The sequence below is a fragment of the Ascaphus truei genome, chromosome 23 (genome assembly GCF_040206685.1).
Source record: "Ascaphus truei isolate aAscTru1 chromosome 23, aAscTru1.hap1, whole genome shotgun sequence".
NCBI classification, from domain to species: Eukaryota; Metazoa; Chordata; class Amphibia; order Anura; family Ascaphidae; genus Ascaphus; species Ascaphus truei.
In genome coordinates, this window is record NC_134505.1 from 3065946 (window position 1) to 3137365 (window position 71420).

The window sequence follows — 71420 nt, forward strand, 5'->3', positions numbered from 1 at the left end:
ATTCTAGCCACGGATATCTCCGAAAATCAACCACACAATTGAAAAAGGGTGGGCGTGATAAAAACAGCCACAACAGGGACTTCGCAATATTAAAAAGAAAGGAGTCATTTGTTATTTATGGTGAGTAGAGCGGATTGCTACTTTAACCCTTCGGTTGCTGGAGAGGCCGTGTCCCCTCCCGGCAAATCGCGATCCTGTGACCGCTCCTCGTAGCACCTGCGGAGGGGGAGCCGCCGGTATCTCTCTGCCTTTTAAATGTCCCGCGTCACGTGAGCCAATAGGAAGTGATGACGTCACGGCTACTGGCCGCCATTTTGTTAGCCCCAAATAGCCCGATCTGAGCTGCTCCCCCTACGGAGGTATCTCGGGAAGCAAGGGGTCTCCGGAGCTGAAATGGACGTGCTTGGGCTCCAGTGTTCCCTTGCTTCAAACCTCTTTTAAATGGCCCTTACCTTTAAGGTCCCTTCAGTCAGAGAAAGTAAAGTATGTATGTCTGCTAGTGTTAGGGTCTTTGTGAAAGCAGACAAGCCAGATGCGGATCTATTTTGTCCCACGGCTGAGCTGCAGAATGTTAGCTGACGATCTTCAAAAACTCACTGCTAATGACAGGCATGTTCTGCAGTGTGAAGTGAAAGGCAGTGAGCGAGAGGGGGCAGCATATTACTCCCTTTCAAGGTTCGTCCATCCCTGATCCTTCCCTTGTAACGGATTAGGCAGACACTGTGCTCGATGTGCTTACATTGTGTCTGTGCACATCGGGATTCTTCTGCTTTGAGAACGTAGAGCCCAAAATATTAGGCGAGCCCCTTCAAACACTAAGAGAAAAAACCCTTACTGTGTAGTATGGATTCACCACGCTTTGGTCATTACGGTGTGGTAGACAGCAACTCTACCCCAAGATGGGAAGAACTTTTATACCTTTCCTTCTGAGGGTTTTCTTTCATCCTTGGACCAATGCAAGACGTTGGTTATCATTTCATCTCCATCCTGTCCCCCCCCCCCACCCTCCGTCCCTATATGACAAATACCTTTTAACAATGTCTAGCTTTTCAGCAAGCTATAAATATACACTTGTCCTATGTCAGGCCTGCCGACAGGGGGGGAGCGTAGGGACATCTGCTCCAGCGCTCCGATCCCAGAAGTTAGACCCCACCATTTTCCATTTTTGGCCACTTCGGTGGACCCCCTTCCAGTGCCGGGTAGGGCGTGGATGGACTCCACACCACAAGTAGGGTGAGAGGACACAGAGTGAGAGGGAGGGGAAGTGACAAAGAGAGGGGGGGGGGGGATAGTGAAAGAGCTGGGGTGGAGATGGAGAGAGGTGGGGGGGGGGTTTAAGGAGAGAGAGGGAGAGAGGAGAGAGAGGCAGATAGTGAGAGAAAGGGAGTGAGTGAGAGAAAGGGAGTGAGTGAGAGAGGGGGAAGAGAGGAAGAGTGAGAGAGGTGTGAAAGAGGTGGGAGAGTGATAGAGAGAAGGGAGAGAAGTGGGAGAAAGGGGGGGGGGAGAAAGGCTGGGAAAGGGGGGGGGGGGGAAAGAGTGAGAGAAGAGGGAGATAGAGTGGGAAGAGGAAAGTGTGTGAGAGACAGGGGGGACTTGCAGTGACAATGGGAGAGAGCGGGCACCTCTGTTCTGTGTATATACTGTATAGGTCACGGCTTTTTTTAAAAGCTCATCAGGTTCAGAACAAAACAATGATACTGTAATGGGAATGTCCTGCCTACGAACAAGGAGACCACAGGTCGTACAAATGGCTGATTTCCAGTGAGTGAGACTCATTCCTTGTATTACTTTCAGATCTTTAGTGCCACAGTTGACAACGCCAGGGTGGTCCTGCAGATTGATAATGCCAGGCTGGCAGCTGATGACTTCAGAATGAAGTGAGTAGAGACCCAGGCATTTGCAGATGTGATGACTCCACTAGTTACCATCTAATCCAATCCAAAGATACCACCAAGACCACAGGGACCAGCATACACAAAACCACATTAAAAGCAGAACTACAAACACATCCAAATGAGAATCAGAACCAGAGGCACATCCACCCCAGAAACAGGACAACATGCAGAGCATAACCAAACCCTCATCCTCCAACAGAACCCAAACCACATTCACTACCAGAACCAAAAACACATCCACAGCAGAACCAGAGCAACACCCACCACCAAAACTACAACCACAGAATAACCCAGACCCCATCCTCCAGCAGAACCAAAATCACATTCACTACCAGAACCAAAAACACATCCACAGCAGAACCAGAGCCACATCCACCACCAAAACGACACCCACAGAATAACCAGAACCCCATCCTCCAGCAGAACCAAAACCACATTCACTACCAGTGCCAGATCAGCAACCACAGCATAATAAAAACCCCATTCACTACTAGAAACAAAACCACATCCACCAGGAGAACCAAATCCACACCTACCAGGAGAACCAAAACCGCATGCAGAGAAGAACCAGAACCACATCCACCATGAGTACCAAACCCCTAATATGGAATAGGGGTTTCCACTAACTGTATTCCCTCCGGTTGGTGTAGGTATGTGATGGACAATGAGTAAGTAACCGTGTGCTTCTCTGCTTGGTGTATAGGTATGAAAATGAGTTGATTCTGCGTCAGTCTGTAGAGTGTGACATTAATGGCCTGAGGAGGGTGCTGGACGAGCTGACTCTCAGCAGGAGTGACCTGGAGTCCCAGCTGGAGATGCTGAAGGAGGAACTGGTTGCTCTAAAGAAGAACCATGAGGAGGTAAAGCTCAAGTCAGGTGCTGAATTGGAAACACCAGCCAAAAGTTAGGTCATCTAGACTAACATGGAACCTGGCAGCAATCCAGTAATAATTTACAATGCAGCATGCTCAGTTTGCCAAAAATGTGTAGAGTATCAAATACAAAGTACTACTTTAGTTTCCCTCTACGAGGTGCTATGATCTTGTATAATGGAAGCAACATCACCACCTCATGGAGGGATAGGGAAGGAATGGTCTCAAGATAGAAAATGTGTTACCAGGAAGTAATACACTGAGAGTTGCCTCTCGTTTTCAAGTATGTCCTGGGCACAGGGTTATGATGACAAATACATGGTTACACACACATAGTTACATTAAGTGAACAAGGTTATACATTATATTACATTATATACACAAAATAGATATCAAATCAATGGGGGATACATACCTAACATACCTAACACATGTAAAGCCATAATTTGTGGCTTTTGCTTGAGAGAATAATGCTTTTGTGGTTGGGTTTTGGTCCATTACAAGTCTCTTTTCCTCATTCATATTTTGGGATACACTGTGAAATATCAATACTTATTACTGTATCCGTAATGTTTCATTATTGATTTTTGAAATTCACGCTAATCCTATATTTGTATTTAAATGTATGTAGCTCTAAGGGAACACCATGGCTTCAGTGGTACCATTTTGTTGTATGTGCAGGAAATGAAGGTTCTGAGAGCACAGATTGGTGGCACAGTCAATGTAGATATGAAATCAGCACCGGGGATAGACCTGCAGAAAGTCCTGGATGACCTCAGAAGTGACTACGAGTCTCTCATTGCCAAGAACCAGAAGGAGATTGAAAAGACGTATCAGGACAAGGTGAGTTTGTTTCTAGTAACAGACATACCTGGTCACTGCCCATCATAAGGCCATTGCGCACAAAACATGTTCCATCATATTTTCGTTGTAGCTCATTATGGGCACAGTAGCCGAAATATCATAACATTTAGAACAGGAGTGGCCAACTCCAGTCATCAAAGGCCACCAACAGGTCAGGTTTGAAGGATATCCCTGCTTCAATACAGGTGGCTCAGTCAATGACTGATTGAGCCACCTGTGCCGAAGCAGGGATATCCTTCAAACCTGACCTGTTGGTGGCCCTTGAGGACTGGATTTAGCCACCCCTGATTTAGAAGGTACATGTTTAGTCTGGCAATGTTACCCAAAATTAGATTGTGCCGATGTTATTGTATGTGGTAAAAATGTGACAAATAAACGTTTGTGGGATGACATGGTACCCTGATACATTATCAAATACAGTTAGCTCAAATATAACCACACCATGGCAGCTCGCTATTTTACTTTCGATGGGAAACGCAACTTGACCAGGAAACAGTCTTCCACCATAACATAAATGGTAAGCTTCGTTTGTACGCCTATCCTGTAATGTGCTCTCTGCCTGGGTGGGCTGTACATGAACAGATTACTATTGATAGTACAAATAATAGTGATATGGTCAATAGATTCGGATTAGCAATGGCTGACCTTGTTTCTGTGCTGACCACACTGTAGAAGAAGTACAATCTCATTAGTGTGTCCCTTTTTCAGACAGAGGCGGTGAATCAGCATCTGTCCAGCAACTCCCAGGAGATCCAGACCACTCACACCACGGTTATCGAGTTAAGACGCACTGTCCAGACCCTTGAAATTGACCTGCAGACGCAGTTCAGCATGGTACATTGCCTTTGTCCTTCCTATCTAACACTTGATGACCTGTGTTGCTATGAACGGTTCCTTATGACAGGGGACTGGGACTGGTGCTTCTGAATGGTCTCCGGTCCAATTCCATGTCCTTTCTTATCATAACAGAAAGCTTCCCTGGAGAGCACGCTGGCAGAGACAGAAGGGCGTTACTGCATGCAGCTATCTCAGCTCCAGGCCCTGATCGGAAAGGTGGAGGAGGAGCTGTCGGAGATTCGCTGCGAGATGGAGAATCAGTCGTACGAGTACAAGGTTCTCCTGGACATCAAGACCCGTCTGGAGCAAGAGATTAACACATATCGCAACCTGCTGGATGGGCAGAGCAGCCTGTATGTGGACCCTAAAAAGTGGCAAATATACTGGCCTGTGCTGAGGGCTATCTGAAACACAGCTGTCTATACCCATCCACCTGTAGACCTGTCATCTGCTGTTCTATCAACCAATCTACCTTTCTGTCTCTGTTCTCCCATAATTGTTTCCATTACCTATCTGTTTCTTCTCCCCTTCATTCGACCATTACACATTTTATTCTGTTATCTGCCTCTTCTTACAGTAGCTACAGTATTTCGTTATTTTGTCCATCCCCAGTTTCCCCAACATAGTGTAATTGCACAGTAAATATTGCATGTTATGTAATGACATATGATATGCATGTATGTCACTTGTCATATTTTTTCATGTGACTACATATTGTGTGTCTGTTTCCTGCAGGATCCCAAAAGCTCCCTTTGATCAGTTTCAATCCTCCAATTATTCCTCCGGATCTCAGTCGGATAAACAAGGTACGGGGCGTCACATAACCAGTTTACGTGAAGATTCAGTGTCAGTTTTCAACCCGCAGTGGGAGGGACAACCTGTATGAGAATAAATTCCTTCACTCTTTGTCATTGCTCAGGTCTAGTGTAGAATGACAGGTTCATCGCAACTAATACACAAAGTACCAGCCAGTGTAGGGAGGGACGGTATTAATGCCCTATAGTTCCCTTCTCTCTCTGGCACTGTCAATATATATGTGAATTTGTATGTATGCGTGTGTGTATATATATATATATCAGTTGTGGGTAACATGATATACTCCAAGACCGCAAGTCTCTCTAAATCAGGGGTTGCCAACTCCAGTCCTGAAGGGCCACCACCAGGTCAGATTTTAAGGATATCCCTGATTCGGCATAGGTGGCTCAATCAGTCCCTGCTTCAGCGCAGGTGGCTCAATCAGTCCTTGCTTCAGCAGAAGTGGCTCGATCCGTCCTTGCTTCCGCACAGGTGGCTCAATCAGTGGCTCAGTCTTCGACTGAGCCACTGATTGAGCCACCTGTGCTGAAGCAGGGGTATCATGAAAACATGACCTGTTGGTAGCCATTAATGACCCGGAGTTGGCCACTCCTGCTCTAAAGGGCGACACATTAGCACCATACCCCCGCATATATATGTGTACATATATGTGTGTGTGTGTCTGTAGTATCATCATGTTATAATAGGAACCGTCCCATAGTCCTCCTCTGTCCCTCTCCACACGTTACTATGTGCGTATCTGTGTGGATGCGGATTTTCCAGGCTTCTTGATCCCTGACTCCAGTTTGTCTGTAGCTGAATTATATTTCAATAGCACCCGTCACTTAATCCCCCTTTGACTTGTCTCACACCTAACTATCAAGAACATATGTACCTCAATTGCACATCCTCTCCCAACTCCCACCATCATATTACCAACTACTGTACATATAATCGCTCACTTGCCGTACCATTGCCAGACCTGAAGAAGAGCCTTGTGCCTTCTACACTCTAAACTATTGCTATTCCCAAAAAACGACCTATTATTTTCTTTCCCCCTTTTTTTCCCCCACATCAAGTAAGAAACTCATACGGCTAAAATGATTATTTTTTTTTGCCACCGTCATCACAACAAATTTGATGAGCCATTGTTCGTTCCAGCTTGTGGTAGTTTGTCATCCTATAATTGGAGGGGTAGGCTCGATGAGTCATACGGTGTTTCAGTGTGCATCACCGTCACCCTACTACAAGAGTTGGACTCATTGACCTATTGGTCCCATCTGCTAAGCAGTGTGTGTGTCGTAACAGGGCTATGTTCTCTGCCTTTTCTCAGGAGGCTCTACATCTTCGTACCATGTCAGATCACGCATTGAGGACCTCAGCGATGGGAAGCTGATCTCTTCTCGTGAGCAACAACACCAGTCTGGATACAGAAAATAATTGTCTCCTGTTACCCTCCAGCAAAAACAAAGTCTAACTGCTCCCCTCCTCTTCCACTCTTGAAGTTATACGGGTGATTCTGTCTTGAAGTGTTGTGCGTCTGAAGATTATCTGGTGGGATTGCCTAATATCCTTCCACCCTTCTCTTTAGCTATAACCAGTCCAATTACCTAACTTTTTACAAATCGGCCACAGCTTGGTGCACCCAAAATAAAGCAAGGTGGCACTGCAGAATAAAAAGGAGATTGCAATGCACTGTGGGATTAACGTTTCACGGGTTTCTGAGCCAAACGATACATTGTTACAGCGTTGATTTTCCTAGCTAATACAATTTACAACTTATCAATGATTAATGTCCCAAGACATCTCTTTTATTACCGATGCCCACCCATCTATTCAATGAGATTGTGAAATGTTATGCTAAAGATATAACAGGTCATCCGCCTATATGTCTGTCTCCTTTTCTTGCTGTCAAACTATATGGTATGCTCTATTGTTGTCAATGAAGACGGGTCTTTCTTTTGATAACTCTGCAATAAAGCTTTGCTACATGGCATTCATGCAACATTTTGTTTTCTACATTTTTGTACTATTTGGCGCCCACAGGGGTTCTAGTGTAGTAGCTCCGAACGTTGTCACTGCCACACCGCGCGGTTTGACATGTACAGAAGTAGCGGAATGAAATGTGAGAGAAAAACCCCTATTCTCTATCGCAAACCGCTTCTTCTAAACCGCTTCTAAAAAAAAGTGACAAACCGCCCGGTTTAACGGCCAAAGCCGCTTAGATTGTAGGTGCTTCAGAAGCGGAATGACCTAAGGTCCGGGATAACTCCATCCCCAGTCTGTTGGAGATAGTCCCGACCTCAGGTCATGCTCTCTCGACATTCCAGAGGTGTGGGGCAGTCAGTGAGAAAGGTTTAAGGCGGGATAGGGCTTTATATACAAAAGGGGCAGAGAGAAGACATCCTTGAGCAGAACGCAAGAGTCGGGCAAGTGTATAGTGAGATATTAGGGTGAGATGTAAGGAGGGGCAGAGGAGGGTATAGTGAGAAATTAGGGCTGAGATGTAAGGAGGGGCAGAGGAGGGTATAGTGAGATATTAGGGTGAGATATAAGGAGCGGCAGAGGAGGGTATAGTGAGAGATCAGGGTGAGATGAAAGGAGGGGCAGAGGAGGGTATTGTGAGATATTAGGGTGAGATGTAAAGAGGGGCAGAGGAGGGTATAGTGATATATTAGGGTGAGAAGTAAGGAGGGGCAGAGGAGGTTATAGTGAGATATTAGGGGGAGATGTAAGGAGGGGCAGAGGTGGGTATAGTGAGATATTAGGGTTAGATGGAAGGAGGGGCAGAGGAGGGTATAGTGAGATATTAGGGTGAGATGTAAGGAGGGGCAGAGGAGGGTATAGTGAGAGATCAGGGTGAGGTTTAAGGAGGGGCAGAGGAGGGTATAGTGAGATATTAGGGTGAGATGTAAGGAGGGGCAGAGGAGGGTATAGTGAGATATTAGGGTGAAATGTAAGGCGGGCAGAGGAGGGTATAGTGAGAAATTAAGGACGAGATGTAAGGAGGGGCAGAGGAGGGTATAGTGAGATATTAGGGTGAGATGTAAGGAGGGGCAGAGGAGGATATAGTGAGAGATTAGGGTGAGATGTAAGGAGGGGCAGACGAGGGTATAGTGAGATATTAGGGTGAGATGTAAGGAGGGGCAGAGGAGGGTATTGTGAGATATTAGGGTGAGATGTAAAGAGGGGCAGAGGAGGGTATAGTGAGATATTAGGGGGAGATGTAAGGAGGGACAGAGGGGGGTATAGTGATATATTAGGGTGAAATGTTAGGAGGGGCAGAGGAGGGTATAGTGAGATATTATGGTGAGATGTAAGGAGGGGCAGAGGAGGGTATTGTGAGATATTAGGGTGGGATGTAAGGAGGGGCAGAGGAGGGTATAGTGAGATATTAGGGTGAGATGTAAGGAGGGGCAGAGGAGGGTATAGTGAGATATTAGGGTGAGATGTAAGGAGGGACAGAGGAGAGTATAGTGAGATATTAGGGTGAGATGTAAGGAGGGGCAGAGGAGGGTATAGTGAGATATTAGGGTGAGATGTGAGGAGGGGCAGAGGAGAGTATAGTGAGATATTAGGGTGAGATGTGAGGAGGGGCAGAGGAGGGTATAGTGAGATATTAGGGTGAGATGTGAGGAGTGGCAGAGGAGGGTATTGTGAGATATTAGGGTGAGATGTGAGGAGTGGCAGAGGAGGGTATTGTGAGATATTAGGGTGGGTTGTAAGGAGGGGCAGAGGAGGGTATAGTGAGATATTAGGGGGAGATGTAAAGAGGGGCAGAGGAGGGTATTTTGAGATATTAGGGTGGGATGTAAGGAGGGGCAGAGGACGGTATAGTGAAATATTAGGGTGAGATGTGAGGAGTGGCAGAGGAGGGTATTGTGAGATATTAGGGTGAGATGTGAGGAGGGGCAGAGGAGAGTATAGTGAGATATTAGGGTGAGATGTAAGGAGGGGCAGAGGAGGGTATAGTGAGATATTAGGGTGAGATGTAAGGAGGGGCAGAAGAGGGTATAGTGAGATATTAGGGTGAGATGTAAGGAGGAGCAGAGGAGAGTATAGTGAGATATTAGGGGGAGATGTAAGGAGGAGCAGAGGAGGGTATAGTGAGATATTAGGGTGAGATGTAAGGAGGGGCAGAAGAGGGTATAGTGAGATATTAGGATGAGATGTAAGGAGGGGCAGAGGAGGGTATAGTGAGATATTAGGGGGAGATGTAAGGAGGGGCAGAGGAGGGTATAGTGAGACATTAGGGTGAGATGTAAGGAGTGGCAGAGGAGGGTATAGTGAGATATTAGGGTGAGATGTGAGGAGGGGCAGAGGAGAGTATAGTGAGATATTAGGGTGAGATGTGAGGAGGGGCAGAGGAGGGTATAGTGAGATATTAGGGTGAGATGTAAGGAGGGGCAGAGGAGGGTATAGTGAGATATTAGGGCTGAGATGTGAGGAGGGGCATAGGAGGGTATAGTGAGATATTAGGGTGAGATGTGAGTTGGGGCAGAGGAGGGTATAGTGAGATATTAGGGTGAGATATAAGGAGGGGCAGAGGAGAGTATAGTGAGATATTAGGGTGAGATGTGAGGAGGAGCAGAGGAGGGTATAGTGAGATGTAAGGAGGGACAGAGGAGAGTATAGTGAGATGTAAGGAGGGGCAGATGAGAGTATAGTGAGATGTAAGGAGGGCAGAGGAGAGTATAGTGAGATGTAAGGAGGGGCAGAGGAGAGTATAGTGAGATGTAAGGAGGGCAGAGGAGAGTATAGTGAGATGTAAGGAGGGGCAGAGGAGAGTATAGTGAGATGTAAGGAGGGCAGAGGAGAGTATAGTGAGATGTAAGGAGGGGCAGAGGAGAGTATAGTGAGATGAAAGGAGGGCAGAGGAGAGTATAGTGAGATGTAAGGAGGGGCAGAGGAGAGTATAGTGAGATGTAAGGAGGGGCAGAGGGGTGTATAGCCATAAAAGAGAGGATGGAGGATTCTGTGAGTGATACAGGATTTGATCGGAAGCCAGGAGAGGGATTTCAGCAGGAGAGACGCTGAGACAGATTTAGGAGAGAGTAGGGCCTCCGACAGGGGACGAGGGCCGGGAAAAGTGTCCCGGGGCCCGGTGGCTCTGGGGGGGAGAGAGGAGAGAGGGGGTGTAAGAGATGGAGCGGGGGGGGGGGGAAGAGTGATATATAGATGGGGGAGAGAAATATAGGTGTGACACAGGGCCGCCGACACAAGGGAGGAGGGGGAGGGGGGGCACTGCGCCGACACAGAGGGGGCATTGACACGGTTGTTGATATTATTACATTGCTCCCTTTGTCAGCCAGATCTGGCGTGGCCCAGACCTGCCGAACATGTGTGTGACAGGTTACCCAGTTTCAAGTGGACGCCAGAAGAATTTGCTAATGCGGGTAGCATGTCAGGGCTGGGAATCTAAGACCCCTGGAAGGAGCGCGCCCTAAATGCTTCAGGGAAAACAAACGAGGGGATTATGTGTTAAGGGTGCATGTAGTCAGAGGTAACCGGGTCACACCGTGCATGCGTGGGATTGTTTCATGAAAGGAACCCATTGTGCCTGTTCATGTCTAAGGCCGTTTCATCACGTCGCCTGAAGCCCTGAAGGTGCAGAGCTCGACAACTCATCCCGTCTCCCTTCTAACTAGCGACACTGCTCTCACCTTCTCGGATTTTACTACATCGTCTGCGGTGGGGGGGTGGGGGGGGGAAAAAGCAATTTATTCCGGGGGGGTTTTTTTTTTTTAATTTTTTTTTTGTGTGCTGTCCGCCATGAGAAATATACGCGGGGAAAGAGCCACCCGTTCCAAAGACGGCAGCAAACTGCTTCGCGGTGACGGGGAGGAGAGGTTTGTAAGCAGTGGGCCCGGGTCATAAAAATAGGACATCAAAAAATAAAGGTGCTGCGCTCCCAAAAATTATGTAGGATGTCAGACAATAAAAATCCCCACGGTGTGAGCACCGTCGCACGTCTCAGACAGGCCTGCAACCCTATCGTTCCCCAGTATCTCTCAGCATACGGTGCTTCGTCTGCAGCAGGGGATTCTGGGTAATGACATACCAATGAGCACTCACAGCGTGTCAGCTTTTGCTTGCTGTCCATTGTAACGTACAGTAGATCCAAATAAGCTTCTGCCTGCCGCATTACCCAGCCTCTCAGCACAGCCTGCGTTGAAGTGCAGAGCCGGTAACCTACTCACGGACATCTCTTGTTTTCCCCCCCCCTTGTGGGTCTCAGCAGCGTGAGGTTGGTTACTAGCTTTGCCATGTGAAGCTGGGAGTGGTGGCAAACAGACACAAAGAAGTTATGGTGAGTAGAAAAGTGACAAAAAGCCCCCGCCGGTCAGTGTACAGCAAATAAAAATATCACTTGTGAGCACATTCGCACGTCTGCAGCTCTGTCTTTCCGGAATTATCTCAGCATACAGTGCTTCCACTGCAGCCAGGGATTCTGGGAAATGACATGCAAATGAGCACACACTGTGTGTCACCTTTTGCTTCTTGTGCACTTTAACATGGGATCCCCCTATAAGCTTCTGCCTGCCGAATTACACCGCCTCTCAGCACAGCCTGGGTTTCAGAAGTGCAGAGCCGGTAACCCTACTCACAGACAGCTGTTTCCACCTTGGGTCTCATCAGTGTGAGGATAATTGCTGGCTATAGGATATTAGAAAGAGGTTACCGGGTGCGATCAGAGAGACAAGCCGCCCCTTCCCCATCAGGTTTCAATGGCCGAAACGTTGGTTTTGCTTCCTGTACAATAAATACCAGCATGGAGTGCAGGGGACATCTTTTCAACCATAATAGACGGACCCCATTTTTATTGGAGAATCAATGAAAGAGCAGATGAAAGGAAGACAGGCTCTAAAAGAGGGGGGGGGGATAACGTAAAGATAAGACAACCTGGCATACTGATGCACATAACCAACACAATTGCCCTTTTAATGCCATCCTTAGGCGTTAACACACACGCACACACACCTGATCCTGTTTACCAGGAACACGTTGAGACAGTCCTGGATCTGAACCTTCCCCCACCCCGATATATATATTGCCCAAGGGAAAATACATCGAGCTCTAGAGAGGATACAAGTTGCCAAACTGGGTCAGGCCAAGCCTATCACTGGTAATCAAGATCAAAAGGTTACCCTTGCTATTACAGTAACTCTTGTTGTGCCTTCAAGGCTTTTCATCAAGCTGGTGCAGAGGAGAGGATTTGCCCAGTGGAAGAAAGGAACCCTGGAACCATGCACTGCTTCACTCTATGGGTGCAAAACCCGCATTTCATTCATCACTCAGGCTGACGTTTGGAGCGTCGCAACACAATCCCCTCTCCGTCATGAGCACCTCCCCGTAAAGCTGATAATACCCGTGGTGTGGTTGGAGTAGTGTGTCACTGCTACACCTAGAAATTCTGCCGCTGTAAGCGGGGGCCAGTACAGGCTTTTCCAATCGCCCATACCAGTTTAAAACGCTGGAGCGACTTAACCCTATCCGCAAATTGTCAAGCGCCGACTTCCCCTTTTGCTCTCACGGTGGAGAATAAAGGTGCCAATGCAACCATGTATATATTTATCATCTACGTGCGACTGGCGAGAAAGCGCCTCTCGTTAGTGTGAGATGTCACTTGACGTCACTGCCCACCGAGTGCTGGAGAAGTAGGAGGCGAGGGAGGCAGTGAAGTGAGAGGAACCAATTATAATCCCCCAGACTCCTTTGCTACCAAACGGGCCAGCACCGCATTGAGAGAGGGTTAATAAATACTGCTTTGCCTGTATAAGCTAATGACCCACACAACACCACAACCTCCTGGCTCCTGTGCAGTTTTCATTAGTCACGTGGCTTTTTGCAATATGCTGAGTGTGGGAATTAGCTGAGGATCTGTGCGTCTCTGGATCATGCATGAAATGGGCTGTCTCTATCAGAAACTGTCAGGCATGTTGGATCAAGGGCTTCAACCCAAAGAGCAGAACAAACTGAAACACATGCAGATTTGTCCGAGGTTTCATTTATCCCACGGCATTGTACAAGGTGACTCATCCTGACAATTTAGCCACCTGCCAAAGAGAGTTCCTAGTTCTGTCAATCATTTCTAATTTTCGACAGTCAATTATCATTATAATAGACTAATTTTTGGTAGTCAGTGGCCCATTATTATTAGGATGTTAGTAGCATCAGGAGTGAGAAATCCTAGGGATATGTCTGAGGTGGAGACGACAGTGAGGGCTGTGAATGTGAAGAATGAGGAGGGAGGTGGCAGAGTCAAAGATGACCCGTAGACAGTGGACTTGAGGTGTTGAGGAGATTGTGGTATTATTGGTAGTCAGGGAGCGTTTGGGTGTGCCGGTGGCAGTGGAAGGGGGAAAGATTATTAATTCTGTGTCGGATATGTTAAACTTCAGGTAACAGTGGGACATCCAGAAGGAGACTGCGGAGAGATAGTTGACACGGGAGAAGAGCGAGGGGGAGAGGTCAGGGGAGGAGAGGTAAGTTTGGGTGTCATCAGCATAAACATGATACTGAAAGCCAAAAGATTGTATTACTTCACCAAAAGAAGAGGTGTAGAGTGAGAAGAGCAGAGAGCCAAGGACAGAGCCTTCTGTGACATCAACAGAAAGAGGGAATGATGAGAAGGAGACACCAGAGAAGGAAACACTGAAAGAGCGGTTGAATAGATAGGACATGAACCAGGAGAGGACTGCGTCACGGAGGCCATTGGAATGAAGGGTGCGCAGAAGACAGGGGTGATCAACAATGTTGAAGGCAGCAGAGAGATCCAAGAGAATTAGTAAGGAGAAGTGACCCTTAGACTTAGCTATGAGTCAGTCATTTGCCACTTTTGTTAGTGCTGTCTCGGTGGAGAGTATCATCAACCTCAATTGCACATAACTTATAAAGACAAGTTTACAGAAGTCATGGAGCCCAGACTCTATAATAACTGACCTGCAATGCCAACTACCATTGCACCAATATATTTCATATACTATTATTATGATTTTTTTCTGTATGGCGCCAACATATTCCGCAGTGCAGTACAATGTATGAGGTAGGACAACAACATTATAAGACAAACTGAGACAATAGGACAGAGGTCCCTGCCCGTAGGAACTTACAATTAAGTAAACCTTACATGTCCCCACCTGTGTCAACACTCCCTGTCTCCGTCCTTATTCCATCTGCTTCACCTCAGCATTTTTGCCCATTTTCCCTGTCAGTGCCCCCAGACCCTTGTTGAGTATTTATTTATAACCATATTTATATCGCGCCCTTAAACAGGGCGCTGTACATTAGTTAGTAAAACTTACCTGGTTAGTGGGCAGGGGTTGGGGTCAGGTCTCTGGATTTAATCTTGTTGGTGGCATGGTGATGGGTCTGACAGTGGGGACAGTGGAGGCAATTGGATCGGTGAGGTGGGTGACTTTAGAGGGTTTTGGAGAGACTTTAGGCAGGTTTAGGAAAGTGTGAGGATAGGGGAGATCGTGGGCATTGGGGAGAGTAGGGTGAGGGAGGAGATGGGATAGGAGGTTAATGGGGGATCATGGAACATGATGGAGAAGAGATGAGGTTTGAGTTGCCTTCTGAAGATAGTTAGAGAGGGGGAATATTGAATGTGGTGGGGGAACTTGTTCCAGTGGAGTGGGGCAAGTAAGGCAAATAATCAGAATCGAGAGGAATCACAGAGGCTAGGGGGTGGGGGGGGGGAGAGTAAGGGATGTGGCAGTCAGGGAGCGAAGAGGATGGGAAGGTGTGTAGCGAGAGAAGAGTGCAGAAAGGTATGGAGAGGTTTGTAGACCAGGGCGAAGAATCGGAAGAGGGAATGCCATTGGATGGGTAGCCAAGTGAAGTTGGGAGATGAGTGGGGTTGCGTGGGCAGAGCAGGGGACATTGAGAAGTGCACGGGCTGCAGCGTTTTGGATTTGTTGGAGGGGTATGGAGGAGTAGAGGAGGAGACCGAGGAGAAGGGAGTTACAGTAGTCGAGATGGGCGAATATGAGGGAGCGGGTGAGAAGTTTGGTCGAAGAGAGAGAGAGATGAGCGGACACATTTTTCTTATGTTGTATAGGTGGTAGCGACAGGTGGCAGTGATAGAGGTGATAGCCGAAGAGGAGGACAGGGTCAAAGGTGACTCCAATGAATCAAAATGCTCAAACTTTATTGTATATGGGTTAGCTTTAGCTGATAAGTGATCCCGGGGTTCCACAAAAGAAGCAGCCAGCCAGGCAAGTGTAAGACAACTGTAGATATAGAAGGCGGTGGTTGATCTTACCAATTAGGTGTTGGAGGAGGTAGAAGAGACACTTGACTATTAGTATTACACTGTTTGCGCTATATATTGTCGCCGTATATTGGTTGGCTTAGTGACGTATGTAATATAATGTAATGCTGGAGGGATAGTCCTCTTGATGGTCGTAGATTTTGACCAAGCTCACGTTAGGCCGCCTTCTCAGCGCATGAGCTGCCCGTTCCGGGGTACGAATAAACTTCTAGATATCATTATTTTCATAAAACGAGGTGCCTAGCTACCTTCCTCAACTCAGCTGACTCCTGGCCTTGAACTGCTCGCCGGTCCACACTCTCCACACGATTCCGGTCACTCCAACAAAAAACTGTGTCTTATACCCGACACACAGCTTCCACAGAGAAAGATCAGCTTGGCTGTTCCTCACAGCGGGAGACTGCAAATTGCTCACTGTCCTGTTTCATCCCCCTGAGACTGCCGCTTGTTCTTTGCTCCATAGCTGGATTCACCCACCCATTATTAGAGGTTATTAGGGTTCATGGAGAAATCTATGGGGACTAGAGCTGCCAGTTCTAGTCGAGCTCATCCCAGGCAAGCTGGTCAGATAATCGCTAGATGTTACAAGGTCTAATGTGCATGAAACATCAAGCATTCTTTTTATGGACCTATAAGCCCCTCATGTTCCATATGGGACGGTATAGTAGCTGTATACTGTATATTCTTGGGGAAACTATATATTTTTTACCAAGATCTTTGTATTGTATCAGCACAAATGGCCTGTGACAGGCGCCGCTGTGGATCTGGCTCTACATGTTAGGGTTGCTGGCATGGGGGCAGCCCCGGCTGTCCTGTCCCTCCCCATGTCGGCGGCCCTGTGAGGGCCCCTGATAGCAGTGGACCCTGTGCAACTGCCCCTTTGGCCCATTGAATAAAGGGAATCCTGGATGTCACTGGGTAATGTGATTTTTATATGCGGACCTGTCCGAGACGTGTGAATGTTCTCACACACTATAATTGTATTTGCGGTTTGCTGCACGGTGGAGGGGTTGTGTCACATTTGTACCCACCATAACTTATATAAGGTGGGGTTAAAACCTATCACCAGCTTCAAATGGCAAAGCCAGTATAACCAGCTTCACACTGAGGAGGGTGAAACAGCTTGTCTGCGAGTAGTGTTACTGGCTCTGCTGAAAACGCAGCAGGCATTTTACAGGGATCCAGGTTTAAATGGATTTGAAGCACAAGATCACACTGTGATTGCTGGTTTGCATGTCATTACCCAGAATCCCTGGCTGCAGAGGAAGCAGTGCATGCCAAGAGATAATGGGGAAAAGCAGGGGTTGCAGCCCTGTGCGAGACATGCGACATTGAGACGTGCTCATTAGTGATATTTTTATATGCAGGATGTTGTATGGTACAGGGTTTTTTGTCACTTTTTTTACACACCATAACATTTAATGTGTGGTTGAAACCTAATCCAGCTTCACATTGATAAAACGCAAATGGTGGGAACAGCTGTCTGTGGGTAGGTTTCTTTTTTTGCTGGCTCTGCACTGTGCTGAGAGGCTGTGTCATGTGGCGGGCATAAGCTTACCGGGATCCATGCTAAAATGGATTTGAAGCAAACTGTGTCAGCTCATTTGCATGTCATTTCCCAGAATCCCTAGCTGCAGTGGAAGTTCTGTATGCCAAGAGATAATGGGGAATGGCAGGGTTGCAGATCCATCCGTGACATTTTAATGTGATCACAATGTGCTTTTTTTTATTTGCTCTATACTGTACAATGGAGGGGATTTTTTTGTCACAGTTTTATCCACAATAATTGATATAAAGATTTCATATTAAGAAGAGTGTTTATTGTGTGGGAAACGCCTTTACCAACAGTAGTCTTAGAAACAGCTCACAAACATCTTTAAGTCCCAGAGATAGCAGTTACTGCAAACATCTATCACCTGAGAGAATCGCATCATGATCTGATGTGTACATTATGAACACGCTGGGTCATCCACTGGAGGGCTAGCAGATCACTGGAGGGCTAGCAGATCACTGGAGGGCTAGCAGATGACTGGAGGGCTAGCAGATGACTGGAGAGCTAGCAGATCACTGGAGGGATAGCAGATCACTGGAGGGCTAGCAGATCACTGGAGGGCAAACAGATGACTGGAGGGCTAGCAGATCACTGGAGGGCTAGCAGATGACTGGAGGGCGAGCAGATGACTGGAGGGCTAGCAGATCACTGGAGGGCTAGCAGATAACTGTGGCTAGCAAAGAAATTAAGGGAGCTGTTTCACGAAACGAATAGCATTTTGTGTTTGCTGTTTCGTATTGGTCCAGACGTGGAATTGGAAGATGGACAGACTGATATACACATCGTGTTAAGGAAAAAAGGGACTCCTTTCGTTTTTCATCATATCTTGTCTCTTTCTCGCTCAAACCCCATGAAAATGTGCACAGTTGGTAGGTCTGTTGCGTAGATTAACACTATATGAGAAGCACAATGTAGACCAACAACTGATGTTAACTAAATTGCTGTCGCTGTATTATGTCAGCAGGTAGCAGATACACTGCGGGAGGTACGTGTTCATTACACGGGAGATAGGAGTTTTTTTCCTCTGCAGCGCGGAAATGTGTTAAACTGCTGTAATCTAATCTAAAATGCTAAAATTATTACAAAGTGTGTGTTCAAAATCCCCTCCTCCTGCCGAAACGCGCGCCCGAAGATGAGAACGCCGCTGTCCGATTGAATCATCGATAACGCGCTGATCCAGCTGCTCCCACTCCTGAGCGATACGTTGTTGTTTTACAAATTTTTTTTTTTCCCCGTCCTCCTAGAGCCCGCACTTCATCAGGGGTACACATTTGATGCGAGTGTTTTGGACCATGACGCTGGCTCCGTCTCCAGCACTTTATAACGCGCTTATCTTCTTCGCTAAACCCCCGTTTTGTAACTACGCCCTTGATGAGGTCATCACACCGTTACCAACGGCAAAGAGTATTTATTAGGTTATCAAATAATTCTTCTATGCAGTAGTCTGCTGTGACGGAGCCACGATTGCTCCCAGGTTCATGACATTTTCATGATAGATTTGAGGGAAGATGAAAGGGGTCCCATGGTTTCTGATATATAAGATATACAGCTCAACCCCGCTATAACGCGATCCGTTACAGCGCGGATCCGCTTATAACGCGATGTACGCGTGGCTTCCAATTTATCGTATGTATGAATACTTTACAACACGGTTATTGGCGTCTTAAATACTTTATTGTACAACGCATACAACTGTACATTATTTCTAACGCGATCCGCTTATAACGCGGTGTGACTCTTTGGACCCCAAGCGCAGCGTTATAAGGGGGGCGAGCTGTACTTGTTCGCTTTGCATACTAACAAGTAGAGACGGGCACATTTTTTGGGGGCCGGATTTGAATTCGCAGCAGATCGGCTGTTTGGTCCTTGGTCCTCGGATTACCGCAGGTCAATCTGAAAAAGGGGCGATTTGTGTTTGGCAAATTTTTTTATTATTATTATTATTATTACCGATACACTCCTTGGATTCCGCAGCCCGAGGACGGATTTGTAGAATCCGACCGGCGGATTCAGCCATCTGGTGGCGGATCGTTAAGAATCCGCCAGCGGATCGCTGAATCCACGGATCCGTCCACGGGTTGGATCCAATGGGGGGATTTTGATGAATTCGCACGGATTGAAAGCCGCCCAAATCCGTTTCGCGGATTTGACCCCGTGAAACAGATTTGGGGGGGGGGGAACATCATCGAAAATCCAGGAAACAGATTTGGGGGGATTCGCCTGTCTCTACCAACAAGTGAACTACACCAGCTTGGGCCCGTCATTACTGTCCTTGCGTTTTTAAAGAGACATGTACGTATGTATGTCTTTATTTATATAGCGCCATTAATGTACACAGCGCTTCACCGCAGTAATACACATGACAATCATATAAATCACAAATAATGCAATTAACACATAAAGGGGAAAAGTGCCTCAGACATAAAAGTAACATTTAGGAAAACGAGTCCCTGCCCCGAAGAGCTTACACTCTAACTGGTAGGTAGGAAGAACGTACAGAGACAGTAGGAGGGCGTTCTGGTAAGTGCGTCTGCAGGGGGCCAAGCTTTATGTATGAGATGTTAATTATGAGCCACGGAGCTACTCGTATGCTTCCTTAAGCAGGTGTGTTTTAAGGTGGGTCTTAGAGGTGGATAGAGAGGGTGCTACTGGGGTATTGAGGGGAAGGGCAATCCAGAGGTTTGGGGCAGTCAGTGAGAAAGGTTTAAGGTGGGAGAGGGCTTTAGATACAAAAGGGGGTAGAGGGAAGACATCCTTGAGCAGAACGCAAGAGTCAGGATGGTGTATAGCGAGAAATTAGGGTGAGATCTAAGGAGGGGCAGAGGAGGGTATAGTGAGATATTAGGGTGAGATGTAAGGAGGGACAGAGGAGGGTATAGTGAGATATTAGGGTGAGATGTAAGGAATGGCAGAGGAGGGTATAGTGAGATATTAGTGTGAGATGTAAGGAATGGCAGAGGAGGGTATAGTGAGATATTAGTGTGAGATGTAAGGAGGGGCAGAGGAGGGTATAGTGAGATATTAGGGTGAGATGTAAGGAGGGGCAGAGGAGGGTATAGTGAGATATTAGGGTGAGATGTAAGGAGGGGCAGAGGAGGTATAGTGAGATATTAGGGTGAGATGTAAGGAGGGACAGAGGAGAGTATAGTGAGATATTAGGGTGAGATGTAAGGAGAAGCAGAGGAGGGTATAGTGAGATATTACGGTGAGATGTAAGGAGGGGCAGAGGAGGGTATAGTGAGATATTAGGGTGAGATGTAAAGAGGGGCAGAATAGTGTAAAGCTTTAAAAGTGAGGAGGAGAATTAAGTGCGAGATGCAGGATTTGATAGGAAGCCAGGAGAGGGATTTCAGCAGGGGAGACGCGGAGACAGATTTAGGAAAGAGTAGAGTGATTCTGGCAGAAGCGTTTAGGATAGATTGTAGGGGAGACAGGCGAGAGGCAGGAAGGCCGGACAACAGGAGGTTACAGTAGTCGAGACGGGAGAGAATGAGGGCCTGAGTTCTAGCAGTCGAGCAACAGATGAAAGGGCGAATCTTGGTAATATTGCGGACACAAAGCTGTCTGAGCAATAAGACAGTATAGAAGTCTGCAAACTATCCAACATGTTTAGCATCCTTTTTATTTTCGATTTTTGGGGGGACGGGGGGTTGGTAACATTTCGTCAAACATCTGAGAGCCAATAATAAATGAACAAACATCGCCAGATGAGCGATTCATGGTAAAAGCGCCCTATGTATAGTCTCAGCATCAAGCAAATATAGAGAATTTCGCAAAACGCCTCCGGTTTTACTGCTCCCGGCACACTGCGATCGCGAGGACCCGTGACTGCGCCGATTGTGGCCTAGAAAGGATTAGCCCTGCGGAAGGTCCCATTGAAAAGACCGGAAGCCCCCCCCCCCACCCCCTCGTCGGCGACAAAAATAGTGAGCCTGGTCACATCTGCAAGCATTGTTAGGTGAAATTGCAATGCACGTTGACTTGGCGAATCGCTTGTGAACTCTGTGAACTGCGGCCGCAAAACAAGGATCAAACTTCATCTGGTCGGCAACAAAACAATGCATTGGTCTGGGCTTCAAGGTATCGTAGCAGGACTATACATCCCAAGGCTATGGGTGTTATATCTGTATAAATTCTTTGGGGGTGATGCAAGATGATTAATACTCATCCTCTTGCCAAACACACACCTGTTAAGAAGCCTCTCCCTTATTGTCTTTGTCAGGGTTTTTTTTTTTCTCTCTCTCTCTCTCTCTTTCTTCTTCAAACTTGTCAAGTCTTCCAAACAAATGGGGAGGATTTGGGTGAGGGGGATGCTCCAGGGGGGGGGGGGAGGAATTATCTTCTATTGTACAAATCAATAAAAAAAACTGCATTTTCCACATTTGGGAACGTTGAGAGATGTTCATTGATAAATCTGCGGGCGGCTTTTGTCATTGTGCCAAGCGGGGAGGGAAACTAGCGCGGAACACGAATGAATATTCCGTGCTCACGCGAAGAAGAGAAATGGCAGCAGCGAAGGGGTTTTGCAGAGGGAGAGCACGGCTAGGTGCAGCACCATCCTAATATAGTTTTGTATAACTTCAGGGACATCTCAGCACTGTATATATATATACACACACACCACTGTGACTGTAAATATTTTAGATCTCACCTATTACAAGTTATATTTTAATTTAATTCATTTTTATTTGAGGCACTCCACATATACATATATAGGGGGGAGGGAGAGGGGGGTTCTTCAATATGAGGTTGCGGAGTGGAAGGGGGGGGGGCAGGGGGTTTGTTAATATGAGGGTGCGGAGGGGAAGGGGGTTCTTTAAAATGAGGTTGCGGAGGGTCTGAGAGGGGCAGAGGGTTATGTAGTTAGATTGTTACACAGTTACATAGTAGATGAGCTTGAAAACAGACATCAAGTTCAATCTATGCTAAATTTAGACAACAGATACTTTATCCTACATCCGTACTTACAGTATATTGATCCAGAGGAAGGCAAACACACAGCCCCAGTGACACATTATCCAATGATATCTCATAAGGGAGAAATAAATTCCTTCCCGACTCCGAATATTGGCAATCAGGTTACTGGCTGGATCAACATCCTTCCCATGTTACTTATTTGGTATGTCCCTGTATACATTTCCTTTCTACAAACATGTCCAACCTTTTTTGAACATATCTATTGTATCTGCCATCACAGTCTCCATGGGTAATGAATCCCACATTGTAACCGCCCTTACTGTAAAGAACCCTTTCCTTTGTTGCTGGTGAAATCTCCTTTTCCTCCATCCTTAAGGGATGACCCATGTCTATTGTACTGTCCTTGGGTTGAATAGTTCCTTTGAAAGCTCCTTGTACTGTCCCCGAATATATTTGTATATAGTTATCATATCCCCTCTACGACGCCTCTTTTCTTTTTTTGTACAAATAGTTTTTATTAGGGTTTTTAACAGATACAGATACATATATAGTTCTTACATATGGGCAGTGTTCGACAAACCTATACATTTGCTCGCCCCGGGCGAGTGGATTTAACCCCCGGGCGAGTAAATATTGGCCCAAGCAGCACACGTTTGGTACTAGGTGGCGAGTAGATTTTTTGGTGATTTGTCAACCACTGCATATGGGTAACATGATACCCGTTATGGACAAAATGTAAACCCAAATTTGAGTTTAGACAGAATTTTGTATATAGGTTAAAATAAAATAATATTAGGGGTGATAGCTCTGAGCCTTATATATTCCATTATATATGTTGCATTTGGGCCCTCACCAGGACATCGTTATCGTTGTACCTTCGTTCTGTGTATTCAGTCGTGGCTCCCATCTTTTATTGCATTTGTCCATTGAGTATTTCAAAATGTTCCATTCTCATAACCTCGTTAATTTTATATATTACCCTTGCTCTTGAGGGTGGGGGGGGGGGTAATAAGCTTTTCCAAGCAACTGCTATTTTGTATCTAGCGGCGTTTAGAATATGTGACACTAATCGTTGGACCGTGTGGCTCGCCTCCTCAACTGGTTTGGCCAGAACATAAGTAATAATAATAATAATAGCGTGTTCTTGTGTAGCGCTGCTAGTTGTACGTAGCGCTTTACAGAGACATTTTGCAGGCGCAGGGTCCCTGCCCCGTGGAGCTTACAATCTATGTTTTTGGTGCTTGAGGCACAGGGAGATAAAGTGACTTGCCCAAGGTCACAAGGAGCTGACACCGGGAATTGAACCAAGACTCCCCTGCTTCAAACTCTCAGTGCCAGTGGCAGTGTCTTTACTCACTGAACCACTCCTTCACCCATAAGTCAGAGGATCTAGTGGGATCGCAAGACCTGTTGTCTCAATGATGATCCCCTGAACTACTTTCCAATATTTTTGAACTGCTGGGCATTTCCACCAGATGTGGGCCATATCTCCGACCTGCCATCACGCTCACCAACAGAGATCTGTAGCCTCAGGGAAAATCTGCTTCAGTCTCGCAGGTGTGAGATACTAGCTGAAAATTAATTTTTGTAGTCGTGCATATAGAAGATTTGGCCGCATTGTCCCAAATGTCTTCCCAGTCCTCCCTGTCTATATCTATCTAGGTCTCTAGCCCATTTGGTCATGTATCCGTGGTCTGGGGTGTTCCCTGCTGACTCTAGTCCCACATATATCATAGTAATTAAACCTTTTTGGTATCTTTCTCTTTTGCATAGTGCCTCGGCGTTTGATAGCTCTGGGAATTCTAACTACGTAGAGACAGACATAAGATAATGTCTGAGCTGGAGAAACTGGAAGAGAGGTGGATCTGGCACATCAAATTTGTCTGTGAGTTCTGTAAAATTCAGCATTTTCCCTCGATGAAGGAGGTCCCTGACCTTTCTGATATTCTTTTCTTGAATTGTTCAAAGGATCCTGAGCTTGTTCCTGGTGGTAATTTGGGGTTGTTAAAAAGGGGAATTAGCTATGACATTTTCGACATTAATTTATATTTTGTTATAGTCTTTGTCCAATAGTCTAATGTTAATTTCAGTGGGCCTAATTCTGAATGTCTCAAGTCAGTGTCCCTTTTCTCCGGAATCCAGAGAGATAGTGGGACCGGGCAGCCCGACGAATATTTTGTTTCTATTGCGACCCAGAAAAACTCAGCAGGGTCGGCATTCCAGACAACTACTTGGCGCAGGTGGGCAGCATAATAATATTTGAGAATGTCCGGAACCCCCAATCCACCCCTTGATCTGGAGGCTAGAAGTACGGTCCTGGCTACTCTTGGTTTCTTGCCCTACCATATAAACCGAAAAAATCTGGTTCTGAATAGTTCTTATTTCCCCCCTTGGGATATGAATTGGGAGGTTCTGAAAATAATATAATAATCTGGGGAGGATGTTCATTTTAATTGATGTCATTCTACCAAACCATGAGATCTTGTGTCCGCTCCACTCCGGTAGATCTTTCCTTATTTTATCGAAAAGGGGAGGATAACTACAGTGATAAAGGGATTCATAATTTCTGAAATATTTACCCCAAAGTATTTAAGGTGAGTACCCCGCCACCGGAATTGAACATTTTGTTGTAGGCATTTGACGTCAGAGACCGGGAGGTACAGGTTCAGGGCCTATGACTCGTCTTTGTTAATCTTATATCCTGATATTTTAATTTAATGACTTTGACTTTAATAAGCTCGGCAAGGATATCAGAGGGTTGGCCAGAGTTAAGACGCCTCTTTTCTAATGTAAACAAATCTCATTTAGCTAGCCTCTCCTCATAAGTTAGATTGTCCACCCCCTTTATTAATTTGGTGGCTCTTCTCTGCATTCTCCAGTTCCATAATTTCTTTTCAAAGGAGTGTTGCCCAAAATTGTACTCCATATTCAAGGTGTGGTCTTACTAATGCTTTATAAAGGATCATAATTATGTTTACTTCCCTTCCATCCATTGCCCGTTTAATTCAAGATAAGATCTTGGTTGCCTTTGCAGCTACTGCATGACTTTGGGCACTATTGCTAAGCCTGCAGTCTACAACCACTCCTAAATCCTTCCCATCAAGGATTCCCCCAATTTATACCCATTTAATTTGCAAATTGCCTGTTTATTCTTGTTTCCCAAATGCATAGCCTTACATTTATCTGTATAAAACCTCATCTGCCATTTACCTGTCCAAGTCTCCAGTATATCCAAGTCCTTCTGGAGAGAAATTAGATCCTGCTCTGATTGTATTACCTTACACAATATAGTGTCATCAGCAAAGATGAAGACTTTGCTCTCGATGCCAATCTCAAGGTCATTATTAAACAAGTTAAAAAGCAGGGGTCTCAGTACCGATCTCTGAGGTACTCCACTCACAATTTTAGCCCAGCCTGAAAAAGTTCCATTTATGACAACCCTCTGTTGTCTGTCCTATAACCAGTTTTTAATCCAGGTGCATATATTATTACTGAGTCCAATTTTCTTTATTTTGTACACCAACCTCTTGTGTGAAACCGTATCAAAAGCCTTTGCAAAATCTAAGTAGACCACATCAACTGTATTATCCTGGTCTAAATTCCTACTTACCTCCTCAAAGAAACAAATAAGGTTAGTTGGGCATGATCTATCCTTCATAAATCCATGCTGACTATTACTAATATGTTCTTTAATATGAGGTAGCGGAGGGGAAAGGGGGCAGGGGATTCATTAATCTGAGGTTGCGGAGGGGAAGGGGGGGGGGGAGCAGGGGATTCTTTAATATGAGGTTGCAGAGAGGAAGGGGGGGAAGGGAGTTCTTTAATATGAGATTGTGGAGGGGAAGGGGGCAGGGGGTTCGTTAATATGACGTTGCGAAGGGGAAGGGGAGGCAGGGAGTTCTTTAATATGAGGTTACAGAGAGGAAGAGGGCGCAGAGAGTTCGGTAAATGAGGTTGCAGACGGGAGGGGTGGCAGTACTAAGAGGACAGTGGACAGTGGCAGTATGGGTGGGGCGGAGGGGGCTGCACAAACACAGGCACTACCGACTATGGTAAAATAAAACAAACACCATGAATAGGTGAAAGATGAAGATATAAATGAACCTGTACTAACGTGCTCTCCGAACTAGGAGTAACCCATAATGACATCAGATATCTCAGAAAGAAATGAAGGGAGTAATGTAGTGGAGGGTATACCAAGGCATATGCCGTAGACCCTCTATTATTTTTTAACCATTAGGGTATATGCTCTGCTTTACTCTTTCCTTCCCCCCCCCTCTTTCTCTCTCCCCCCTTCTCTCCCTTTCTTTCTCCCCCTCTTCCCTTGCTCCTCCCTCTCTCAATCCTCCCCTCCCTCTCTCTAACCTCTTACCCAGCCCCCCCCTCCCTCTCCTTCCCACCCTGTCTCTATTGAACCTGCAGTTAGTGTACGGGTTTTTTTAATGACTACTGCACTGGGTGCAGGTAAGAAATAGTCTGCAAATTGTTGAGTGTGTGGGAGAAGAGGAGAATTGAGCAGAGTGTAGTCACAGAATGGTACATGTTTTGCCTGAATGGAGACAAATGTCTCTAAATAGGTGACACAACAGGTTATGTCTGTGAAGGTAGCAGCCGACCAAATTCCATTAGGTTTCAATAATGGTAACAGAGCTGCGAACGGCGATAGATTGTGAATACCGAGATCGTAACTCTGTTACCATTATAATCTCACACAGGAAGAGGGGACCCTCTAAGGGGTAAGTGTGTACCCCGCACCACACCGAGGATAGTATACTAATAATAATAGGGAGATCTTTCTATTTCTGTCCACCATTAATAATCTCTCTGGTTGGCACATCTCTTAACTTTGACAGTGCCGGGATCTGGTAACCCCACCGGACTTCCTGCACGTCCGTGTCCTGCCATCGCCCCCGCCGTGATCACGTGATCCCGGCAAACGAAAGTGGAGGGGGCGCCACTTCTGCTTCCATTTGGCTGTCCACCGCTTCGGAGAGGTCAACCCGATCACTGCCCGGAAAATGAGCGAGTGTCCACGCTGTACCAGGAACAGATGTAGCAAGACTCACGGCCTCCGGCGCCGCGGTCGGAAAACAAAGTCTGCGGCCGTGCTGCGCGAGGGGGAGGAGGGACTACGCTTCTGTATCGGACCACCCGCAGCGTTAATACTCCAGCGCCGGGGCAGTTTCCAGTGTCAATAACAATTAGTCTTGCTACATCTGTAAACTAATGCTGTAGACGTGTAACAAGGCTAATTGTGTCCCATCACTCATCACCAGGATGGGAACACTAGGAAGATAATTATACGCTAATCTCTGAAAATATATAATTACATGTTTGGGACCCTGTCAGCTTTAAAATTATCTGAAAACCACAACTAAGTATGACCATGAAGACTGAATCAGTCTAAACAGTCTCCTCTGTAAAGAAACTAAAACGCCGACCAAAATACATCATTTAGCCCCCTGAGAAAAACAACGATTTATTTATATTAGAAAAGAGGTGTCTAAGAGGGGATATAATGATAACTATATACAAATTTATTCGGGGAGAGTACTAGGAGCTTTCAAAAGAACTATTCATCCCACGGGCAGTACTAAGGACTCGGGGCCATCCCTTAAGGTTGGAGGAAAGGAGATTTCACCAGCAACAAAGGAAAGGGTTCTTTACAGTAAGGGCAGTTACACTGTGGGATTCATTACCCATGGAGACTGTGATGGCAGATACAATAGATTTGTTCAAAAAAAGGTTGGACATCTTTTTAGAAAGGAAAGGTATACAGGGATATAACAAATAAGTAAACATGGGAAGGATGTTGATCCAGGGAGTAATCCGATTACCAATTATTGGAGTCAGGAAGGAATTTATTTTTCCCTTATGAGATGTCATTGGATGATATGTCACTGGGGTTATTTGTTGGCCTTCCTCTGGATCAATAAGTAAGTATGGGTATAGGATAAAGTATCTGTTGTCTAAATTTAGCATAAGTTGAACTTGATTGACGCATGTCTTTTTTCAACCTCATCTACTATGTAACTATGTAACAAATGCCCCTCCTGTTTACGGTTTTGGGACATAGGTTCTGATGCCCACACCCGCTTAGACCCATCTCCCCTAGAAGTCCCGAGCTTCAATTAACAGTCTTCAGTTGTATGTTAACATGGAATATAGGACTAACAATGAATATCATCAACATTGAATGAATGGGACGCTCTGCAGATTTTGTATTCTTTAAGTTGTATCTTCTCCCAGCAAAAGGCTTAGTTGGGGGACAGCCACCAATATCCCTATACCAATATCAGAATACTGACCCCCATTATCATTTTGGGTGAGGATTTTTTTTTTTGCATCAAATCTTCAGTACTGCTGTGATTATGCTAGAAGTTATTAAGTTGCTTAATATAAGCAGGGTTTAACCATCTCCTGTTTCAGTGCTCACTCACTCACTCACATGGAATCTCATGTGTTAACACTTGAACATTTGCTGCCTGTTCTGCATGCGGTTATTGTACTCTAAGCCCTGTTAGGAAAGTGGGTGGATTGCTACTTCTTTAAAGTTCAGTGTCTTGTTATCTGATACAGATGAGCCAATAGATGTACGATGCCTCCCAGTCTAAATTATAGGGTTGAACAGATAAACAAAAGAAAGAAAAAAAAAAGCCCACTGAAAAAAGGTGTGTTTCAATGGTATCCAAGCACACAAATAATGGGTAGAAAAAAAAAAACAACATGTTTCCAATCAATCCACTATTGGCATCAATTTCACTTCTGACAGCAACTTTGTGAATATTAATTAGCTTCAGAAGGGTGACACCCAGTGAAGAGGGTTTATAAAGAGACTAGGGGGGCAGGATATGTTAGTACAGGACCAGAACAGCCTGTGTTAGTCGCTAGTTCTCCCTTTGTGATCCTTCACTGCTTGTAGACATGTCTTCCTATCAATACTCTTCTTCCTGCAAAACAACAAGTGGGTCTCAAAGTGGTGGAAGAGGGCCAGCAGGCAGGAACTCGGTGTCCTTTTCCAAATATCCTTCTAGTGGAGCAGGGGGTGCTTATGGTGGCAATGCAGGTGGTTGCTATGAGGGGGATTTTGGTGGTGGCTACAATGGTAATGTAGGTGGTGGTTATGGTGGTGGAGATTACAATGCTGGCTTTGGCGGTGGAGCAGGATCAGGCTTTGGTGGTGGAGCTAGCTTTGGTGCAGCATGTGGAACTGGATTTGGTGGAGGGGCTGGTGGAGGGGCTGGTGGAGGAGCTGGATATGGCTTTAGCCAAGGAGGTGGTATGGGATCCGGAGAGGGTCTCTTGTCTGGCAATGAGAAAGCGACCATGCAGAACCTGAATGACCGTCTGGCCAACTACCTCGATAAGGTGCGCTCCTTGGAGGCGGCCAACGCTGAACTGGAGAAGAAGATCCGCGAGTGGTATGAAAAGCAGAGTCCAGTTAGTAAGGCAGCCGACTACAGCCATTACTACAAGACCATTGCGGAGCTCCAAGCCAAGGTAGGTTGGCCCATTCTGAGCAGTGTTTACTTGTCAGTGGCCTTTTCACCATCGAGGTCCGTACATGTAAAGAGTCTGCAATACTGATAATCATCTCTTAAATCATTGTCATGAATATATATGTGTGTGTGTGTGTGTGTGTGTGTGTTACTTATCTAGGGTGAGTCTCACTGATTGGAACACAGTCTCACTTTTAGCACAGCTAGTTATCAATGGAGCCCGGAAACCTGAACTAATACTTTTTCTATTCTAATATAATTTTAAAGTCCAAAAACGCAATAATCTGACCCATTGGGTTACTTGGACATCGACAGCTGCATCTTGTTTCTGGAGCTTTCTAAGCAAAGCACAGTGGCCTCTTCAGCAGGGAAGGGGTTAATAAGGCTTGGCTTTTGAGTGCCATAGCTAACAGGATTTCTTTTTCAGCTCTGCATTTTAACCCAGCGCTCGGGGCAGTTAACCCCCGCCCGGCGGCAGTTCTCAGCAGCCTAGTGCATTGTGCCCAATGCCAATACAGAAAACAAAGGGCATACAATGCCAAGGTTATAGCTAGCATGAATGCCAAACCTATTACTGTTATTATTACTGCCATTTATTTCTAGGGCATCAACGTACCCAGCCAAAGTATATGGATGCTTAAAGCTAAAATAATAATATAGTGTAATCGATTGGGTCAAGAAGAGTAAGGACTCCGCTAATATGACGCTACACGCAATGTATTATGTGCACAATTTTTTCATCATGCTACAGTCTTAGGGTCCGAACCTGTTTAATTAAATGTGCTGATTCAACATGCTTTAAGCTGAAATAAATGGGCTAAAACAGTTTAGCTTTTCCCATAAACACCTTGTCAAATTATTTATTTTACCTGTCAGTAACGCTTACGGAGAATCAGCGGGAGTTGACACGTCTTCCGCTTTAGTTATTGCATAACCATCTGGAAAGCGGTCCTCTTTAGCCGCGAAGCGTCTGAGCTCTTTTCAAAGAGGAGTAATGAGGCAGGTTATAAAGTTGTGCCTTCTGGCGTGTTTCCAACGAGGCGCAGATCAAATTTACCTGAAGGAGCTTCCGAGATGTCCCGTTTTTAGTTCGTTAGGGTGGGCCTTCAGACTTACTTCTAATGTCCATTGCATCTGAAGCCCTTGATAAGAGGTGAATTTGGGGCGTCAAAAGAAAAAGGGGGATCAAGATTTTCTTGAGATGAGGGATAATGTGGTTTAAAGGATAAAGGTTGGGAAGTGGCATAGCGAACGCAGAGAAGGATCCATGTAACGTGATGTAACTGGAGTTATATTCACTTCTCTTTGTGCCTTCTCCAATGTCTAGATTATTGCTGCCCAGTTGGACAATCACACCGTGATTCTGGCCATTGATAACACCAGGCTGACCACTGATGACTTCAGACTCAAGTAAGTCTTAATTTAGATCATTAGCCAAACATTAACCCCTTCTGTTACAGGACTAGAGTTGCATCCAGTGAGGACTATATGAGTCCTTTTTTCGGTTTGAATGGTTGGTTACCACTTAGGTTACAACTCAGCAGATAGTTTGTCAACCTTCCAAAGATAAGGCAATGCTTGATAACACACTGATTATGTGGGTACAGAGATCTGATTGGAATCCCCGAAACAAATGAAAGCAAAATGCTGGCCTGATAGTAATAAAAACAAACACTTTCACCCAGTGGTATTCAAGCAACTGAGCTCTTCAATTATAACAACACACATGTACAAATCTCAGCAATGAGCAAAGCATGTAGTGTAGGTGTGAATAAACTTAGGTTAATTAATATTTTCATTGGGCGTAAGGAAAATATCATATATATCTATTTTTCTATAGCACCAATATTGAGCAGTGCATTAGATTCCTGGAGGTACAATCAGTCCCTGCCCAGTTTCAACTTAAGTGTCATTATTTCCAGAGCCTTTACTCACTGAGCTGGTCTTTCAGCCTAATGGCACTAAGAAGTTTCTTTACTCAGGTCTCACTTGGGGATCGGCAGCATCATTGGGTTAACCTATTCACATATATATATATATATATATATATATATATATATATATATATATATATCTGCACTGAAGCTCTCACTTAGTAGCAAAGGATTCAGGGAGTTGAAGCGAGACTCTTGGTATGATACTGTACTACGAAGAGCGCAATGTCTAGTGTACGTTTAAATCTGATATATTGACCATACAGGTCCATCTCCTCCCTTAGAGTATATAGACTTTACAGTATACATAAATAGAGAAAGTTGGCAATCATTGCCTAGAAGGACAGACACCAGTGGTTAGAAGGCTATTTGGGGTTACTTGCTGCAAACCAATACATTCCTGGTGCCTCTTGAGTATTATTTACTTTTGCCTTGTGGTACAGGTATGAGAATGAGATGGTCCTTCGCCAGAGTGTGGAGGCCGACATCAATGGCCTGCGTAGAGTCCTGGATGAGCTGACCCTGTCCAAGGCTGACCTGGAAGGCCAGATTGAGAGTCTGACTGAGGAATTGGCTTATCTCAAGAAGAACCATGAGGAGGTGAGAATGCCAATCCTTGAATTCAGAACATACGTTTTCTGGTATTAGAGATGAATGCAGAATATAGCCTAATGAAAGGTATTACAAGTACCTTAAAAGTTGCCTGGTGTTGGACCTTATGGTATGACTATGCTGGCATTCATGCTCAGTAAGTGACTGTTCTGTTTTACTGTTGTCCCCTTAGGAAATGAAGGGAATGCAGAGCCAGGTCAGCGGTAGTGTCAACGTGGAGATGAATGCTGCTCCAGGGATAGACTTGACTAAGGTCCTGGCTGACATGAGGGCTGATTATGAGAAGTTGGCATCAAAGTACCAGAAGGAGGCTGAGGAACGGTTCCTATCTCAGGTGAGCAGGCTGGGAGACTACTACATAGCCTTCAATGTGAATTACTTCTTTGACTTGTATGCGCTACAAGCCAACAGTGGAGGAGAGAAAAATATCAGTGTCCTACCACAATGGCAGAATTCTCTATGGAATTCCTTCTCCACCTTCTGTAGCTGTAACACGGGCTGCCTATAGCATCAAATCTCCTAATTTCCCTTAAATCTCTCTCTTCTTTCAATCATCTTATACATACATTTCTATTCTTCTGCTCTGGAAGGAAATTGAGGCTCTCGGTTCTTAAATTGAATGACACACCATCAGGAACAAGATGAACAGACTAGATGTTGTGTGCTTTCCGCTAACACGTCTCTTTGAAGTTTCCCAAACAATCAGTGTGATCTCTCTTAATCCTTTAACGTCTGCAGGTGCTAATTTAATCCTCGTTAGGATAAATAATCTGACCTCTTCTCAATCCGCTCTCAATTTGTTTTTCCTCAGACCAAGGAGCTGCAGCAACAGGTCATTGTCGGCACCCAGGAAGTCCAAACGTCCAAATCAGAAATCAACACGCTCAGACAGACTCTCCAGGGCCTGGAGATAGAGCTGCAGTCTCAGCTAAGCATGGTGAGGCCATCTGCCGGTGTTTGGGGTCAAAATGGCTTCAAACACATTCTGAACTTGTTAAGCGTTGGGGCAAAGCTCTCTTTACTAAAGTTTGTACAATATTTGTGCAATGAAAACAGAAAGGAGGGAAGTCTTTCTAAAATAAAACCACATTCCTTTAATTCCTAGGTTTGCAAATAAAATAGCTGTGGTACTCTGTGCACCTACTACCATAATATCATGACCACTGATTATATATCATGTGGTCTGTACATATGCAGTGATTTAAAATCAAGTGCATAGAGATACTTACCACCATTATACAGTGCAGCATGTTTACTACTAGCACAGTACTGAAGATATATAGATGACTATCATTAAAACAATGAATTGGCCACAGTGATACCCCTCGTATTTATATGTTGGAAGCACATGTATGCCATCCCTAAACTTGATCCTTGATCCTGTACCACACAGAAAGCGGGATTAGAGTCTTCCCTGGCTGAGACCGAGGGACGTTACTGCGTACAGCTAAGCCAGATCCAGGACATCATCACCAAGATGCAGACCGAGCTGTCCGACATCAGGAACCAACTGGAACTCCAGAGCAGCGAATACAAGTTACTCCTGGATATCAAGAGCCGCCTGGAACAAGAGATCGCCAAATACCAGGAGCTCCTGGATACACAGGACACCAAGTGAGTCAATGGGAAGGAGAAGTTTCTGCCCGCATGTACTATGAAATATCAGCGATGGAGACCATCGATACACTGAATCAGCCTCCACTCAGCTGTCAATTTTTTTTTAAATATATATAAATATATGTATATATATATTACATTCTACTGAAACTTTCTTCGTTTTTTTTACAGGCCATCAACCACTTCTACTACAGCCAGTAAGTGTGTTCCCTCGGTTTATTTTGGTGGTCTGCATTAAGGCACAGGGGATTTCATTGATCAAAAGTCCTCTTACTACTAATGATGTAAAAACCGTCATCAAAAATGTATATTAAAATAGAAAGTTATATTTCCTGTATTTGCCCAGTTACTGCCCAGGGAACGGTTTGGAAGTTGAGCCTCAGCGTTTAGACTAAATGTTCTGTATTTGGAAAGGGGCCGCCCTGTGACATCTCCTGGCTACGACATTTTCTCCATACAAGTGCCCCAGATTTAGCAATGCAGAGACTCCTGTTGCTCTCACTAGTATTTTGTGTAAATACATTTTTTGCTCTAGTTTCTAAGCTTTTGCATCTGGGGAATTGGTGCTTTACATAAATCTATGTTTGTTAAGCATTTAGCTATTTGTTATATCATTTAATACTTTATCTTTTTCTCTACGCCGCAGCTACCACTACAAACAAGATCCGCTAATCGGGAGTCTGACACACAAGGAAAGCCTGGGCCCTGCGTGTGACAAAGTGACACACCCTTCTCTGTACTGGGACCTAGCTGCCTGCTAACCCCTTCCATCACTACTCAATTCTCCTTGTGACCTGACAAGGACACTGATTGTAGGTGTTTTTCTGGCTTCTGGTATTCAATAAACCTTCTTTTTGTTGCAAAGTAAACTCCTGTTTCACGAGAATTCATTGTGTTTTTAATGGTAAACAGAAACCCAATAGGGTGTAGCTGTGAACAAAGGTTTAAGCTCCGAAGGTTGGTAGATTTCTGTATCTGTGAAGTCTGTGTATTAGGAGGGGGTACGATGTATGTGTCATTGTTGTGTGTGTATTAGGAAGGGGTGTGAGGTATGTGTCCCATTCACTGATGTCTGTGTATTAGGGGGAGAGAGGTATGTGTCACTGAGAGGTACGTGTCCCTGATGTCTGTGTATTAGGAGGAGGTGAGAGGTACGTGTCCCTGATGTCTGTGTATTAGGAGGGGTTCAGAAGTACATGTCCCTGATGTCTGTGTATTAGGAGGGGTTACAAATAAGACCTTATCTTTAGGTAAAAGTCACAGGAAGTCAGGGATGGGGCTCTTGTAACATTTTGCAGTCACTGGGTGATGGGATAGTGAATAATGCACACAATACATAGTTAGTTAATACACGCGTCTTAGTCCCCTTACTGTCAGCTGTAACACTAGCACTGAAAGAGAGGTGTGTGATGTCCCCTAGTGGTTTATTCCAATAGTTCAATGCATGACTTTGGGTTTGCAAGAAACCTCATTAAACCTGGACACAGCCACGAGGACTATGCCTGGTTTGTTATCCTGCACTGGGAATAGCTCTGCGTGTTCCCCACAATATCATTGAGCTCGTCGCTCCTCTGCAAACTGCTATAATATTCCAATCTAACAACAAGGATGGGGTGGAAAGAAATATAACCACACCGTGAGGTGCTCAAAGTCAGTGCTGAGAGGCAAAAACCCAATACATATACAGCCCAAAACGGAAAAAGTGGGAGAAAGAAACCAGAACACAAGAAGATATATGGGTATCTCCTAAAAAGGAGGGATGAAGCATATAGGGTTAATAAAACACACTCAAATGTACCTTCTACCCCAAAAAACAGTCATCCCAAAATATCGGCGTGCGATATACAGTAGGTAATGGCCAGTTCCCAAGTTAATACATGTAGAACCTGTAGATAATATCCAATACCATGGATGGATCGGAATATAATGGTGACTAAACCCTTTGCCAAATATCAGAAAGATCTAAATACCTGATCTAATTGTACGGTGTGACCACCTTCAATGTTACATCAATATTACGCGATCACGCTAAATCATAGCTTGTGTGGGAGGCACATTCATACTGCGGTCCTCCGTGTAATCTTGTTATGCCGGGTAAAGTCAGTGTACAAGGAGTGTGGCAGTATTGACCTGAGGAAGGGAGGAGAACTCTTGAAAGCTCGTCTTATCATATCAATTGTTAGTCCAAATAAAACAGGTCTCATCTAATGCTGAAGTACTCATTTACTGCACGAGACATATACACACTTATTTCTGCCACTCACTTTGTGTTCAAACTCCCCACTTATTCACTTTCCTTCACTTATAATGGTCTTTTTTGTTTGACAGCACGGTCAGAGTCAGAGACCCTCTGATCATAATCAACCCCCTTCCTGAATGTGTATTCTTTCATTTGGTATGGTTAGGTGTCGGGGGTTAGTGTGATGTTATGTGGAATTGTCTGCCAAATGTCCTATCTGTAAAGCAAGGAGGCTGTTTAATCGCTGGTCACGTGACTGGTCAGGAGTATAAATCTGTGACTAGTATGGGGCAGCACAGCAAGGGGTTGAAGCATTTGAAGTAAGCACATTTCAAAGGGAACATTTGTAAGGGGCTGATAGAGTTATACGAGCGTTAAGGGAACATTTAAAAGGGACGGACAGAGTTATACAGGAGTTAGACAAGAGGTGGACATCTGTCTGGATCTTCCAACAACTTGATCTGCAGATTCGTGTGAATTGACAGCTTTTGGCGAGCTCACTATTCTACAGACGTGTTCTACACACCGTGCACCATTTAAGCCCCATCCTTACCCCTCCCCTACTGCATGGACTCAAGCAGCCTCCTAAACCGTACCAAAGCTGTCGCGGGCCCAAATGCAATTTACAAGATGACAAAATTCCTGCATCTGAGTGAAATTCCAGACAGTCCCCAAACCTGGTGTCTTACAATTGCTGCTCATTCCTAGGGGAGAAACAGAGGGCAGAAACAGCGACAACGATAAGGGCCAGTCCCAACGAGAAGAAGCAGAGGGGACTGAAACAGAGGTCACTGGCAGAGAGAATATATAGTGCTGCAATGTGGGGGTTACTTCACCCCTTTCGTATCACACGGCTGATGCATCCACATTATACAGTCACAAAGGATTTTAAATCAAATTTTGTTCCAACAAAGTACAGTATATGGCTCCATTGACTGTGGCAGTGAGTGAGACAGCCTTCCCATGAGCAAGAACTCCTTGAGAAAGTGCCACTTAGGTGCGAAACGCGTGGGAGTTTTTCTTTCTGATCGAGACCAGCACTATTTCGTGTCTGTCCGACACGCTGCTGCTTCAGATTTTCTCTGTTCGTTTTTCCAAGGAGCAAGGCCTACTCCAAACAGGTCACCATCATCATCACTTATTATTAAAGTAAATACACGCCTCCATTTAAGGGGGCATTGCAATAATTTACAGTCAGTTTGAGAAGAACTACAATTAAATACAATTATGTTGTTACATATGACAGACAGGAAATGCCATAATTATAACAATACATGGTTGCATTAAAGGAGCAAAAGGTTACACATTCAGTTTACAGATATTTCATGGAGAGTCAGAGATATGACTATGGGCATAACTAACATTTACAGACAGGGTTAAAAATTGTGGTAGAAGACGTAGGATAGGTGTTGGGTTGTTGTTAGAAGAGGCCCTGCTTCAAGGAACTTACCATCTATAAGCAGGGTAGGTTTAAACATTGGGTGGGGGATGAGAGGGCGGGTGTGATTTAGAATGCAATAGAGCAGTTGCGACATTAGCGAATGGCAACAAACGGCGACACCCTTTGGCTGCCCTTCGGCTGTCCGCCTTTGGGGCGACTCAGTGTAAGGTCTCAGAGATTCTTTGGTGAAATGAAACAGCAGCACAGCACAGCACTGGACCTCATGTCAGACATGCAGGGCCGAGGGACTGATGAGCTCCGGGAGTGCTTTAAACCATCTCTTTTGCTCATGCTGTAAAGCTCATCCATGCTGGCGTAGTGGACAGGGGCAGCGAAGGCATATTGGTGAGTCTCTTAGGAAGACGCCCTTGGGGAAACACAGGTGTTATGTCCCAGAGATTCTTTGGTAGGTACACAGGGTAACACTGACTATTGAAATTGCTGCTGCCCAGCAAAGCTGCAGTTATCCCCTATCATCTGGTTCTACTTACCCTGGGGCTTTTCACAGAACTGCGACAACTGCAATGTATCTTGAACAATGCGCAAGCAGTTGTCAGATGTAAAACACAGACAATTGAACGTACACAATCTTCACAAGCTCAAAACACAGACCCAAGGCACCATATGTGTACAACGGCGAGAAAAGGTTTGGGAACCACTTAGGATTTTCACATATTTCAAACCTAAAATGTGACATTTGAGGGCTTCCTTGCATGGACAGCTCACTACAGGTCCTGCCACAACATTTCCATGGGGTTTAGGTCCGGACTTTGACTAGGCCCCTTCTAACACGCAGAATTTCTTCTTCTGCAGGCATTTTGAAGATCTGTTTGTATGTTTAGGATCATTGTCGTGCTGCATGAACCACTTTCTCTGCAGCTTCAGCTCACAGACACATGGCCTGACATTGTCCTCTAGAATCTTCTAATACAGTGCAGAATTCATCGTTGTGTCAATGATGGCAAGCCGTCCAGCTCCTGAGGCAGCGAAGCAGCCCCAAACCATCACACTCCCACCGCCATGCTTGACGGTTGGGATGAGGTTCTTCTGTTCAAACGTAGTTTTGGTTTTTGACAAACATAGCGTTTCTCATTGAGGCCAACATGTTCTAATTTTGATGACTTACCTGTCCAGAGAACATTGTTCAAGAGGTTTTGTGGATTATCTATGTGATCTTTGGCCAACTTCCGACGGCAGCAATGTTCTTTTTAGGGAGCAGTGGTTTCCTCCTGGATATCCTTCCATGAACAACATTCTTGTCCAATTTGATTTTGGTAGGACAACTGCCCCTGGGTAGAGGGACTGAGGTCTTAAACTTTCTCCATTTGTCTGACAATGGATTGGTGGAGTCCCAAATCCTTAGAAATTGGTTTGTAACTCTTTCCAGACTGATGAGCATCAATAACTGCTTTTCTGAGATCCTCAGAGATTTCTTTTGATTGTGGCATGACGTGTTTCCACACACCTGTACGGTGAAGACCAAACTCACAACGTTTCGGATCTTACCCACATCTGAAGATCTACCTAATTATTTCAACACCTGATTCTATTTATCCCCTTTGATTTAGCTGATAAAACCAGGGTTTCACTTACTTTTTCACACCCCCTGACTCTTAATTACTCATTGCTTGTCTAATTCATGCATAATTTTGCTTCTAAAGACATGGAATTGGTTAATATAAACTCTATGGGATATTTAAGAAAAGACTGTTTTTTATTCAAAAAGGATGAACTGTGGAATTTCTGCAATTATCATTGCATTTCACAAACCTTTTCTCGCTACTATACATATTTATTTTAAGTCGATTGACGTGCCTCTGGGAAAGTGACCCCAAGTCTACTACAATAAACAAAGAAGTCCCAATGTACATCCAATATGAGACATTATTTCTGTATATTACTATATACAGCTCAAACCCGTTATAACGCGGTGCTCGGGGTCCACATAACCGGGATTGCGAAATGGCCACCGTACGAGGACTTACCCGGCATCTGCAGCTCTCTCCTTTCTCCAGCTCTTTCCTCTCTCCCTGCTTCATCAGGCTGCGTCCACATGCGTGGCGCACATCTCCACATCTTTTTCTTTGTTTTTTTTATAACATTCAGTGCTTAATTGCTAACGGACACACACACACACACCTCCCCCCTACACAAATAATTTTAGCATACCATGCAGGAATCGAACCTATGATCCTTCATACACTAGTAGCTATTCTTTACTTGCCTCACCATAGGATTGGTGTGGTTCATTGACTCTATTATCAAACTTAACTTCTACTGCACAGTAATGCCTTTCAGTACTGTGCAGTAGAAGTTAAGTGTGATAATAGAGTGGACGCAGCCTGATGAAGCAGGGAGAGAGGACAGCGCTGCAGAGAGGAGAGAGCTGCAGATGCCGGGTAAGTTCTCACGCGGCAGCCATTTCGCAAAAAAAAACTTGGAGATGTTTTTAAATCGGGAGCCACGCTCAGACCGCGTTATATGCGGATCCGCATTGTAGCGGATCACGCTATAACGGGGTTGAGCTGTATTTGTTCCGATATTTGTACTTCTTCTCATAGTGTTGGACCTGCTGATAGAGCGACACCTTGATGCGGTCGCAGGCATGAAATGTTCTGGCCAAAGGATTGCTCTAAGATAACCCATACTTATGAGAAGAACAAAATATGGAAAAAAAACATATAGTAATTAACTAAATAATTTGTTATATTGGACACGCATTGGGGCTTATCTGTTTATTGTGGAATGCATACAGTCCTCAATAATGGTAACAGAGCTGCGAACGCCGATATATTGTGAATACCGAGGTCGTAACTCTGTTACCATTATAATCTCTCTGATTGAAACATCTCTTAACTTTCACAGTGCCGGGGTCTCCCCACACTGCCACCGGACCTCCTGCACGTCCGCGTCCTGCCATCGCTTCTGCCTTGGTCACGTGAGGTGACCAGGTCCCGGATCCCTTGCAAACGACAGTGGCGGCAGGCTCCACTTCTGTTTCCATTTGGCTGTCCACCACATCGGAGAGGTCAGCCCGATCACTGCCTGGAAAATGAGCGAGTGTCCATGCTGTACCAGGTACAGATGTAGCAAGACTCATGTTCTCCGGCGCCGCGGTCGAAAAAAAAAAGAGTCTGCGGTTGCGTGTCCGCACTGTGGGAGGAGGGGGGGTGTCTATGCTTCTGTATCGGACCACCCACAGAGTTAATCCTCCGGCGCCGGGGCAGGTCCCGGTGCAGGAAACAGTAAGCCTTCCTACATCTGTACATCATTGATTACTAAACTAATGATGTACAGAGGTAGCAAGACCAAATTATGCTTCATCACTCTCATCATTAGGATACCAGGAAGATGATTATAAGCTCATCTATTAAATATATAATTGCATGTGTGGGACCCTGTCAGCTTAACAATGATCTAAAAAACAAAACTGACTATGGCCATGAACATTGCGTCAGTCTCCACATTCTCCTCTGCGAAGAAACTGAAACACTGGCCAAAATACATTATTTAGCGCCTGCAAAAATGCAACTAACACCCCTCCCGCTTACTGTTTTGTATTCGTTTTTGGAACGTAGGTTCTGATGTCCCACACTCGGTTAGATCCATCTTCCCTAGAAGTCCAACATGGAATATGGGAAAAATATGAGTAGCCGGCACCCCAGAGGACTTGGTGAAAAAAAAATGGAAGAATTTATTAAATGATCAGATCAACATTTCGGTCCCAGTTAGGACCTTTTGTCAAGATCGACCGAAAACGTTGACCTGAGAACTTAATAAATTCTTCCATTTTTCGCCAAATCCTCTGGGGTGCTGGCTACTCCTATTTTTCCTGATTGTATGCCGCTTGCTGCGGCAGCCTGAGCACCCGTGGCAGGTGACTACCTGGACACAAATACAACAGCATGGAACGCAGTGCAGAACATCGTGGGCTAGGAATGGATGTATTGGACGCTCTGTAGATGTCGTGTTCTTTAAGTTGTATCTTCTCCCAGCAAAAAAAGTTCAGTTGGGGGACGGATACCAACACAGAATCATTATACTGAGCCCGGTGATTATTTTGGGTGAGGTTTCAATTTTTGCATCACTACGTTTAACCTTTTCAGTACTGCTGTGATTAAGCTAAAAGTTATGAAGTTGCTTAGTATAAGCAGGGTTTAAGCCTCTCCTGTATAAGGGCTCCCCACCCTATTTCAGTAGGGCCTCGCCTGGAATCTCATGGGTTGACACCTCTACATTTGCTGCCTGTTCTGCGTGTGGTTATTGTACCCTAAGCCGTATTAGGAAAGTGGGTGGATTGATACTTCTTTAAAGTTCAATGTCTTATTATCTGATACAGATGATCCAATAGATGTAAGAAGCCTCCCAGTCTAAATTATAGGGTTGAACAGATAAACAAAAGAAAAGAAAAAAAGCCCACTGAAAAAAGGTGTGTGTCAACAGTATCCAAGCACACAAATAATGGGAAGAAAAAAAAAAACCACGTTTCTAATCAATCAATTATTAGCACCAATTTCGCTTCTGACAGCAACTTTGAGAATATTAATTAGGTTCTGAATGGTGACACCCAGGGAAGAGGATTTATAAGGAGACTAGGGGGGCAGGATACATTACTGCAGAACTAGAACAGCCTGTGTTAGTTGCTAGTTCTGCCTTTGGGATCCTTCACTGCTTGTAGACATGTCTTCCTATCAAAACTCTTCTTCCTGCAAGCAAACAAGTGGGTCTCAAGGTGGTGGAAGAGGGCCAGCAGGCAGGAACTCGGTGTCCTTTTCAAAATATGCTTCAAGTGGAGCAGGGGGTGCTTATGGTGGCAATGCAGGTGGTTGCTATGAGGAAGATTTTGATGGTGGCTACAATGGTAATGTAGGTGCTGGGGGAGATTACAATGCTGGCTTTGGCGGTGGAGCAGGATCAGGCTTTGGTGGTGGAGCTAGCTTTGGTGCAGCATGTGGAACTGGATTTGGTGGAGGGGCTGGTGGAGGGGCTGGTGGAGGAGCTGGATATGGCTTTAGCCAAGGAGGTGGTATGGGATCCGGAGAGGGTCTCTTGTCTGGCAATGAGAAAGCGACCATGCAGAACCTGAATGACCGTCTGGCCAACTACCTCGATAAGGTGCGCTCCTTGGAGGCGGCCAACGCTGAACTGGAGAAGAAGATCCGCGAGTGGTATGAAAAGCAGAGTCCAGTTAGTAAGGCAGCCGACTACAGCCATTACTACAAGACCATTGCGGAGCTCCAAGCCAAGGTAGGTTGGCCCATTCTGAGCAGTGTTTACTTGTCAGTGACCTTTTCACCATCGAGGTCCGTACATGTAAAGAGTCTGCAATACTGATAATCCTCTTACATGTTCACAGCTATTTTATCATTTCTCACCAACTTCAAGTTGCAAAATGACTTTCCTCTATACCGCTAGTAGTTAATCTACTGTATCATATAGTATATATATATATATATATATATATATATATATATATATATATATATATATTTATATATATATATATATAATCTTATTGTACACTTTCATGTATCTGTGTAACCACTACACTTGTTGTACTGCAAGCTTGATATATATATATATATATATATATATATATATATATATATGCATAGTTGCCTTTTCAGTAGTGAAGGGGTTAATAAGGCTTGGCTTTTTAGTGCCATAGCTAACATGATTTCTTTTCAGCTCTGCATTTTAACCCAGCGCTCGGGGCAGTTAACCCCCGCCCTTCTGCAGTTCTCAGCAGCCTAGTGCATTGTGCCCAGTGCTAATACAGAAAACAAAGGGGCATACAATCCCAAGGCTACAGCTACTGTAGCATGAATGCCAATAACTGCTACAATAGGCTGGGAAGTCAATGCTTCAAACAACTACTCCTATAGTGCTGAATATATATATATATAGCTATTTACAATTGGGTCATCATTGAATCAAGAAAAGCAAGGAATCTGTTAATATGACACTACACGCAATGTATAATGTGCATTATTTTTTCGTCATGCTGGTATCTTAGGGTCCAAACCTGTTTAAATAAATGTACTGATGCAACATGCTTTAAGCTGAAATAAATGGGCTAAGGCAGTTTAGCTTTTCCCATAAACACCTTGTCAAATTATTTATTTTACCTGTCAGTAACGCTTACGGAGAATCAGCGGGAGTTGACACGTCTTCAGCTTTAGTTATTGCATAACCGGCTGGAAAGTGGTCCTCTTTAGCCGCGATGCGCCTGAGCTCTTTCCAAAGAGGAGTAATGAGGCAGGTTATAAAGTTGTGCCTTCTGGCGTGTTTCTAACGAGGCGCAGATCACATTTACCTGAAGGAGCTTCCTTGATAAAAAGAGGTGAACTTGGGGCAAGTCAAAAGAAAAAGGGGGGGGGGGGATCAAGATTTTCTTGGGGTGAAGGATAATGGGGTTTAAAGGATAATGGTTGGGAAGCAGCATACCGAACGCAGAGAAGGATTAAATACATGGATGGGGTCATGTCACACGGTATAAGAACGAAATACAAGTGCTAATAGTGTCAACTTATTTCACGTTTAGATCATTAGTACTGCTATTGTTGTCCATGCTTGGATTGGAAACGGTGTGACAAGGGTTCCCTTCTTGTAAACAGCACCCACTCTGGTATTCCCACTGGGGATCACTGTCACCACATCTGTAGGACACCAATAGTACTGCTTTATATGCTACAATTACTGAGTATTGAGGCAGCGACCATACTGTAAGAAGAGACATTAGGTGAACGGTATCCTGCACCCCAAGAGCCAACGTTCTAATGCTATGTAACATGATGTAACTGGAGTTATATTCATTGCTCTCCGTGCCTTCTCCTATTTCTAGATTATTGCTGCCCAGCTGGACAATCACACTGTGATTCTGGCCATTGATAACACGAGGCTGACCACTGATGACTTCAAACTCAAGTAAGTCTTAATTTAGATGATGATAATAAACACAAACACTGTCACCCAGCGTTAGTCATGCAATATGGGCTCTTCAATTATAACAACACGTTTGTACACATTTCAACATTGAATAAAGCATTTACTGTAGTGCAGGTGAGAATGAACCTAGGTAAATTAATATTTTCATTGGGCATAAGAAAAATAATATATATATTTTTTTTATATAGCATTGAGAGCATACACTGACTCCCAACTCTGTGCCTTTACTCACTCATAGATCTACACTAAACCTCTCACTTAGTAGCTAGGGATTCTGGGAGCTGAAGTGAGACCCTTGGTATGATACTGTACTACTAAGAGCACAATGTTTAGTGTACGTTTATATGTGCTATATTGACCATACAGCTCCTCCCTTACAGTATAAAAACTTTACTGGTATCCATAAATAGAGAAAGTTGGCAATCATTGCCTAGAAGGACAGACACCAGTGGTTAGAATGCTATTTCCTGCAAACCAATAAACACCTGGTGCCTCTTGAGTATTATTTACTTTTGCCTTGTGGTACAGGTATGAAAATGAGCTGGCCCTTCGCCAGAGTGTGGAGGCCGACATCAATGGCCTGCGTAGGGTCCTGGATGAGCTGACCCTGTCCAAGTCTGACCTGGAAGGCCAGATTGAGAGTCTGACCGAGGAATTGGCTTATCTCAAGAAGAACCATGAGGAGGTGAGAATGGCAAGCCTTGAATTCAGAACTTACGTTTTCTGGTATTAGAGATGAATGCAGAGTCTAGCCTAATGAAAGGTATTACAAGTTCCTTAAAAGTTGCCTGGTGTTGGACCTTATGGTATGACTATGCAGGCATTCATGCTCAGTAAGTGACTGTTCTGTTTTACTGTTGTCCCTTCAGGAAATGAAGGGAATGCAGAGCCAGGTCAGCGGTAGTGTCAACGTGGAGATGAATGCTGCTCCGGGGATAGACTTGACTAAGGTCCTGGCTGACATGAGGGCTGATTATGAGAAGTTGGCAGAGAAGTACCAGAAGGAGGCTGAGGAACGGTTCCTATCTCAGGTGAGCAGGCTGGGAGACTACTACATAGCATTCAATGTGAATTACTTCTATGACTTGTATGCGCTACAAGCCAACAGTGGAGGAGAGAAAAATATTAGTGTCCTACCACAATGGCTGAATTCTCTATGAAATTCCTTCTCCACCTTCTGTAGCTGTAACACGGGCTGCCTATGGCATCAAATCTCCTAATTTCCCTTAAACCTCTCTCTTCTTTAAATCATTTTATACATACATTTCTATTCTTCTGCTCTGAAAAGAAATTGAGGCTCTCGGTCCTTAAATTGAATGACACACCATCAGGAACAAGATGAACAGACTAGATGTTGTGTGCTTTCCGCTAGCACGTCTCTTTGAAGTTTCCCAAACAATCAGTGTGATCTCTCTTAATCCTTTAACGTCTGCAGGTGCTAATTTAATCATCGTTAGGATAAATAATCTGACCTCTTCTCAACCTGCTCTCAATTTGTTTTTCCTCAGACCAAGGAGCTGCAGCAACAGGTCATTGTCGGCACCCAGGAGGTCCAAACGTCCAAATCAGAAATCAACACGCTCAGACAGACTCTCCAGGGCCTGGAGATAGAGCTGCAGTCTCAGCTAAGCATGGTGAGGCCATCTGCCGGTGTTTGGGGTCAAAATGGCTTCAAACACATTCTGAACTTGTTAAGCGTTGGGGCAAAGCTCTTTTTACTAAAGTTTGTACAATATTCGTGCAATTAAAACAGAAAGGAGGGAAGTCTTTCTAAAATGAATACACATTCCTTTAAAAGAAGCCATAGGTGTGTAAATAAAATAAATGATGGTACTCTGCGCACCTACTACCATAATACCATGACCCCTGATTATATATCATAAGGTCTGTATATGCAGTGGTTGGAAGTGAAGTGCATAGAGATACTTAGCACCATTATACAATGCACCATGTTCACTGCCTCTTTCAATTACATAATTACTGAAGATATATAGATGACTATCATTAAAACAATGAATTGGCCACAGCGATGCCCTTCTTATATTTATATATTGGAGGCACATGTATGCCATCCCTAAACTTGATCCTTGATCCTGTACCACACAGAAAGCGGGATTAGAGTCTTCCCTGGCTGAGACCGAGGGACGTTACTGCGTACAGCTGACCCAGATCCAGGACATCATCACCAAGATGCAGACCGAGCTGTCCGACATCAGGAATCAACTGGAACTCCAGAGCAGCGAATACAAATTACTCCTGGATATCAAGAGCCGCCTGGAGCAAGAGATCGCCAAATACCAGGAGCTCCTGGATACACAGGACACCAAGTGAGTCAATGGGAAGGAGAAGTTTCTGCCCGCATCTGCTATGAAATATCAGCGATGGAGACCATCGATACACTGAATCAGTCTCCACTCAGCTGTCAAAACAGCGCTCAGAATACCCCGTCCCTACACATTGTATGGGAGTTTTACTTATTAATGTCAAAAACATATAGGGCCATTTTTACTAAGCAGTGCTACTGCAGAAGTCAACTTCCGGCATTGCTTAGTAAGTATGGCCGAATAAGGGGGTCTATTTCCTAAAGTCTCCTGGCTGCAAAACCAGAGGGGGGGCATAAGGTGTCTTAGTTAGAGTCAGTGGTATATACTACTTAGCTTTACCTGCGCCCCCTCACTCCCTTATGTAAGACACCTACTTAAAGCATAAGAGATTGGTACCACCAAGACAGCTCATTGATATTACGGGTGGGTTACCAAGGTGTGTTAGGAGCTCCCAAGTTCAGTGGTACCAGCACACAGTTGCTGCTAACAACTGGCAGTGAACATAGGCGCCAGGTCAACAGCAACAAGCAGCAGGTACCCAGGAAGGAAGGCGGCACCTGATCCTTGCCTATATAAATATTTATATATATTACATTCTACTGAAACTTTCTTTGTTTTTTGTTTTTTTACAGGCCATCAACCACTGCTACTACAGCCAGTAAGTGTGTTCCCTCTGTTCATTTTGGTGGTCTGCATTAAGGCACAGGGGGTTTCATTGATCAAAAGTCCTATTACTACCAATGATGTAAAAAACCGCCATCAATTATTTATATTAAAATAGAATGTTTTAGAACGGTTTAGAAGTTGAGCCTCACCGTTTAGACGAAATGTTCTGTATTTGGAAAGGGGCCGCCCTGCGACATCTCCTGGCTTCGACATTTTCTCCATAAAAGTGCCCCAGATTTAGCAATGCAGAGACTCCTGTTGCTCTCACTAGTATTTTGTGTAAATACATTTTTTTGCTCTAGTTTATAAGATGAGAGATTTTGCATCTGGGGAATTGGTGCTTTACATAAATCTATGTTTGTTAAGCATTTAGCTATTTGTTATATCATTTAATACTTGGTCTTTTTCTCTACGCAGCAGCTACCACTACTAACAAGATCCGCTAATCGGGAGTCTGACACACAAGGAAAGCCTGGGCCCTGCGTGTGACAAAGTGACACACCCTTCTCTGTACTGGGACCTAGCTGCCTGCTAACCCCTTCCATCACTACTCAATGCTCCTTGTGACCTGACAAGGACACTGATTGTAGGTGTTTTTCTGGCTTCTGGTGTTCAATAAACCTTCTTCTTGTTGCAAAGTAAACTCCTGTTTCACGAGAATTCATTGTGTTTTTAATGGTAAACAGAAACCCAATAGCGTGTAGCTGTGAACAAAGGTTAAAGCTCCGAAGGTTGGTAGATTTCTTTATCTGTGACATCTGTGTATTAGAAGGGGGTACGATATATGTGTCCCATTCACTGATGTCTGTGTATTAGGGGGTGAGAGGTATGTATAACTGATGTCTGTGTATTAGTAGTGGGTGAGAGGTATGTGTCCCTGATGTCTGTGTATTAGGAGGGGTTCAGAGGAGTTACAAATAAAACCTTATCTTTAAGTAAAAATCAGAAAAAGTCAGGGATGGGGCTCTTGTAACATTTTGCAGTCACTGGGTGATGGGATCGTGAATAATGCACACAATACGTAGTTAGTTAATACACGCGTCTTAGTCCCCTTATTGTCAGCTGTAACACTAGCACTGAAAGAGAGGTGTGTGATGTCCCCTAGTGGTTTATTCCAATAGTTCAATGCATGACTTTGGGGCTTGTAAGAAACCTCATTAAACCTGGACACAGCCACGAGGACTATGCCTGGTTTGTTATCCTGCACTGGGAATAGCTCTGCGTGTTCCCCACAATATCATTCAGCTCGTCGCTCCTCTGCAAACTGCTATAATATTCCAATCTAACAACAAGGATGGGGTGAAAGAAATATAACCACACCGTGAGGTGCTCAAAGTCAGTGCTGAGAGGCAAAAACCCAATACATATACAACCCAAAACGGGAAAAGTGGGAGAAAGAAACCAGAACACCAGAAGATATATGGGTGTCTCCTAAAAAGGAGGAGGGATGAAGCATATAGGGTTAATAAAACGCACTCACATGTACCTTCTACCCCAAAAAACAGTCATCCCAAAATATCGTAGGTAATGGCCAGTTCCCAAGTTAATACATGTAGAACCTGTAGATAATATCCAATAACATGCATGGATCGGAATATAATGGTGACTAAATCCTTAGCCAAAGGTCAGAAAGATCTAAATACCTGATCTAATTGTACGGTGCGAACACCTTCAAAGTTACATCAATATTACTTCAGTGTGTCCACCCATCAAACACTGCGCCATCGTGCAGCGATCACGCTAAATCACAGCTTGTGTGTGAGGCACATTCATAGTGCGGTCCTCCGTGTAATCTTGTTATGCCGGGTAAAGTCAGTGTACAAGGAGTGTGGCAGTGGCACTAGACATAGGCACACTTACTGCTGTCATTCCCCTTGTGGTCACTTCATCAGGGAGTCCTGGAACACACATGTGGAAACTCGCCCGCCCTTCTATCCCCTGAACCCAATGTTCCAACTCTTTCGGTCCCAGAAATGTCTGTGGATTGCCTGTATAACCTCGTGTTCATTTAATGTGACGGTGTGTTGTTATAACTCTGTGCCCAGGACGTACGTGAGAACGAGAGGTAACTCTCAGTGTATTACTTCCTGGTAACACCTTTAATAAATAAATACCATGTGAATGAATAGCTTATTAAGAGATCTCTTCCTCTCCTGCTGTGATAAGCATGGGAAGTGGTGTATACTGTATGTTTTCCTGAACTTTCTTTATAGATTATTTTTCTCTCACTATAATTATTAGGGCACGCCTGTTTTTTAACCCGTTATAACTGCGCTGCAGCTCTCACACAGCACACATAGTGCTTCTTACATTGTAACCCTTCAGGCACCGCGTGTACGTCACGCACCCCATGCCGTGTGCTGCCGCGTTCGGTTTCCGCGTCTCTCTATGCGGCGGGAGAGATATATGAGACCGTATAATATTGGTAGTGTAGGACTTACAGAAATGGGGTCACCGTGGCCTTGTCGCAGGCTTCAAATATTGGGGCCAAACCTTTGAATTAAATAACCCATATTTATGAAGAAAGAATGTAGATAAAATACATCAATGTGCTATATCATTTGCCATGTTGGATGTGGCATTGGGGCGCTTGTCTCTTGTTAGATATTTAAGGTCACAAACCCAATAGCACGCCAAATTACACAAATATATATATATCAATCAAATAAAAAGATCACTTGTGAGCACATTCACATGTCTTAGGCCGAGTCCATAGAAGGACAGGCCGTGCTGAGCCGTGCGGACGCTCCGCGCTGAGACCCTGCATCCTCAATGAGGATGCCTTGAGAGGGGGCTCACGCGAGCGTCCGCAGGCGTGCGGAGGCGCTGGATTTTTCAGCCGACAGCCAAGCTGTTTATCAGCGCGCTGTCGGCTGAAAACATCCAATCAGCGCGGAGCAGCGTCAACGTCACGGCGCAGTGACGTTGATGTCGGTGTGTCACGGGCGATTGGCCCAGCGACGTCACTGCCCCGCCTCCCTCAGTCTCCCCCCGCCTCCGATCGCGCCCGCTGGCTCGCCTGCATGGGCATGAAATCGCGCAGATTTCAGCAGGCGAGCCTCAGCGTCAGCGCGGCTCCGAACCCCTCACCCCTCTATGGCCCCAGCCTTAGACAGGTCTGCAACCCTGCCTTTCACCATTATCACCTAGAATGCAATGCTCCCACTGCAGCAAGGGATTATGGGAAATGACATGCAGGGTTGCAGACCTGTCTATGTGAATGTGCTCACAAGGGATATTTTTATTTCCTATATGCTATATGGTGGAGGTTTTTTTGTCGCCTTTTTCACCCACCATAACTTATATAAAGTATGGTATATATATATATATTTATTATTTTATATATATATACATACACACACAATGTAGTGGATTTGGGGTTTGAGCTTACTAAGACTGTGTATGTCGAACATTACAATTAGACACACACAACCTTGGCAAGACCAAAACTCAGACCCACAGCACCATATGTGCACATATTTCATTGTGTCAACTGGAGTTCCACTGGGAAAGTGACCCCAAGTCTACTACAACAAACAACGGAGTCCCCAATACACGTCCAATAGGAGCCATTATCTCTACATATCACTATATACATGCTGCTAGAGTTGTGCTTCTTCTCATAGAGTAGGACCTGCTGATCCTGGCTTGCCGCTCGCTTAGCCGCCCCTAGGAGGAGACGTAACAATGGAAGCCAACATTTCTCTCCTACAAAACATGGGCTAATAGCAGCTAAATGAGCAGCAGGGTGACGTGAGATGCGAGGAATGTGTGTGCTTCATCTTCCACATGAACTTTTAACTACCCCAGTCAGAGGATTGTGCAGGAGATGTGTTGGTTCCATCTCCACGTAACTCCCACTGTGGTGCAGAGAGACGTGTGGGTGTTCAAATAAACACATACATCAATCATGAATGTGAAGGAGTAGCCGCCGTGCCTAGAAGTGGGTGAACCCCGAACGGACAGGATGCTACCCAACGTGCGCGCGCACGTTCGTCGCTCTCTGAGGCTAGTGGATGACAGTTGTCACACTAGAAACTGCTTGTGGCGGCAAACCACAGCGTCGACGCTGCGACATTTTGCCGCCGCAACCTAAATTGACATTTGGGGCTGCAGTCGCGACACGTGAGATGGTTCAGCCAACAAAGGTGAGGTGTTCGTCACGCCCCCCCCCCCAAACGCCGCGGCCAGACTCCTGCGGTTTGAGTACAGATCGCTGGGCTGCCGGAGCGCGCGGCGGAGGCGCACACGCAAGCGCGCGGCCGTAGAGGCCAGTCTGAGCTCAGCCTTGGAATGCCACTGTCGGCTCTCCTTGCGCCATGAGATCGATCCCCCTGTGCCTCGGACAATCAATATGAAACAGTAAGGCGTACAGGGCAGGGATCCATTGTGCCTGCAACATGCTATGTACAGAACCGGGTGCTGCACACACTGTACTAAAGGGCCACCCAGGGTCTCTTCCACTGCACAACTGTGCAAATAGCCTTTGGGTGACCGCTGGGGCAATGGTCATGTGGCCACAATAGTCTTGCAGAATGCTTTGTGTGTCCCTGGCTCAGTGCTGGAATTCCCCCAGTTTTACCTTCATACACAGGGCCCCTAAATATCCCAACAACACAGGACTTGTGTAGGTATGATAATAAGTAAGGGGTGTAGATACAAACCTGTAATTAGTTCATGACCTATATTTATAGTGAGATAGAGCCCAGAGAAAGGCAAATAAACCCCAGCGGAATATGAAGCCGTACAGATACAAATAAGAGAAAGGCCCCTCATTCCAAGATAAGGGAAACAAAAAATATGCTTCATCTTATTTTAAATGTGCGATTCTTAGCAGGGACCGGGAAAGTGTTTGTCAGCCAAGTATTTCCTTTACCACGATCCCACCTTGTCGGGTAATAGAAGAGCAGAGAGGGGCTGGGAGGGGGGGGGGGTGATTGAGTGTTAGAGGAGGGGTGGTTGAGTGTGAGAGGAGGGGTGGATTAGTGTGAGAGGAGGGGGAATTGAGTGTGAGGGGGGATTGAGTGTGAAAGAGGAGAGGGGGTTGAGTGTGAGAGGAGGAGAGGATTGAGTGTGAGAGGGAGGGATTGAGTGTGAGAGGAGGGGGGATTGAGTGTGAAAGAGGAGTGGGGATTGAGTTTGAGAGATGGGTGGATTCGTGTGAGAGGAGGGGTGATTGAGTGTGAGAGGAGGGGGAATTGAGTGTGAGAGGAGGAGAGGATTGAGTGTGAGAGGGGGAATTGAGTGTGAGAGGAGGGGGATTGAGTGTGAAAGAGGAGAGGGGGTTGAGTGTGAGAGGAGGAGAGGATTGAGTGTGAGAGGAGGGGGGATTGAGTGTGAAAGAGGAGTGGGGATTGAGTTTGAGAGATGGGTGGATTAGTGTGAGAGGAGGGATGATTGAGTGTGAGAGGAGGGGGAATTGAGTGTGAGAGGAGGAGAGGATTGAGTGTGAGAGGGGGAATTGAGTGTGAGAGGAGGGGGATTGAGTGTGAGAGGGGGATTGAGTGTGAAAGAGGAGTGGGGATTGAGTTTGAGAGATGGGGGGATTGAGTGTGAGAGGAGGGAGGATTGAGGGTGAGAGATGGGGTGATTGAGTGTGAAAGAGGAGTGGGGATTGAGAGTGAGATGGGGGGGATTGAGTGTGAGAGGAGGGGATTGAGTGTGAGAGGAGGGGGGATGGAGTGTGAGAGGAGAGGATTGAGTGTGAGATGGAGGGATTGAGTGTGAGAGGAGGGGGGATTGAGTGTGAAAGAGGAGTGGGGATTGAGTTTGAGAGATGGGTGGATTAGTGTGAGAGGAGGGGTGATTGAGTGTGAGAGGAGGGGGAATTGAGTGTGAGAGGGGGGATTGAGTGTGAAAGAGGAGGGGGGATTGAGTGTGAGAGGAGGAGAGGATTGAGTGTGAGAGGGGGAATTGAGTGTGAGAGGAGGGGGATTGAGTGTGAGAGGAGTGGGGATTGAGTGAGATGAGGGGGATTGAGTGTGAGAGGAGGGAATTGAGTGTGAGAGGAGGGGGGATGGAGTGTGAGAGGAGGAGATGATTGAGTGTGAGAGGAAGGGGGAGGGAGTGTGAGAGTAGGGGGATTGAGTGTTAGAAGAGGGGGGTTGGGTGTGAGAGGAGGGGAACTGAGTGAGAGGTGGGATTGAGTGTGAGAGGAGGGGGGATTGAGTGTGAAAGAGGAGGGGTGATTGAGTGTGAGAGGAGGGGGACTGAGTGTGAGAGGAGGGGGGATTGAGTGAGATAGAAGGGGGAGATTAAGAGAGGAGGATTGAGTGTGAGAGGAGGGGGATTGAGTGTAAAAAGGAGTGGGGCTCAGTGTGAGAGGGGGGTGTGTGGAGGGAGGAGGATTGAGTGAGATAGAAGGGTGAGAGATTGAGAGAAGGGGGCGCTGGATGAGAAAGGTGGAGGGATTGAGTGTGGAAGAGGAGCGGGGATTGAGTGAGATCGAAGGGCGGAGATTAGGGGAGGGGGCGGCGGATGAGAGAGGTGGGGGAGCCGTTCAAATTTTGTTTCCATGGCGGCCCAAAAATGGTAGTTATGTCGCTGCTTCCCTGTGTTCTGAGTATCCTCCTGTTACATTCGCCACCTTCTTGTCTTTTCACACATGGTGATACATTTCTAACTCCGCTCTGTTACACTCACATACAAAAAATCTGTCCCTGGCTCCGGGGGGGGGGGGGGGAATACCTTTTTTATTTTGTATTTTTTTTTCTCTCAACCAACTTTCTGTTGCCTTAAGGACTGGATTTTCATAGCAAGTATGTTTTAAATGCTTCGTTCAGCACATACACAAGCTGCTTTCAGGGTGTGGCAGGGTGAAACGCTAGCGCCCCCGCTGGTGATCGGAAGAGAAGCATGAGCATTATTCTCATTACCTTCACAAATATTATTATTATTTGCTAACAGCAGCAGGCGCGGCTTTTTCGAGGTTCCAAAGCTTGGGACATAGCAACTCCTTGTTGGTACAATAAAAGGCATCATACCCCCTACTCCCTCTCCCTCCTCTGCTACTACAATGCAGTGTTTCTCCATCTCTTTTTGAATGCTTCAATTAATCTATCACTAGTTAATTAGTTATATTTATCTAAGCTGGTTAAGCACTAACATGACATAGCCAATCACTAACTGTTGCATGCACAATTTAGTAGTAGCCATTGGGCCAGCCTTTTGAACCCCCAGCTACAAAAGTGGTCTACCAAGTAGTGTGAACTTATCCCATTGCTTCCTTCACACACAAATCAAGACTTCATAAGACCAGGGGAAACTGGGCAATCAATTAGAAAAGAACCGCCTGGACTAAGAAAGGAGTGTGCATGAGGAGGGGGGGAGGGGGCTAGCCCTCTGGTCGAGTTAGGGTTCATTTGGGATGGGTACAGGGGAGAGCCACTTACCTACAGAAAAATGGAGGAGGAGAATCATTCCCACCCAACTCTGCCTGGTGAAGATGGGTTTGGACATTGGTCAAAGTGGTACGGTCAGGAGGTCCATGGCTAATTCTCACCATTAAGCAGGCTCAAGGTACAGTTGACCCATAAGTGGTCCCTGGTGATGTAATAGGGGCACACGCTGACCCTAGGGTTTGGTGGACAGGAAGACGGCCAATGAGGCATTTGGCGAGTCATGATAGAAAGGATCATGACCTCGATGGGGAGTGACATGGTGAGAAGGTGTGGACCTCCCAGTTGTGGCCCCTTTACCTCATATATGGTGTTGTGGTGAATTTTTAAGGGAAGGGCGTATGGAGGCTCCATTGGTCAAGGAATAACAGACTGGTCATTATTATTAATGTCCTTTATTTATAAGACGCCACCATGTTAACATACAGTGCACTGGTACAGTAAATAAGGAGGGCCCTTATACAATCCATAAGGAAGGGAGAGTAGAAACATGAGGGACAGAGGGAGTCACTATGACCCCATAGATGTTAAATAATACAATACTTCTTTTGAAGGATATATACATTTTATTTTTTAAATAAAAGGGTCTCTTCATTTAAAGGTGCAGTTCCTCATGTTCAACGCCCCCCCTCCCCTCCTCCCCAACTTCGGGGACCCATCCTGGATCCATTTCAGCTGAACTTAGCTCCCGTACCGTCCCAACCAGGGGAAACAAAATGGCGCATTAGGCCGTCATATGTGGCTTGCATAGGGATTTAAATACAAGGAAGGGACGGCGCTACCTTCTCTTGTAAGTATCTCGGGGGGCATGGGGGATTCTCGGAGCTCAAATTAACATGGTTCAGCACTGGGGACCCCCTGCTTCTCGTCCATGTAAAAAAGGGGGGAAGGGTTAGGGGAGATCTCCTTTTAAGGTGCAATCCCACATAGTCGTCCAGTTGAATTTCTCCGCTGAATAAGGCCGCCATTGTAGTGAGCGCGACGGCGGCGATTTCGCGCGCTGTGCAAACATAGTGCAGCAACTCTATCGGGCTGGCCATAGTGCGCGCGGCACGACGAAGAGCGAACGCGCGGAAGATTTGCGGTTCAGCCAATGGGGGTGAGACAGCCTAGTGACGCGTCCCCCACGCCTCCCCCTTCGCCTCCATCTAAAAGTGCCCAAAGGTCACACATCGCTCGGCCAAGAGGCGCACGCACCGCCACGCGCTCTGTCGCATGCGCGCGCCAACTATAAACGCGGCCTAAGAGGGTGTTTGTCAACCAAGTGTTTTCTTAACCCTTATCCCCCCCGTCCTTATCAGAGAACCAACAAAGATACGGGGAGGTAGGACTCTGGCTCACCGATCACACAGAGATATCACACAAAAGTGAGCAGTCAAAGGAGATTAAACCCATCCCAAGTCTCACTTTAATAGCACATAAAAATGACGTATAGTTGCCAGATTTGGTTAAAAAGGTATCAATTACCCAGTTGAGAGCCCTTAAACATGTCACGGGAATTAGTTCACACTGGCTTTCGGAGGGATGTGCCCCATTAAATATAAAACATATGTTACGTAGAGCGTTGCAAGTTTCAGCTCTCTCGGGACCAGGAAGAAAACCCCACTGCTTTTGTTAAACCGGTTTGCTGGAAGAGGAGCGCATGGCAGATCCTATTTCTGCCGGGGACAGAAACACATCTCCAAATAAGGAAGCTTGGCATATTCACTGCTCTCCCATGTTGGAGACGGGATCAGACAGAGGATCTGAAGCAATCTTCCCAGGCGCATATTGCGTCTGAGGCTGGCTCGTTGCACTTGGCACCAGCGATATCTTCCGAGCAGAGAACTCCAATGATTAGCTCTGGGTCACGCTGACACACACACACAAAGGAGAAATTAGAAGATGAACCCAACCCACCGCAGAGAGCTGGCACACACCTGCGGGCCCGGAGGCACTTTTGTGTTATCACCTGGATTTAGATGAAAGGGAAACAGTCTCATTACCAAGAAAGAGGCTAATTGGCCGGCACTAATACCCATAATCCCGGTTAATGCGAGTTGTGAAAGCCGGGGGTGTCCTGCACGGTCTGGGGACAAAACGTGGAGCAAGATGGGGGAGGGGAGTGAGGTAGGGACAGAAAAAGCCGAAGCACAAGTTGCAGCCCCCTGAGCTGTGAGGCTGGCGATGTCTCATGGCAAACTGGATCATAATCCTAAGAATAAGCTTTTCTTATATAGTGAAGGAGCGGCCCAGTTAGTGATAACGATGACACGGGGTCCACAGCAGGGGAGCCGGGTTCAAATACAGTCAGCTCCTCTCGCGAGTCGCTTTATCTCCCTGTGCCTCCGGCACCAAAAACATAGATTGTAAGCTCTGCGGGGCAGGGGCTGTGTGCATAACATTCCTACGTGCTGCGCCCCGCGCGCTATACTGTCATTGTGAAACGCGCCGATCCCACGTGCGACATCTGTGCCGGGAAAAATATGGTTACCTTATATGTCATTCTGTTTGTCGTATACATAACTCTGTACCCACATAGTACCGCGCTGCGGAAACTGTGGGTGCTTTACAAATAAACGATATTAATAATAATATAGTAAAGGTTACACAATTCTTTCTTCTCCCGGTTTCCTGCTGCTATAACATCAGCCTGATGCACTGAGTTCCTCGGAGGTGCGGTGAAGAACCCCGTCCATTAATGCGTGTAAAAAAAATAAAATATTGTAAGCGAAACGCGTCGGGGGCGGCTTCCGTTCACCAAGGGCCAAGTCGCAAAAATTCCGTGTTCACTGCAAGAATACCTCATGGTCACTCACGGCCATTGCACACATGGCACTCAACAGGTTACTGATAAGCAGGGCTGATAGAATGCTTATGCCGGGCTCCCGGTCTGGAGGCCTGCATAGGAACACTGAACCTATTCCAACACAACACAATTCAGCCGCGGCTATATCTGATATATACAAACCAGACAAGCCACGGCCTTGTGTCGTACTCCCCAATAACTCCCTGATTCAGACTTTGGCAAAGTGAAGATAGGATGAAATAAGACATTGAGTAGTACAGTGGGCAAGCTGCCTTTGTGGAGTGTTCTAATGCCGGGGTCAGCTCGTTGCAACTTTGGGCAAATCCCTCTCGCTCTCTGTACTTCAGGCATCAAAGATGAGATCTTTCACCCTTTGCTGGGTAATGCAGCCAATCAGGAGGAGGTGTCAGGAGCCCTGGGGATGGGGCCAAGGAGAGGAGGAAACAACAAGGAGCAGAGAGAGAGATGAGAGGGGCGTGTGTGTGTCTATTCTGAAGCCAGGGCACGTTGGTATGAATGGCTCCCGATAGCATTAACACAGTTCCCTTTTAAATCACTCCAAGTCCTGTAATATTTCCTCCACTTTATTGGGAAAAGGTAGCAGGGTACAGATGCTTGTGGATGGTGTGTATTGGTGATTATTAGTTAGGAACCGGTAAAAAGAGATGGCCTCACCAAGGGTTATAAACAGAGAAAGGTTCTTTACTCACTGTCTCCAGGGTTGAAAAGGAAGTGAGGTGCGGTGTGGGCAAAGGAAAAGTCTAGGGGCAGACCATGTCTGAACAAACAGGAGGGGGGGCAGACTAGCCCATTCTGGTGAGGATCTCAGAGACTGCTGTAGCAGCTCACTGATGTCATGCTCGCAGGCAAGGAGTGCAACATTGTTGCAAGCCACGCAGGCACAGTATGTGTCTGCAGACTCCATGCAGCTGGGAATAAACTCTGACAGGCAGAAACTGCAAAGGAGAGAGGGGGGTGAGTCAGAAATGTGGCTCTTGTTCCATAACACTCCCCGTCTGGTATCTGTAGAAACCACTATATGGCAAGCTATGTGGAACATATGTACAATACATACAACATAACAATATACTGCAAAGGTCCATATTTCCATAGCAATGTGAAACCGGCTGGTACCACTGGCATCAAAGTCCTTTGGCCAGGCCTTCCAGTAAGGGAAGCCAGGTGGGTGCGTAGCTCTTGGTTAGCTTGATGCACCACAATGTCTCTTAAAAGTCCACTTGTAATTCCTTGCATGCTCCAACGAAATTGGTACCACAATCGGAGCGTATTTGTTTAACTGGTCCTCTGACTGCAAAGAACCTTCTGAGGGCATTTATGAAGCTTGAAGCATCCATAGATTCTATAACCTCGATGTGTATAGCTCGTGTACTCATGCAGGTGAAGAGTACCGCCCATCGTTTGCTGTTTGCTAGCCCGCCTCTAGTTCTACGTGAGATGACCATCCAGGGCCCAAATACATCGAGTCCTACATAGGTAAAGGGGGGTTCTGTGTTAAGTCTGTCGACAGGTAGATCCGCCATCCTTTGGTCTTGGCTTTTGCCTCTCAGCATTCGGCACCTAACACATTTGTGGAGATTACTGGCCACGCACCTTTTCATGCCAACGACCCAAATGCCCGCCGCCCTAATGGCGCCTTCGGTGAAGTGTCGTCCCTGATGCATGACTTGTTCGTGGTAGTGGCGCACCAACAAAGTGGCGATGTGATGCCGGCCAGGGATGATAAGAGGGTTGCTTTCCTCCCTGCTCAGTTGGGACTTATTGAGGTGGCCTCCTACTCTCATGAGGCCGTCTTTGTCGATGAAGGGATTCAACTTCCAAAGTGGACTGTTTTCGTTAACACTCTTCTTTCCGCGAATGCATTTGATCTCTTCCGCATATGTTTCTCTTTGAACATGACTGAGAACAGTTTCCTTAGCCTTTGTAATTTCCTCTACGGTGCGCAGCTCTTTGCAGATGTGCCAGCCGTGGCAGCCGGTAGTTTTACCATCTGGTGTCTGGCGGAAGGAGGAGGCTATATGCCCGAGACGGGCTACTGTTCGCAGAAGGGCCGTCCACTTTGAGAAGCGTTGGAATCGATGTGATCCGAATGCGTTTTTGTGCGATACATTGGTGAGTACCACGGATACTTGTAGGGGCCTTATCTCCGTATCCTTTTCGGGATCCACGAGTTCAAAATCGTCAACTGGGGTTGGTAGCGTTTCCGCAGGCTGCGCAAGAAACATTGGTCCTGTGAGCCACGACGTATTCTGCAGTTGAGATGCGGGTACTGATCTGGTGGCGTGATCTGCGGGATTTTGCTCTGTGGGCACGTGGTGCCATTGTTCTGGTTGGGTTGACTTCCTGATTCTTTCTACACGGTTAGCTACGTATACGTAGAATCTCCTTTTCTTATTGTAGATGTATCCCAGTACCACCTTGCTATCTGTGTAGAGTTTGACGGCATCTGGTTTGCTGTCCATCTCATTCTCGATAAGCTCCGCCAGTTCTACTGCTAACACTGCACCACACAGCTCGAGTCTGGGTATAGTATGGTCAGGTTGTGGCGCCAGCTTAGCTTTGCCAAGGATGAACCTGATGTGGCAACTTCCATCCACGTCCGTGGTTTTTAGGTAGGCCACCGCTGCTATAGCTTTGGTGGAGGCATCTGAGAACACGCAAAGCTCTTTGCTGTGTGCGGCGGTGAGAGATATAGGTGAATAGGGGCGTGGGATTTGAAGTTGCTCGAGGGCCTTCAAGGAGTGTTTCCACGTTTCCCACTCTTTCCGTTTTTCTGGAGGTAGTGGGGTGTCCCATTCCTGTTTTTCGAAGGACATTTCTCTGAGGAGGGACTTCCCTTGTATAGTGACAGGAGCCACGAATCCTAGCGGGTCGTAGAGACTGTTAACGGTGGACAGGACTCCGCGACGTGTGAAGGGTTTTTCTTCGATGGCTACCTGGAACGTAAAGGTGTCTGTTTTAAGATTCCAGCTTATCCCCAGGCTCCGCTGTATGGGAGGCGTGTCGGTCCCCAGATCCAAATTCTTGAGATCTGGTGCTTGATCATCTGCGTGAAACGCCTTCATCACTGTGGCACTGTTGGAAGCTATTTTGTGCAACCTTAGGTTGGCCTTCGCTAACATCTTTTGTGTCCTCTTGAGTAGATCTACGGCTTCTTCTTCGGTGGGAACTGATTTTAATCCGTCGTCCACATAGAAGTCTCTTTCGACGAAGCTCCTGGCGTCTTTCCCGAACCCTGCTTCTCCGTCTTGGGCCGTTCTTCTGAGGCCGTAGGCTGCCACTGCAGGTGATGGGCTGTTCCCGAAGACATGTACTTTCATGCGGTACTCCGTGATTTCTTTTTCTACGTCGTCATCTTGGTACCACAGGAATCTTAGGTAGTTACGGTTGTCTTCTCGCACAAGGAAGCAGTGGAACATCTGTTGAATGTCTGCGGTTACGGCGATAGGTTCCTTGCGGAAGCGGATCAGCACTCCCAGAAGACTGTGCGTCAGATCCGGCCCGGTGAGGAGAACATCGTTTAGGGAGACTCCCTGATGCTGAGCGCTGGAGTCGAATACCACTCGGATCTGGCCAGGTTTCTGGGGGTGGTAGACGCCAAACGACGGGAGGTACCAGCATTCTTCGCCTTCTTTCATTGGGGGCGCCGACTCTGCATGGCCACTGTGGAAGATTTTTTGCATGAAGGCCACAAAGTGTTCCTTGGTCTCCGGTTTCCTTTGTAGGTTACGGCGGAGCGAAGCGAGCCTAGACATAGCATGGTCTCTGTTGTTTGGGAGGCGTCTTCTTGGCGAGCGGAAAGGTAGTGGGGCCACCCAACTGCCCAATTCGTCCTTGAAGAGCTCCTTATCCATTAACCTCAAGAATTCTTTGTCTTCCATTGATGGCGCCTGTTTGTCGTCGTCCTTTGTTGTCTGGAACACTGTACTCCCTAGGTCATTGGGGTATTTTCTTGCCACAGGCGCGTCTCCGTAGTTCCTTTTGGTCTCCAGCTTCTCGTGGACCTGAAAGTGGTTCGGACAAGGTTTGAAGTGGGATATACGACCGTTTTCCAACAAGTTCGTCTGTAGGGTGCCTACGTTGTCGGGTCCTCGTATCCTGTCTATGCATACTTCTCCAACTACCACCCATCCTAGATCGAGCCTTTGGGCGCTTGGGCCGTTGTGGTCCCCATTTCGCTGTTCGCGGATCTTGTGTGCTCTCATGATGTCTCTGCCAAGTAGCAGCAGGATCTGGGCATCTTCGTCTAGTGGTGGGATATGATCGGCAATGGTTTTTAGATGGGGATGGTGTCGCGCCACGTCTGGCGTGGGGATCTCAGTCCTATCTTCCGCCATGTGATTGCACTCGATGAGTGTGGGAAGGGGCATGCTCACTTTGCCGTCTATTGAGCATATGGTGTAGCCATTCACTCTTCTCCCTGTAGTCTCCATTCGCCCTGCGCACGTTCTGAGAGTGTAAGGAGAAGTACTGTCTTGTATGCCGAACATATCGAAGAATTCTGACCTGACCAGCGATCGGTTGCTCTGGTCGTCGATGATTGCATACATCCGTTTGGCTCTTTGGGGTTGTCCCTCTGGGTGCACTGCTACCAGACATATTTTAGAGCAAGATCTACCGTCGTCTCCTTCTCCGCATACTTCTGTGCATTTGGATGCTACTGACGTCGGGGGGGGGGGTGTCTCCCACTTCTTCCTCCCCGCCCTGCTTTGTCGGAGGGTTAGGGGCTTTGCTTGCTTTGGGCTTCATAGCTTCCGGGTGTAGAGCGGCTATGTGCCTGTCGCTATCGCACTCTGTGCATTTCATAGCTTCTTTGCAGTCCTTGAATAAATGAGTTGTGGAAGCACAACATTTGAAACAGGCTCCCCATTCCCTGAGTAGGTTCTTTCGCTCCTCTATGGGTTTCATCCTGAATCCGAAGCACTTGTTAAGTGGATGCGGCTTTTTGTGGATAGGGCATTCTTTGTTAAGGTCCCTTGATTTTTTGTCCCTGTCGGCCGTCTGGCTGGGACTCGCGTGGGTCGTAGGGGGCACGTCCGTCCTGTGGACCGAGATGGGTGTTCTGGAGTCCTTGCACCTTGCTGTTGACCTTTCGTTCCTCGGGTGGCTGGCGCTGGATGTGGTTTGCGCCCCTAAGACGAAGCTGGGGTCGTTTCTTGTCTTTGCCGCTTCGCAGATGAAGCTCACGAAGAATGAGAATGGGGGGAAGACAACCTGCTTCTCCCTTTTGTATTTGGAACCTTGTGAAAGCCACCTTTCTTGGAGGTTGAAGGGTAGCTTCTCCAGGATGGGTCTCACTCCACGAGCTGAATCTAGGGCGTTGAGACCTATTAAGGAATGGTCTTTCCTTGCGAACTCCAGTTCTTGCAGCAGGTCTCCAAGATCTCGTAACTTCGAGTAGTCTTTACTCGTGATCTTGGGGAAGCTCTCGATTCTTTTGAAGAGTGAATCCTCGACTGCTTCAGGGCTGCCATAGGTCTCTTCTAGCCTTTCCCACACTAGGTCCAGACCTACTTGGGGTTGATGTGCGTTTGCCGTCCGAAGTCTCTGCACTTGCTCCCTGGATACGTTCCCCAAGAACTTAACTAACAGGTTGAGCTCTTCCCTTGCTGAGAAGTCCAAGCTGTCGATTGCGTCTTTGAACGTGAACTTCCACGTCCGGTAGTTCTCAGGGCGGTCGTCGAAGTTGATGAGTCCTGCGTGCACCAAGTCGCGCCGGATCATGTACTTGGCTATGTCTGTCAGACCTGAGACGTCGGCGCGTTTGCCCCGTTCTGAGGTAGTTGCTGGGACGGTCTGTGCGGTCGCCTCTTCCTTGGCGTGGACGCGTGATGGCTGCTGGCCAGTGTGAGGGGCTGTTTTCTCCCGCGTGGGTGTACCTGGATTACGAGCCTGTTGTGGTGCATCCGTGTGCGCTCTGGCGTGTGGATCACTGTTGCGGCTGTGGCTATCCCAGGCAGCGTGTGCCATTGACGGAGCAGCATCTTCTCCTCGTGGTCCTAGCGAGTTTTCGTTGTCTGTGGTGTCGCTCCCTCCGTGTTGAGATGGTGCGCTGGTGTTTACACTGAAGAGGCTCCTTACGTAGTCTTCAGTGCGTTGGGCTGGATCCTCTGAGGCTATCCGTCTGTACGGTAGCTCCCCGCCATCCTGTTGCGCGGCTGCTTCTAGGACTTCAGCTTGGGCTATGGCGGCGGCGGCTTCCTTCTCTTGATTAAGCGCCTCTAGTTCCGCATCAAATTCGGCTTTCCTACGCGCAGTGGCGGCATTGGCAGCGGCGGCGGCGGTAGCAGCGGCGGCGTTGGCGGTAGCAGCAGCGGCGGCATTTGCAGCGGCAGCGGTAGCAGTGGCATTCTGCTCCTCCTCTTCTATGCGCGCTTTTTCTGCCCTTACTGCTGCCTCTCTGCGACTATATTCGGCCCTGGCACGTGCGGCCTCTGCGGCGGCTCGCGCCTTGGTAGCGTTTGTGCTTGCGCTGGACGCGTTAGATTGCACTGATCTTGCTGACCTTGATGAGTGTCTGGATATGCTTGAGCGCTGCGATGCAGTTTCCAGCAAAAGGTCTTTTCTCTGGTCTTCGGCCTCAGTAATAGTGGTCTGCACGAAGCCGTCACGCTCCAGGTCAGTTGCCTCCTGCTGGTCGCGTTCGCTGAGGCTTTCCTCTGTGTTAATTCTTTTTAGGTAGGCGAGATATGTTTGTGACAGCATTTGGTAACGTTTGTGACTTGACCTCAATTGGGCTATAGCTTGCCTAATTTGTTTCTCCTGATCACTAGTGCTTGCAACGTTACATATTTCACGACCAGTGTCCTCCCAGGCCTTCTCTAACCTTTCGCGGTGTGCTTCAATGTCGCTCTCATATTTTTCGCGGGCCTTTTGTGTCAGTGTGACTGTCCGTTTAGGCCTTGCGCCTGCCTGCGCCTGTTGCAGATGCGCAGCGGTCTCTGTGTCTGAGAGATCGCTTTCCTGCGTGATGTCTGGTGAGGCTCTGAGTTCTGCCATGCTGTAGGTGTGTGTAGGCCTTTGCCAGTGCGTGTGGCGTGCGGTCTTTTACCTGTCAGCGATGGGCGTCTGTCTCAGATGATGCCGAGCGGTGTCCTGCAGCGTGCAGCGTTGGGGTAGCTGTACTTACAGATGTCCGTTGGCTCCTCACTGTGGGGCTGAGCAGCGGGTGGACTCAGACAGAGAAAAAGGCAATTAGGTATTGTGAGAGAAGCACTGTTAGTTGCAAGGCTGTGTGCAGTTTGCTGTATAAAGCTTGCTGCCCTGTCTGGCAGAGTGAAGCTGCTGCTTGTCCTGGGGTGCAGAGACTATTCTGTATAGCATAGAGTCTTTGAGTAGTAGCTGCTGTGTGATTCCTTTGTGTAGTATTAGCAAAGTAAGGCTGCTCACTGTCTTTGCATAAAGCTGTGGTAGTTTGCTGTGTAGAGGCTTGTGGCTCTGTGTAGCAACGTGCTTGTGCAATGTGGTGAGAGACTGCTGTTTATATATTTGCTACGTAAGCTGCTCGCTTGTATCTTTAGCATAAAGGCTGTGGGTAGCAGCTCCTCTGTGTGTATTTCCCAAGGCACACGGTCCTCTTTTTACTATTCTGAAGCCAGGGCACGTTGGTATGAATGGCTCCCGATAGCATTAACACAGTTCCCTTTTAAATCACTCCAAGTCCTGTAATATTTCCTCCACTTTATTGGGAAAAGGTAGCAGGGTACAGATGCTTGTGGATGGTGTGTATTGGTGATTATTAGTTAGGAACCGGTAAAAAGAGATGGCCTCACCAAGGGTTATAAACAGAGAAAGGTTCTTTACTCACTGTCTCCAGGGTTGAAAAGGAAGTGAGGTGCGGTGTGGGCAAAGGAAAAGTCTAGGGGCAGACCATGTCTGAACAAACAGGAGGGGGGGCAGACTAGCCCATTCTGGTGAGGATCTCAGAGACTGCTGTAGCAGCTCACTGATGTCATGCTCGCAGGCAAGGAGTGCAACATTGTTGCAAGCCACGCAGGCACAGTATGTGTCTGCAGACTCCATGCAGCTGGGAATAAACTCTGACAGGCAGAAACTGCAAAGGAGAGAGGGGGGTGAGTCAGAAATGTGGCTCTTGTTCCATAACAGTGTCTCTCTTGAGCGTGTCGCACCTTTCACTATTCTGTCCAGTATTTTTAGGGAAGCCACCGGGACACTCTGGTGATAGAGGCTGTGAATATGGACACGAGTCGTTAGGAAGGAGTTATGGGGAGTGAACAGGGAACCAGAGAACAAAGCGTGATTGTAGTGTGAGGGACGGTGTATTTCAAACACGAGAGATAATCACATTTGTTTACATATTACCAGAAGTACCGCTGGTTTTTTTCTCTTTACGAAACAAAAGATCCACTCTATTTCTAAAGAATAAAAAGCGTGTATTTTACCAAGGATATCTGCCTCTCCCCACTGTTTTTAGAGCGTAAATCTAGTATAAACGTTTCCAAAACGGGAATCCGAAGTTTTCTTTTTGTCGTTGCGGCTCAGATACAGGGCCTCGTTCAGGCTTCAGCACTCTCACATTTAAATCTGTGCCTGTTTCTGTTACTTACGCCCACAATCCTCTATCATCTCCAGTGTCTTGAAATGTCTGTAAACTGAATGTATTTAGTTATAAAATATTTTACCAGGAAGTAATACATTGAGAGTTACCTCTCATTTTCAAGTATGTCCTGGGCACAGAGTAAAACAAATAATACATGATTACAAGTACAGTTACATAAATGAGCAGGGTATACATTATATACAAGACATTGCATGCACAGCTAGAGATAATATAAATTATGAGCGTATGAAACAGTTACAGACCAGATTAAAGTGTGAGACAGCCTTAGATTTGAAAGAACTTAGACTGGTGGTGGATATGAGAGTCTCTGGTAGGTTGTTCCAGTTTTGGGGTGCACGGTAAGAGAAGGAGGAACGCCCGGATACTTTGTTGAGCCTTGGGACCATGAACAGTCTTTTGGAGTCTGATCTCAGATGATAAGTGCTGCATGTGGTCGCGGTGAGGAGCTTGTTCAGATAGCTGGGTAGCTTGCCCATGAAGAATTTAAAGGCAAGACAGGAAAGGTGAACTTTGCGCCTAGACTCGAGTGATGACCAATCTAGTTCTTTGAGTATAACTTCTGTTCATTTAATGTCACCGTGTAATGTCACCATACCTCTGTGCCCAGATCATACTGGGAAACGAGAGGTAACTCTCAATGTATTACTGGTAACAGTTATTTGGAGGTTAGTGACCCCTCCTGGGTTTAAGCTCACCCCTCCCCACTTTACGTACCAGGTGTTTTCATGCATCTGTGGAAGACATATCTATGGAGACATTTCTCCCTCCACTGCAGAGGTAAATGGGAATTCTCGCAGCCAGTGTTAGGACCTGCATACTGGTCATGCCGTGACGTGGCTGCATACTGGTCATGCCGTGACGTGGCAGCACACTGGTCATGCCGTGACGTGGCTGCATACTGGTCATGCCGTGACGTGGCTGCATACTGGTCATGCCGTGACGTGGCTGCATGCTGGTCGTGCCGTGACGTGGCTGCATACTGGTCATGCCGTGACGTGGCTGCATACTGGTCGTGCCGTGACGTGGCTGCAGACTGGTCGTGCCGTGACGTGGCTGCATACTGGTCTTGCCGTGACGTGGCTGCATACTGGTCATGCCGTGACGTGGCTGCATACTGGTCATGCCGTGACGTGGCTGCATACTGGTCATGCCGTGACGTGGCTGCATACTGGTCATGCCGTGACGTGGCTGCATACTGGTCATGCCGTGACGTGGCTGCATGCTGGTCATGCCGTGACGTGGCTGCATACTGGTCATGCCGTGACGTGGCTGCACGCTGGTCATGCCGTGACGTGGCTGCATACTGGTCATGCCGTGACGTGGCTGCATACTGGTCATGCCGTGACGTGGCTGCATACTGGTCATGCCGTGACGTGGCTGCATACTGGTCATGCCGTGACGTGGCTGCACACTGGTCATGCCGTGACGTGGCTGCACACTGGTCATGCCGTGACGTGGCTGCATACTGGTCATGCCGTGACGTGGCTGCATACTGGTCATGCCGTGACGTGGCTGCACACTGGTCATGCCGTGACGTGGCTGCATACTGGTCATGCCGTGACGTGGCTGCATACTGGTCATGCCGTGACGTGGCTGCATACTGGTCATGCCGTGACCTGGCTGCATACTGGTCATGCCGTGACGTGGCTGCATACTGGTCATGCCGTGACGTGGCTGCAGGCTTAGAACGCGTTGGCCCAAGAGTTGAACTAAATGACCCTAACTCATGAGAAGACAAATAGCGAAGCATGTAACTATATATTTTTGTGATGATGGACGTGGCATTGGGTATTTTTGTCTTCCATTATATGACTTCCAGGTAAAACATTTGATAAATAAAAATGCAACAATTCTTTAACCACAGAATTGGCAGAAAATCCCTTCTGATTTAAATTGGGATTTTCTTAAAGCAGAGGAATCTCCCCCCCCCCCCCGCGCCCTTCCCCCCCGTGCCCCCTCCCCCCTTCACTTAACTTAACAACCGGTGTCAGATATAACAAACAATTGGCTTGACTCCTGGTCCCCATAAAATAGATGGTGACCCCTTATCTGCTCTGATAAAAACACAAAGCAACTCAAACAGGGAACGCCCAATGTGTAGTGGCCTGTCTGCCAGTCAACCAATATTTCCCAATAAGCTGCAGGTTATCTCTGAAGCCATTGCTTCTGTATGTACCGTGTGGCTAATGATTACAAATGCATGTCCAGCACGGAGCAAAGTCCTCCTGATGTGATAGTAACAATAACCGTTATCGATTGGTTTTTATCGTGCCCGTTGCTTCTGAGGCCGAGTCCATAGAAGGACAGGCCGCGCTGAGTCGTGCGGACGCCCCACCTCCCTCAGTCGCCCCCCGCCTCCGATCGCGCCCGCTGGCTCGCCTGCATGGGCATGAAATCGCGCAGATTTCAGCAGGCGAGCCTCAGCGTCAGCGCGGCTCGGAACTCCTCACCCTTCTATGGCCCCAGCCTGAGGCTGTGCGGAGATACTTCTGTATGGTTAAAGGTGACCCGTACGGAGAGCTCCTTAGCAGCAAAGATGCAACTAAACTAACTGGGACTGGTGCTTGGAAGGAGGCAGGATGGAGAGAGGCCTGTCCTTTTTCTTTGTAACATAGGGAGAGTCACAAGCATAGGGAGCAGAGAGAGAAGAAGCAGAAGTCAGTGACACAGGAGATATGCAGTATTGTAGAGATTTAGTGGGGATCCCTTTAGAATCGGAGGTCAGTATCCCCGCCCCCTTCTTGCAGGTAAAGGGGTTGATCCATTTTTGCAATGCACTGCCGGTGATGATATGCAGAACTATGTTTGCACTATCCCTGCACCCAGCACCCTCTTAAGCCTTTTCCTGCACCCTTGACATTCGTCCCGGCTCACTCGCTGAAGGCAGATCCTTTGTAACAAAGGTGCGTTCTCCAGTATTTGCTACCGGATGCAGCTATTACAATAACGTATTGGGAGTCGGTAACGGTTATTCATTAGCCTCTGATAGTGCCAACTGGGGCGCTATTGCATGGAAACTCCCGTTAATGTCAGTGGGATTACCCCCCCCCCCCCCCCGTGTCTCTGTGCAAAATCTTTCCCTGCCCCCTTGTGCACAAAGAAAGACCCAGAGTCAGAGCTGGCATAAACCTCTCTGCCAAATGATATGCACCGTACGGAAGAAACTTTGTATGTAACGTGGGAGCAAATGGTGCAGTGCATCAACGCATCAGAGTTTTTCTTATGTATTATTTGGTGTCAAAATCTCACTTGGGCCTGTGTACTTTGTGCCCCAGCCAGCCAAGAAAGTGTTCCTCTACGACCAACCCTTGGTCAACAGAGGTGTGAAAAAGACGGGTTACGTTCCAGCGTGTTGCGTGGGCTAGTTTGGCTGTGAATACCAGTTTTGAGGGAGGGGAGAGGGAGAGGGAAGGGGGGGAGGGTGGGAGAGTGGGAGGGGGTTGAGGAGGGGGAGAGGGGAGGGGGAGAGGGGACAGGAGGGGGAGAGGGGAGGGCGAGAGGGGAGGGGGAGAGGGGAGGGGGAGAGGGGAGGAGGGGGAGAGGGGAGGGGGAGAGGGGAGGAGGGGGAGAGGGGAGAGGGGAGGGGGAGAGGGAAGGGGGGAGAGGGAAGGGGGGAGAGGGAGGGGAGAGCAAAGAAACACACCTAGCTTGCGGGAGATAAGGAAAAATGCTGAACATGATACAGCCAGGAGACGAGCCACACCAAACCAAGCCAAGGAGTCTGATAATAATGCAGGCTGCTCCCCCATTAGGGATGGTATACTGCGGTGGGGGGGTTAACCACTGTAACCAAGAACATGGCAGGTTGTTTAATGAAACTGCATGTACACTACACGTACAGATTGAAGCTCAAGCAGCTCTTTCTTCCCAGGGGAAAATTACCAAACCACCCGAAAGGGTGAATATTATAATCATTATGATTAATGTCGACACAACTTGCAGAATGCGTGTAATGTTACGTTTGTTTAGTGCCAGACCCCACAGTCATCGCACGCTGCCAATCTCTGCTTCGCTTTATTGAATGCTCTGTGTTTGGCTCCATGCTTTGACGGATTGCCAACATTTCTCGTTTCATTTCAACCTTTCATTTTGGTCTTATCTCCGTTGCAGTCTCGTTGTGCTATGCTGCGGGCTGATATATTGCAGTTGCGAAAAGCTTAAAGACATCTAAACACTTATACAAATGTGTTACAAAGTTTAAACCATGTAGGGCCTGATTCTCTGGGCCGTCTTCAATGCAGAAACCTCGGTGTCCGAGCTGCACAACACAAGTGTTAGGAAGGATGTACAATACAGATTTAAATTAAAAAAAGATTCTAATAGCGTATTGGTTAAATTATAGTTTAATGAGCTTTCCAAACTCACGGGTCTCTTTTTCAAACGTACAGAGCTTTCCAAACCTCACAGGTCTCTTCTTCACATGTACAGAACTTTCCAAACCTCACAGGCCACTTATTCATATGTACAGAGCTTTCCTAACCTCACAGGTCTCTTCTTCATGTGTGCAGAGCTTTCCAGACCTCACAGGTCTCTTCTTCACATGTACAGAGCTTTCCAAACCTCACAGGTCTCTTCTTCATGTGTACAAAGCTTTCCAAACCTCACAGGTCTATTCTTCATGTGTACAGAGCTTTCCAAACCCCACAGATCTCTTCTTCATGTGTACAGAGCTTCCCAAACCTCACAGGTCTCTTCTTCACGTGTGCAGAGCTTTCCAAACCTCGCAGGTCTCTTTTTCACGTGTACAGAGCTGTCCAAACCTCACAGGTCTCTTCTTCGCATTTACAAAGTTGTCCTGACCTCACAGGTCTCTTCTTCGCATTTACAAAGCTGTCCTGACCTCACAGGTCTCTTCTTCTTCATATGTACAAAACTCTGAAAACTGCTGATCAGTTAATTAGTGAGTGAAATAATAATTTTGTGTAACTGGGGTGGTGGACCTGCTCATCTGTATATATAAAACTATAGACGTTTAAGGGCCGCAATCATGCTGATCAGGTGCGCACGTGACCGCGCGAGCTGCGCGATTAAACACATTACGTGAATGGGATCGTGTAAAGCGCGCGGCGGGAAGAGCGAAGCTACAGGTGACACAATTATTTGTCTTTGTAGCACGACGGCCATGGTCACGTGACCGGTTCACCCAATGAGGCACGCCCCCCCCCAACACACCTCCCCCTCTACCTACAGGACTCCAAATCTCTCCTGCTACAGGTGTGCGTGACGCCGCGCGAACGCGCACGCACTAACCGTGGAGGCGGCCTTGGCGAAGAAAGGAGATGTCATGTAACCACAAGATGAGAAGGATCTGCAAATCTCATATGGTTGGGAGGGGCTGAAGCAGCAGC

At 46.6% G+C, this 71420-nt stretch overlaps 3 protein-coding genes across 3 annotated transcripts in view; all 3 read left to right on the forward strand.

Moving 5' to 3' along the window:
* Positions 1 to 7268, forward strand: part of LOC142473069 (keratin, type I cytoskeletal 17-like) — an 8641-nt gene extending 1373 nt beyond the window's left edge. The window contains exons 2-8 of the mRNA XM_075580230.1: positions 1795 to 1877; positions 2599 to 2755; positions 3449 to 3610; positions 4340 to 4465; positions 4601 to 4821; positions 5204 to 5274; positions 6597 to 7268. Of these exons, the coding sequence (XP_075436345.1) occupies positions 1795 to 1877; positions 2599 to 2755; positions 3449 to 3610; positions 4340 to 4465; positions 4601 to 4821; positions 5204 to 5274; positions 6597 to 6703 (927 nt within the window). The 3' untranslated portion in view covers positions 6704 to 7268. The remainder of the gene's footprint in view (positions 1 to 1794; positions 1878 to 2598; positions 2756 to 3448; positions 3611 to 4339; positions 4466 to 4600; positions 4822 to 5203; positions 5275 to 6596) is intronic.
* Positions 7269 to 28850: 21582 nt separating this feature from the next.
* LOC142473071 (keratin, type I cytoskeletal 19-like) lies at positions 28851 to 34539 on the forward strand. Its single transcript, XM_075580231.1, has 8 exons — positions 28851 to 29508; positions 30835 to 30917; positions 31885 to 32041; positions 32226 to 32387; positions 32865 to 32990; positions 33447 to 33667; positions 33842 to 33867; positions 34317 to 34539. The coding sequence occupies exons 1-8, from the start codon at positions 28933 to 28935 to the stop codon at positions 34340 to 34342; spliced, it is 1377 nt and encodes a 458-aa protein (XP_075436346.1). The 5' UTR covers positions 28851 to 28932; the 3' UTR covers positions 34343 to 34539.
* Positions 34540 to 41951: 7412 nt separating this feature from the next.
* On the forward strand, positions 41952 to 47931 carry LOC142473072 (keratin, type I cytoskeletal 19-like). The gene is made up of 8 exons (XM_075580232.1): positions 41952 to 42597; positions 44195 to 44277; positions 44827 to 44983; positions 45168 to 45329; positions 45807 to 45932; positions 46405 to 46625; positions 47255 to 47280; positions 47706 to 47931. The coding sequence occupies exons 1-8, from the start codon at positions 42031 to 42033 to the stop codon at positions 47732 to 47734; spliced, it is 1371 nt and encodes a 456-aa protein (XP_075436347.1). The 5' UTR covers positions 41952 to 42030; the 3' UTR covers positions 47735 to 47931.
* Positions 47932 to 71420: the final 23489 nt, after the last annotated feature.

Excerpts from the sequence above, each read along its gene's own strand:
- LOC142473072 (XM_075580232.1), top strand. The coding sequence starts at position 42,031 with ATGTCTTCCTATCAAAACTCTTCTTCCTGCAAGCAAACAAGTGGGTCT. Across the intron at positions 42,598-44,194 it reads TTGCGGAGCTCCAAGCCAAG|ATTATTGCTGCCCAGCTGGA; the intron begins GTAGGTTGGCCC and ends TCCTATTTCTAG. Across the intron at positions 44,278-44,826 it reads ACTGATGACTTCAAACTCAA|GTATGAAAATGAGCTGGCCC; the intron begins GTAAGTCTTAAT and ends CTTGTGGTACAG.
- LOC142473071 (XM_075580231.1), top strand. The coding sequence starts at position 28,933 with ATGTCTTCCTATCAATACTCTTCTTCCTGCAAAACAACAAGTGGGTCT. Across the intron at positions 30,918-31,884 it reads ACTGATGACTTCAGACTCAA|GTATGAGAATGAGATGGTCC; the intron begins GTAAGTCTTAAT and ends CTTGTGGTACAG. Across the intron at positions 32,042-32,225 it reads TCAAGAAGAACCATGAGGAG|GAAATGAAGGGAATGCAGAG; the intron begins GTGAGAATGCCA and ends TTGTCCCCTTAG.